The 61109-nt window shown below is 35.0% G+C and overlaps 5 protein-coding genes and 1 long non-coding RNA gene across 14 annotated transcripts; 2 read left to right on the top strand and 4 right to left on the bottom strand.

Moving 5' to 3' along the window:
• Nucleotides 1-17864: 17864 nt before the first annotated feature.
• On the bottom strand, nucleotides 17865-19746 carry LOC148764307 (uncharacterized). Its single transcript, XR_016024469.1, has 3 exons — nucleotides 19643-19746; nucleotides 18947-19022; nucleotides 17865-18085 (listed from the first exon to the last, which is right to left on the bottom strand). It is a non-coding gene; the product is annotated as an uncharacterized LOC148764307 (long non-coding RNA).
• Nucleotides 19747-26981: 7235 nt separating this feature from the next.
• On the top strand, nucleotides 26982-27299 carry LOC18609633 (anther-specific protein BCP1). Its single transcript, XM_018115098.2, has one exon. It carries the CDS (start codon nucleotides 26982-26984, stop codon nucleotides 27297-27299), a length of 318 nt encoding a protein of 105 aa, XP_017970587.1.
• Nucleotides 27300-31238: 3939 nt separating this feature from the next.
• On the bottom strand, nucleotides 31239-36484 carry LOC18609632 (uncharacterized). Of its 4 annotated transcripts, XR_016024648.1 has the most exons (3): nucleotides 36326-36484; nucleotides 33401-35523; nucleotides 31239-31765 (listed from the first exon to the last, which is right to left on the bottom strand). XR_016024648.1 is itself a non-coding variant. In XM_018116057.2 (2 exons), the coding sequence occupies exon 2, from the start codon at nucleotides 35512-35514 to the stop codon at nucleotides 33556-33558; it is 1959 nt and encodes a 652-aa protein (XP_017971546.1). In that variant the 5' UTR covers nucleotides 35515-35519; nucleotides 36326-36474; the 3' UTR covers nucleotides 33177-33555. The 4 variants fall into 4 exon arrangements, 3 of the variants coding, with proteins under 3 accessions (XP_017971546.1, XP_017971547.1, XP_017971548.1); XM_018116057.2 differs by lacking the exon at nucleotides 31239-31765 and having other exon boundaries at nucleotides 33177-35519; nucleotides 36326-36474; XM_018116058.2 differs by lacking the exons at nucleotides 31239-31765; nucleotides 36326-36484 and adding an exon at nucleotides 36165-36317 and having other exon boundaries at nucleotides 33177-35523.
• A 1443-nt stretch (nucleotides 36485-37927) lies between these two features.
• On the bottom strand, nucleotides 37928-43747 carry DIS1 (Actin-like ATPase superfamily protein). Of its 5 annotated transcripts, XR_016024711.1 has the most exons (11): nucleotides 43239-43747; nucleotides 42647-43106; nucleotides 41653-41799; nucleotides 40935-41027; nucleotides 40660-40779; nucleotides 39737-39847; nucleotides 39058-39183; nucleotides 38902-38965; nucleotides 38757-38818; nucleotides 38531-38646; nucleotides 37928-38441 (listed from the first exon to the last, which is right to left on the bottom strand). XR_016024711.1 is itself a non-coding variant. In XM_007044837.3 (10 exons), the coding sequence occupies exons 1-9, from the start codon at nucleotides 43283-43285 to the stop codon at nucleotides 38566-38568; spliced, it is 1284 nt and encodes a 427-aa protein (XP_007044899.1). In that variant the 5' UTR covers nucleotides 43286-43745; the 3' UTR covers nucleotides 37928-38441; nucleotides 38531-38565. The 5 variants fall into 5 exon arrangements, 2 of the variants coding, with proteins under 2 accessions (XP_007044899.1, XP_007044900.1); XR_001926792.2 differs by having other exon boundaries at nucleotides 37928-38646; XR_001926791.2 differs by lacking the exon at nucleotides 38757-38818 and having other exon boundaries at nucleotides 37928-38339; nucleotides 38498-38646; nucleotides 38867-38965; nucleotides 43239-43745.
• A 3287-nt stretch (nucleotides 43748-47034) lies between these two features.
• ORP1D (OSBP(oxysterol binding protein)-related protein 1D) lies at nucleotides 47035-55120 on the top strand. Its single transcript, XM_007044832.3, has 8 exons — nucleotides 47035-48098; nucleotides 48946-49302; nucleotides 49827-49911; nucleotides 50222-50688; nucleotides 52949-53104; nucleotides 53286-53594; nucleotides 54059-54403; nucleotides 54790-55120. The coding sequence occupies exons 1-8, from the start codon at nucleotides 47583-47585 to the stop codon at nucleotides 54961-54963; spliced, it is 2409 nt and encodes an 802-aa protein (XP_007044894.2). The 5' UTR covers nucleotides 47035-47582; the 3' UTR covers nucleotides 54964-55120.
• A 519-nt stretch (nucleotides 55121-55639) lies between these two features.
• LOC18609627 (ARM repeat superfamily protein) lies at nucleotides 55640-60745 on the bottom strand. 2 transcript variants are annotated; one of them, XM_018115544.2, is made up of 15 exons: nucleotides 60314-60745; nucleotides 60015-60191; nucleotides 59795-59919; nucleotides 59571-59709; nucleotides 59099-59248; nucleotides 58959-59012; nucleotides 58562-58657; nucleotides 58418-58477; nucleotides 58218-58292; nucleotides 58081-58134; nucleotides 57856-57957; nucleotides 57114-57746; nucleotides 56846-56944; nucleotides 56641-56748; nucleotides 55640-56275 (listed from the first exon to the last, which is right to left on the bottom strand). In XM_018115544.2, the coding sequence occupies exons 1-15, from the start codon at nucleotides 60716-60718 to the stop codon at nucleotides 56126-56128; spliced, it is 2427 nt and encodes an 808-aa protein (XP_017971033.1). In that variant the 5' UTR covers nucleotides 60719-60745; the 3' UTR covers nucleotides 55640-56125. The 2 variants fall into 2 exon arrangements, 1 of the variants encoding a protein (XP_017971033.1); XR_016024487.1 differs by lacking the exon at nucleotides 55640-56275 and having other exon boundaries at nucleotides 56642-56748; nucleotides 56846-56968.
• Between the last annotated feature and the right edge of the window lie 364 nt (nucleotides 60746-61109).

The following is a 61109-nucleotide window of genomic DNA, read 5'->3' as shown; positions in this document are numbered from 1 at the left end:
TCAGATAAGGAACCAATACCCGCATTTATTTGTCGAATCTGGTAAGTGAAATTTTGAGGTCAAAACTTTATTTTAAGGGGGGTAAAATTGTAAAATCCAACCCTATAAATACATGTCATAACATACATGCACTGAGTAGCATGTTATTATACTAGGAAAGTCCCTAAGAATAGACGAAACTCGATATTGTACCTAACGGTATATTTGAATTGATTTAGCCTCAAACTAGTTCAAATAGGAATCGTAGGATGAAATTTAATATTTTATAGTCAAGGAATGACTAAAAATTATTGTTCGAAGTTCGAGGGTTCATTTAAGGAAAATTTGAAAATTTTGATATTCAGGGGTAAAATCGTAATTTTTCCACCCGTGGACAAAATTTGAGATTTTGAGAGAATTTAGATCACATTTGACAAATTGTAGAATGGTATGAGTATAAGGGATGAAAAATATGTCTATGGGCAATTATTCAATTTTTTGGGGTAAAAATATAATTTTTGACTTTTATGGGGGTAAAAGTGCAAATTTCAAAAATTACTCCACCAAGACTTTGGATAAGTCTGAGAATTTTATCTAAGCTATGGATATGTGGGACAAGTGTATGGTGAAAATTTGGAAACAAATGGATGAAATTTTAAAAAACGGACCAATGAGAAAGTGACACATAATATTTTTTTAATGGTTTAATATTATTTTAATGAAAAGTCAGCCCATTTAAACCCCATTTTAAGTGATGGCCGGCCATAAGGAAGAACAAGAGAGGAAATAGAGAGGAAAGGAAGAAAACAAAGAAAACAAAGGGAAACTAGAAAATCGCATTTTTTGCCCGTTTACGAGTCTAACGGTAAGATTTTTCGACTTTAGCTTGATTTCTACCTTTCCTATGCCTTTGTTTCCATTTAGCATGCTTGAGGAGAGAGATCTAAAAGTGACATCAAGGGCTGGCCGAATTTCAAGGGGGGAGAAAGTGAAATTTTTAGGTTTTGATTTTTAATTAAATTGATAGTTTTAGTTAGTTAAATGTGTTTAGAAATTAAATTGGGCAAGAAAGTATTAAATTTTCACAATACCCACCCTTGGCCGAATCTGCAATGAGGTACAATGATGATAATCTGATTTTTATTCTAAGAGAAATGAAGAGAAAATGATGAAAAGTGGTTAAATGTGATAGAAAAACAAAGTGAAAAATTAACCGAGTTAATGTCCCATTTTTGGCCGAATTTTTCCAAGGCAGAGAGTAAGCTGATTTAGGTGATTTTAGAGGAATATTGGCTGATAATTAATGGTTAGAAATGTTGGAGAGAGAATTGGACAATTTAGAGCTAAAATGGAGCGCGTTAGCAATTTATTGGGTAAAGTGTCAAAAATAGGCTAATACCGCGTTTAAGCCGTTTTAGGCTATTGCATTTTATACCATGCATTAGTATAGGATTTAAGTCAATTATATAGTGATTTAGCATTAATGTGGTGAATTGGGTAAATTTTGCAATGTGTCTAGGAGGAGAGCCTTCCGGTAAATACAAGGAAGTCGTACCCGACCAACAGTGATCGGGGCACCTAAGAAGCATTTCATCTGTACAAACGGTGAGTAAACTTATTATTATTATAAATTTTCTAGAGTTTATTTTTAAATGCTCTTTATGTATTTTATGAAATGAAAACGAGATTAAAACGGGATTTTTGATGTTTTAGAAATAAATGTGACAAATAAAAATATATTGGGTTGATTATGAAATTGAGTAATTGGAGGCTGTTAACTGTCTTGAAAATGATATATTTTCCTATGAATGGCTTATGAGATATGAGTATATGTGGCTATATTTTGTAAGTGTATTGAGAAATTTATGTAAGCTATTTTTACTATGCAGGCTGGATAAATAAATAAAAGCCACGTTATACTGTCGAAATTTTATTAAAATTGGTGGGTTAGTCACTGCAGTAACAGGTTTCCGTGGACTGCCTATTAGAGGGGCACGGTAAACCCGGTTATATAGTTACTCCGATTGTAGAGGCGAGGAGGGTAACTCCTGGGATAGTATTAGAGCTCACTTCACGTTGAACCCTCACGTGAATGTGTAACTCGGCCAACGCCAAGGAACGACTTGTTTTAAAAATAAAAATGTGTTTCACATGTAAATGTTATAACAACCTTGGCGGACTCGGTTAGATGCCTCGACCAAGGTATCCCCGAGGATTACTTTTGGCTTGAGCCTTGTTTTTAATAAAAGACATAAGCCTTAACAACTGTTTTGGTAAATTACAAATATTTTATGGTTTAAGAAATAAATTGAAAACATTATGAAATGGTTCGTAATTTGTTGTTTAAACTTACCTCCATTTTACTCGCCTTTAGATATTAATGATAATGTCTGTTTATTCATTGGGATTGCAAAATCTCACCCACCTCCTTTCCAAACATTTCAGGTCTGTGGTAGCTTGTAGATACCCTATTTTGTGGAGGATTCCAGTTGACCTCTCAACCTCACAGATAGTAGGTTACTATCACCAGTACTTGGTGTATTCATGGGCCACTTGTCATTGTAATTATTATTGTACATTATAACTTTATAAATTATTGTATGCATGAATTTATTTTATTCTCACGCTATAAAAATTATTTATGTATAGTTCTATAAAAATTATTTTATAAGAAAATGAAATATATTATCAAATATTTTTATTTAGTTTAATTAGCCAACTTTTCACTCTAAATGAATGATTTAGATTACAAAAATTTGTTTTTAATCGGCAGTGGATATTTTTCTACCATACGTTGTATCTTTATCAGGTTTCAAAATTTTTTTGTAAAAATGACCAAAATACCCCTATGTGGAGAAAATTTTATTTTGATTGTTTTCATCTAAAATAGTTTATATTTTCTTAAAACTCGATATCTAACCACGATTGCTCACAGGAAAGGCAAGAAACTGATTCGTTAGCCTTGCGGGGTTCCGATTGGCATTTCGGATAATGAGTGTCAATCGGGATGTCGCGGCGGTTGTCATGGGCCCAAGGGAGGTTCTGGGTCGTAACAGCATCAATCACAAGTGAAACAAATTGTAATCGCAAGTTGAATTTGTCACGACCCGGTACTCCTTTCGAGCCCGTGACAACCGTCGCGGTACCTTGATAAACACTCATTTCTCGGAATACCAACCGAGATCCCGCAAGGCTTAATATCAGTATCTCATTTCCCCCGTGAGTAACTGTTGCCGAAAATCATGTTCTAGAAGATTTTAAGTTGTTTCCAACTCAAAACAAATAAAATAATAATTTTCATTTCATAGGGGTATTTTAGTCATTTTTCCTCAAAAATTTCGAAACCAGTTAAAATGTAATATACAAGTACAAAACATATAATTCATAATCAAAAGTGAGTTTTAAAGTCTAAATTCTTCATTTAAAACAAAATTTCGATTATTTGGATTTAATAGGAAAATAAAATAAATATTAAGTAAAATATTATTTTTTTTATTAAACAATATTTTTAGAGTTATACGTAGATAATTTTTGTAGCGTAAAAGCAAAATAAATTCATACATACTGTAATACAGTAAGCTAAAGTATTTAATTTAATTTACAATGATCAGTGGGCCCCCGAATAATCAAAAGTAAAGAGGATTGTGAACCTATAATTTGAAGGAATGCAAATCCAAGGGTAGTCCTCGATGAACTCAGCTATCTACAGCCTAATCTGAACCTGAAATGGGTGAAAAGAAGAGTGGTGAGATTTTATAATCCCAGTGAGTAAACAAACATCATCCGAAATATCTAAAGTCGAGTAAAATGAGATAATTAAAATATTTCATCTCAATATGTATTTCATAACATAAATATTCATTTCATTTAAATATTCAACATGGCTTATGAGTATCTTAAAAGCTTGGCTCCTGCCAAAATCATTCTCGGGGATACCTTAGCCGAGGTATCTAACCGAGTCCGCCAAGGCTGTTAAAAAGTTTGTATACACGTAAACATATTTTTGGTTTGAAAAACACAGCCATTCTTTAGGGTTAGCAGAGTTCATCATCACGAGGTGGTTCGGCGTGACGTGAACTCTGTCCATACCTCAAGAGATATCCTACGCGCCTCTCCGACTGAGGTACATATATATATATATATATATATATCCGAATTTCGTGCCCCTCTAATAGGCTGGTCCACAGAATCTGCCTATTGCAGCAAGCTAAACCCACCATACAATAAAATTTTGACAGCATGACATGACTAATATTATACTACCCAACCTGTAAATGTAAAACAGAACAATTCATACAGTTCACAACCCACAATCCCAGCGAGTCATGCCAACACATAATCATAAGTAATCAATTAAAACCATAAATCACAACACATCAAGTGGTCTCCAGTTACTCTATTTTCAAAGCCATCATTCAATTTCAAGAAATTTTATGAAATCATTTCATTAAATCACATTTTATTTATAAAAGCGAAAAATTAATCATTTAATTCATTTTCCATAAAATTCACAAAATCGAATGAAAAGATCACTTTAGATAATTAAAATGATGATAAGGTTACTCACTATTTCGAGAGTCAAAGTTCTAGAGTACTCTGACTATCGATCCTCGGGGTACAATTTTCTTGCCTTTATCGGAGGATTCACCACCTAGACATAGTACAAAATCGAGAAACTTACTACATTGGTACTAAATTAAAATTAAACTAATTTAGACTACTAATGCATGATATGGACTGCAAAAATGTCCGAATAGCCGTTTAAATACGGTATTCGACCTAATTCGCACTATTCTCGGTGTAATTGGCTAAAACCTCTAATTTAACTCCAAATCGATTTCTTTCACTTTCTACACTCCAATTATACTTAAAATACCTCAATGACTGTGAATATGATTCAATTTATCAGTCCGAAACATAAATCACACATGTCTATACATTAAGCAAAAATTCAGATTTTCACACCAAAATTTCCCATTTAATTTCTAGCCTCACCAAACATCAAATATCACCAAAATATCATGAAATATTATCAATTTCAGCCTCAATATTCTCCCTAGAAAATTTGGCCGCTTATGGCTAATGGGAGAAAATGAATTTTTTTCTTGTTGTTTTGTTTCTAAATATGCTAAACTAACTAAAAACACTAACATAACTTATAATCAAATCAATCCAACTTCATTTTCTCTCCATACCCATTTGGTTAGCCATGAATTCACCATGAAAACATGAAATTTAATCATGGAAAATAAGGAGAAATGCATGGGAAAGGTAGATCACAAGTCAAAATCAAGAAATTTTACCTTTGATTGCTTGATTCCTTGAAATCTCACACTTTTTCTTCAATTTTCCCACCTAGGTTTTGTGTTTTTCCTTTCCTCTCTTTGTTCTTACTATGGCCGGCCACATGAAGAGAAAATAGGTTGATTTTTGCTGATTTTAAAGCTAAAAAAATAAATGGATATTAACTTGACACGTGTTACATTTCATTGGCCCATTTTTATTTCTTAACTATTAAGCTTTTTCTCTCCACCATATAAATCCCTTCAATTATCCATGATAAAATTGGGTAAAATCCATGTGTTGGACAAGTGTCGGGTGTGTAAAATTACAATTTTTCCCCTAGAATGGTACAATTATCATTTTACCCCTATGCTCCAAAAAGTACAGGGATTACAATTTTTTTTCACTTCTCAGCCTCAAATCATACTCCAATAAGTCAAATGGAGCCAAAAAAATCTTTTCTAAAAATTCTCATTTTATCCCCAGGTGGCAAATGACCATTTTGCCCCTGGATAGTGAAAATTTCGGTTTGACTCCAAATTGATCCTCAAACTCTGAATTTCCATTTTGAGTCATCCCTAGATTGTGAAGCTCTTAATCTCACCTTAAAATTTCTATTTGATCTAGTTCAAAGCTTAGTTCAACTTAGTTATACTATTAAGTACACTACAAGCTTTTAACGATTTTCGAGGCTTTCTTAGCATGCAAACATGCTATTCATCACATGCATGTCATGACAAGTATTTTATAAGGTCAGGCTTTATAGAATTATTTTGCAATTTGATTGGTGACTAGAAATTTTCTTGAATGCAAAGTATCTTAGAGGTTTCATAAAATAATATCTTTTAAATTTCTTCACAAGTAAAGAAAAGAAATAATCAAGATTGATTTTTATATTGCTAATTTGAAATGCATTACAATGTGAAAGAAAATTTTAAATGTCTAAATCCTAAAAAAAAAAAAGAGAGAAAAGCTAGAGCTACATGAATAAAGAAGTAATCAAATCAAGGTTTCCACCTGAAGTTCTTTAGCTCTTCTCGAGAAGATTCCAACATATTCTATAACAATTTTAAAAAATTAACTTCGCTTTCACTCAAAATTGAAAAAGACTTGATAGAAGTTATTTCTTCATTAATCTAAGAAATATTAGCTTCCCTCTTTGCACTTCTTCCCTTTGTTTTTTAAAAGAAGATTCAATCTTATCCTTTTTGCGACACAAAGCATTCAATTCCTTTTCAAAATTTGTCAACTCAATTTGCAAATCATCAACATGGCTAACAAATTTGGTCTTAAGTGACTCCCATATCTTTAAGACAAATTGCAAGTTCTTGAAGCTTCTCAGTTTGATCTTTTGCAGACGTACTACAAAAGGATGACTCAATAAGGATGAATCAACAATCTCGACCCCTCCTATTACATCAAGAACCTGTTGAACCTCCATAAAAAAGGAAGAAACTTAATTGAAAGGAGTTCTAACAATCTTTCGTTGAATAATCTCCCATAGCGTCATGACAAGCTTCGAATGACAATCATGGATCACCTTGTCAATACTGAATTTAAAAACTCTTAGAGGTGCAAGATGACTAACCTCGGCACACAACTTGGTCTCACTCTTAAAAGAATCACCAATTTCTTTAATAATTACATGAGGAGAAGTATTTTCTTGATTTAAAGACTTGTCCGGAATATCTCGAGCAAAACAGTTTCCTATCTCAATTGCAAGTTTGTTAAATTCATGTGGATTAAAAACTAAAGCCTCACTATTAGTAGGAACTACCTCATCAATAACCTCTTTGGCTAGGTCTTAGCTTTGAAACTATAAATAAATAAATAAATAAAAGTTAGTCCCATAAAACATAAAAAAAATTAGAAATTCATGATATAGTTACAAGACCATCAAAATTTTCTAAAAGTAAATAACAGTTAGGAACGTCTTCAAGAAATGAAAAACCAAAAGGGTTCAATAGCTTTTGCTTCTTAGGTGTAACTCATTTCTAATGTCTCTCACAATCAGTTTCACTACCAAAGTTTTCAATAGTTGTTGCACCTTTGTGCTCAAAATTTTTTTCAAGAGTTACTTGTTCAAAAATTGTACGTTGAAGTAATCGAAGGCTTTGCGCTTTTGAAAGTTCCTTACGTTCCTTTCTCCTACAGAGATTGGTTGCAACAAACATCTTATTCTTGTCTTGTTCAATTTTGGAAGGCCTTTCCTTTTGTTGCCTCAATCATTTGGATGGTGTTTGATGGGTACTGGAAATCAAAGTTTCAATACCATGTTCAAGGTAAAGATCATGAACTTGGGACCACCATTCCATATAGCTTGCAATGGCATGATCATTAAACATTAGATGACATGCTAGAGAAATTAATTTTGACTGTGTATTGGAAAGGATACAAGTTTGCTAGAGAATATCAATCTTAAGATTCCTAGGACATCTTAGCAAAAGCCAAATTGTCTTCCAAATCTATAAGGACTATAAAGCTCTACAATGATAGTGTTGTGGCATCGAATAGGTAAATAGCTAGACCAAACGCTAACTAAGTAGTAATGTCGTGAAGGATCAAGTGGCCTAGTATTGATGATAACCTCATCTCGATTTTTGGAATATAAATTAGCATCCCACACTAATTTTTTGTCAATTAACTTACAAGTTTCTTGTTCACTAAAATATTTGGCCCCACCTTCTCCAAAAAACTTCACCATCATGGGTCTAATTATTTCTTATGGAGTTGGAAAGTGAGTATCAAAATAATGACTCAACCGACCTTAAAATAGTGAATAGGAAAACATGAATTTGAAAAACTAGGTTGAGTAGAAAAAGCAATCTTGTTAAGCCCTTGATAAAAATTGACAAGCACTAGAATCGCAAGGTTAACAGCTTTAGAGCCAGTAATTATGAGGCTAGCGATCTTAAATGTCTCTAGTCGAATGGTTAATTCTATGCTTGGAAAAACAAATTCACAGAGCCAACAAGAAAAGAAAGTAGCAAAGTATCATTCTCACAATTTTCTTTAACACCAACTTCGTCGCATGCCTTAGCTCCAATCGAGGCCCAAATTTCATGTTTCTTGATAATTTCGATAGGGTTATGCGTGATCTTTGAGCAAGTTGACTTCTTTACTTTACAAGTTAGTGGCCTTTGATAACAAATTTACCTCAAAACCAAAAGTTGATCTAACTGTCAACAAAGACTTTGCCTTGACCATCTTTTCTTTCATGCAAATAATGAAAGGCAACATATAAGTATTCACAACTTTTGGGAAGAAATATCCCGTTAGCACCAGCACCAATCAATTCTTTCGTAGATGGAATGGCTTTATTATAAAACCAACCACGAACAAAAAGACCACCCAATTTGTGTAAATCCCATAATGATAAGGAAGCCTCTCTGAAAGTAGTATGAAGGGTGTTCATGGTTAGACACCACCCCTCACAAAATGCTCGAATGACATCCTGATTACAATCATATATATATAAGGACGCATAAAGAGCATCAACCATCTTTATATCACATAAAAGTTTCTTACATCAAAATAACACATCTTCAATCTACTCCTAATATTAGGGGATATAATTAAATTCTCCATTAATCTTGAAAGAACTTCCCTAATAAGCCTCAACAAAAATTATGTGACTTCCAAAGGTGACAAAGTCCTCTTAACTAAAACTCTTATCATAAAAATAGGATTGAAGATGTCGCACTTTTGAAGAATATTGTGAAATTTTGATCGATTTAGAAATCCATTCCTTCAAAGTTGTAAGAGCATTAAGTAATTAAGATGGCAAAATTTGACCAGATATAGGTCTCACTATGAGAAGAAATAACTCCTTCATATCTTCATCCTTCTTGGAAAGAATGACAAGTTGATTTTTGTAAGCCTTGAAGTATACCATGATGATTCACAATTGTGCTATTCTAAAAGCACCTTTAAGGATCAACAACCCTTCAAGAATCAACAATGGTACTATTATAGAGAGCATCTTTAAGGATCAATAATTGTATGCTATTAAAAAAAACACCCTCCAAGGATCAACATATTGTATGCTATTATAAAGAGCACCCTTTAAGGATCAACAATTATGCTATTATAAGATCAACAATTGTGCACTCACTAAGGCTATTGCTATCAATTTCTTGCACTCCTATTTAGGCTTGTCTTGATTATAGACTAATAGATTTTAAATTTAACTATTAAAAGAAAATCATATCATTAGTCTAAGTGAAGAAAGCAATTAATCAAGAAAACAATTAAAATATATATATATACAAATAAGGCACCAAAAAGCCTAATTGATGGTGGTTTGATGGGATATCAGGACTATTTTACCTTAAACTTAAAAGAATTTGTTTGTAATTATCAAATACTAACAGCATCTTTTTATACCTTTGGCGACTTGGAGCCTATATTTGTTCCTCTTTATTCTAATCAAGGATATGGATATAGGAGACTTATGTTAAATATTTAAGAAAAAAAAAAGGGACAATATGAAATTAACAGATAAAGAACAAAAGGCAATTATAAAGTTGGTGAGTTTTTGGCGTGGCAGGAAGTTGACTTAACGTGGCATCTTAAACCTTGATGATATGCATGGATCTTTTGACTTAACAATAAGCTTGTAACACGAAAAAATAATGGGAGTTTGCGTAATTTGTAGCATGGCAAGTTTGTAGAATTAAAGAGACAAAGATTGCAATTGGTTTACCATTGTAAAAAAAGTTCCTATGATAGGAAGAGGAAGCATTGCAAACAAGTAAATGATGCACTAGAGGTGACAGAAAAGAAGATCGGAGCAGTTCTTAAAGTACTAAGTGTCGTGGTAGGTGAAAAACAACAAGAAAAGAATTATGGAGTAAACAAGAATTAGAAAGAAAATCTCTAAAAGAGAATGTGTTAGCCCTGGGAGGAAGAAAACCCATTTAAATGAATTGCGCCTCTTCTTAAAAATAATTAAATGATTTCTCCTATCATAATAAAAAATAGTGACTTTTCTCTGTGGAACTCAAGAGTTGGCTACTCTTTTGTTAGTTTTGAAGACTCATCAAAATAATGTTGTTTATATGAATGTTACATGCTTACTCATCATATTACTATATGCGGCCAGAAGGAAATATCAACTTTAGATCAAGGAGGTTAACTTTTAACCTGATGTCAAAAAGATTATTTTAACCCTTTAAATAGGTAAGCGTAAGAGCTACAACCAATTTGTCAGTAATAAGCTAGAGCCAAAAAATAAGCAATAAAGTTTGCAGCTAATAGCATAACATTATTAAAACCAAATTATGAGTGATAAAGCTAACAGCTAAAATATGAGTAATGAATCATAATCAAAGAATGAGCAATAAAGCTTGCGACCAATAAAAAAAAATATCATTTCAGCTTAAATATGAGCAATAAAGCTTGCGACTACAATATGAGTGACGAGCTTTGGTCAACGAATGAGCGATAAAGCTTGCGACCAATAGTATAATATAATTGCGGCCAAAGTATAAGCAAAAAAGGCTAGCGGCTAAATATGAATTTTTTTTCCTTTCTAAATATCAAATTTCAATTCATAAAGTAATGAAGAGTCAAAGTCATAGAAGTATCATACATGAGCAGGAAGCATATTGTTCTGGACCTTGTTGTTACCAATTGGTAACTCTCATATTTGTATCTTTTTGTGAAATATTTTACACAAGTCTCTACATTCAAGAAGTGAATGGCCAATTATTCTATCATACTGACAATATCTTGGGTTGGATTTCTCTTCTATTGTTGGTGGGGTTTAGGGTTTTACCTAATGCACCAAGGTAAAAATGGGAATTGTTGCTACACTCAAGAACCGTATTATTGGTTCTTCATGTAGTTTCCACCAAGCTAACAAAGGTTGGAAGAGTAAATTCTCCAAATGTAACCTACACTCATCAAACATCCCTTGGATACAGACCTTCACTAGTTCCTTCTTATCATGAGATTGTTATATGTCCAACACCTTTTCTCTAAAGCGTTGGATGTACCCTATGAAGTCTTCTCTAGAATTTTGATATTGTCTTCCCAACTTAAGGAGAGTAACCTTCTCTTGAGTAAAAAAGAACTTCTTTCTAAACATCCTACACATTTGACTCTAAGATTCAACAGAACCAAGGATGAGATTAACATACCATGAACAAGCCTTTTCAGTAAAAGATTTGGAGAACTCTTTCAACTTCAGGACATCATCCAATCCAACAACTCCAAGAGTCTCCACAAACTTCATGACATGTTCCTATGCATCTCCAGTCTTACCATTGAATTATTTAAACTTAGGGCTAATATAGTCCTTAGGGTATGGTTTTTCAACTACACTGCTCAAATAAGGCAACTTGAGATCAAACTCAGAAAAATTCAAGCTATTGTTTTTTTTATCTAACAACCTTTGGAGCTCTTCCATTGTCACAAATCCTTGAGTAAGAGTAGGTGGAATTACTGCAATTGAGGTAGTTGCTAAGGTAATTACAGTAGTGGTGTTGGTTGGATTAGGGTTTGCAGCAGTTACTACATCAACTGCACTTTCTCCATTTCCTTCATTCCCCTTAGTGTTTGTAACTAGAAGAGTGATTCCATTAGGTGCACTCTCATTAAGGTGCACAGGTTGGGCTTGCGAAGTGGTGGTAGTAGAAGACACGAGTTAAGATATAGTTTCCATCATTTGCCTATTATCGTCCTCCAATGTTTGCATCCTCTTATGAGAAGCTTGGATCATTTTCATCAGATCTTGAATGTAGGAGGGAGCAGGTGCATCTTGGTTGCCAATGGAACTCTCCATCTCTTCCATTAACACAAAGTTTTTCCTAGTAAGCTTCTACCTAATGCAATCACTCCTCCTCAATAGAGTCGTCAAAATGTAAAAAGGTTCTTGTGATAAGGAGAAGAAGCATTGCAAACAAATAAAGGATGCACCAGAGGCGATGAAAAAGAAGATTGAAGTAGTTGTTGAAACATTGAGTGTCATGGTTGGTGGAAGACAATAAACAAAGAATTATGAAGTAAAAGAGAATCAGAGAGAAAGCTCTGAAGGAGAATGTGTTAGCTCCAAGAGGAAGGGAACCCCTCTAAATGAATCATGAGACTTTATATATAGTGCTAAAAATGGCGATTACTCAAGAATAGGCTTTAATGTGCCTAATGAATGACATCATTATGAAAAGCTTTAATATGAGTAATCGTTATTGTAATTGGGTGTAATAAGACTTCTTCTCGAATAAAAGGTAATAGAGAAAAGGTATACGTGAAAAGGTACAAAAAAAGAAACTGTACATGAAAAAGTACAAGAGAAGAAGGTGTATGTGAACAGGTATACAAGAATAGGGTAAGAAGGTGAAACACTTGTACTTCAGGAAAAGGTTAAGAGGAAGACCTATTAACTACATCCATATTTGAGCCACCAAGCCAAACTCTCTAAAACATCCTACGATCAAAGTAACCCATGAACCCTGTCACTTATTCTGGGTTGCTTTCACTACTATTTGTGTGAAGTGGTTATTCTAATAATATTAATTGTTCCACATGGAGTAGTACTACACTTATTCTAATTGTTCTGCGTGGAGTAGTATTTCACTTATTCTAATTATTTTACATGAAGTAGTACTTCATTTGTTTTAATTATTCTGCGTGAAGTAGTGCTTCACTTGTAATGGTTATTCTCATTATTCTCTGAACAATATTTTGCTGTAAAATAATTTTTTACAGAATAGGTGTTAACCAAAATCAAGTATTTATAACCATATTTACAAAATGAGAAAAAGAAAGGATTTCAAAGAAGTAAATATGCTTTTACCACCAAGAAGTAGGGAACTTCTAATTGACGTTGATTATGGAAATCTTGGATTTACAAGTATAAATTGTTGCACGAACAAAAGTAATGGCAACCGAAAATATGACCAATTGTAAGGATTCTAATATTTTGATGTGCATAATGTTTGCAAGGGAGCTCTATTTTTATAGAGTAAAAAATAATCCTAGTTGATTAAGGAATGCAATACCAATTGCAAAATAACTCTTCCAAGATTCTAATTCTATTGCAAGATATTCTTTCTAGATTGTAATTCTTTTGCTTGTAAGTGGGGTATGCATAATTCGAATTAAACTTGAATTGCAAATCTACCAAGGCATATTAGGATTCTAAGATATCTTAGAAAAAAATTTTGTAAGAAAATATTGGTGACAAAATAATTTAAATTTCAAGACTTGCCCACTTGCCACATTCAAAATCATATATGAACAAGTCTTGAGGGAGCATTTGTGGAAGAGAAAAATTATCATCCAATTACAAAACGCCACATGTTTAGAATTGGTAAATGGAAGAAAATTTTCAAAGATGAATTACGAGCCCTCACATGGACTTGATGACATCATTAAAGATAATCATATAATTAATTATAAAATAATTAATTTATTGGTTGGATTATTTCAAAGACACCATATAATTAATTATAAAATAATTAATTTATTGGTGGTATTATTTCAAAGACACCATATAATTAATAATAAAATAATTAATTTATTGGTTGAATTATTTCAAAGACACCAATTAAAATTCACCTATGTGTCATATATATTTATCCCTTAAGATAATTTAAAGATAATATTTAAATTAAACCAATTAAAATTTCATTATTGATCATCCAATTTATCTCTAAAATAATCAAGATAATTTAGAAATAATATTCATATTTTGACCAATTAATAATTACCAATTGGTCATCTAATTTATCTCTAAAAATTATTATAATTTGAAGATAAAAATCAAATTTGATTATTTAATTTATCTATAAATAAAATTAAGATAGTTTAAAGATAAAACTTAGATTCGACCAATCAAATTGACAGACTTAAAGTTTGGCCAATCAAAAAACTATCTATGAGTCATCACGATTTATTTCTAATTAAATTAAAATAATTTAGAGATAGTTCAAATTGACTAAATCATTATGAAAGTCTTTCATCTAGCACTATAAATACAGTGCTCCTTTAAGCCATTTGGGGACCATCCAATCAATAAAAGAAGATTTCTTAAGACGAAGGTTTCAAATTCTAATTCGTGATCAAGATCAAGTTGCCTACACCCTTAAAACGAAGTTCTAGCTCATGATCAAGATCAAGTCACCTAGACCCTTGAAGTGAAGTTTCCAAGTCTAGTTCATGATCAAGTTCAAGTCGCTTAGACCTTTGACAACAAAATCATCCAGTCCAAATCATATTCAAGATCAAGTTCGAGTTCATGACTCTAAAAGATGAAGATTAAAGAAATTAATCAGAGGAATTTCAAGAATTGTAGCTTGCATCAAATCTTTGTATTTGTCTTATAATTTTAAGTCTAAATATTCGATGAAAAATTTGTGTGTACACTTTACATTAGGGATAACGTGTTTAACCATGTTATTGATGAGGATTCTACTTCAGGGTTATGGGAAAAGTTTGAGAAGATTTTGTATAAGGGAAAAAATTATCGTCCAATTACGTGCCGCTATGTGGACTTGATGATGTCATAACCATATAATTAATTATAAAATAATTAATATATTAGTTCAATTATTTCAAAGACCCATAGTCCAATCAATTCACTTATGTGTCATATATTTGTCCCTTGAGATAATTTGAAGATAATATTTAAATTGGGCCAATCAAAATTTAATTTTTAGTCATCCAATTTGTCTCCAAATAAATCTAGGTAATTTAGAGATAATTTCATATTTTTGACTAATCAAAATTTAATTAGTGGTTATTTAATTTATCTTTAATATTTATGATAATTTAGAGATAAAAAATCAAATTTGATTAGTTAATTTATCTCTAAATTTATTTAGAGATAAACCTTAAGTTCGACCAATCAAAATTCAATGACTCAAAGTTTGGCCAATCAAAAGATTTTCAATGAGTCATCATAATTTATCTATAATTAAATTAAAATAATTTAGAGTTAATTTAAAGAAACTACATTCTCATCTAAGTCTCCCACCTGGCATTATAAATAAGAGGGCTTTTCTAAGCCATTTGAATTCTTTCAAAGGTATTCAAAGATTCGAAGGTATTCCAAGATTCAGAGCATTTCAGAGATCGAGAAGAATAGAAGATTTCTAAAGTGAAGATATCAAGCGATAGTGAAATTCGTGATCAAACGGTAGCGAAGTTTGTGATCAAGATATCAAATGTTCGTGATCAAGATTAAATCGTGAAAACACTTGAAGCGAAGATATCAAGTGTTCGTGATCAAGATTGAGTCGTGAAAACCCTTGAAATAAAGATATCAAATATAGTTTGCAATCAAAATCAAGTCATGAAGACCCTTGAAGCGAAGATATCAAGTTCGTGATCAAGACTAAGTCCAAGTTCGTGACTCTTGAAGACAAAGTGAGGAAATTAATCAGAAGAATTTCAAGAAATTATAGCTCACATCAAATATTTGTATTTGTCTCATAATTTTTTAAGTCAAGAAATTTTAATGAGAAATTTGTGTGCACAAATTTCTGGCACACCTGGTGAGACAGTCTGTGCCTCTCATCTTCTTTCTTTAAACGAATTTTCAAATCACAAATGGATCCAAAGAAAAATCTCGTCAACAAATCCGTTGTCAAGCCTGCTCGAGTTAATCCTACAGTTATTCCAACCTCATCATCAAGCACAAATGTTCCAACACATCCATATGGTACTTTAAGAAAGACAGGAGCTCTTATTAAATTGTATGAGCAGACTTTCTTAATCCTTAACCAAAATCCTTTATATGATGCTTATTCCCCAAGTTCTGAAGAAGTCTCTACTATGCAACTTGTTTCCTCTAAGGGATCAAGTATAAATCAACTCAAGGAACATGATAGCTTGATAATTCTATTTTATATAATTATTTTAGTCCAATTTTGTTATTAAATATTAGCTAATCCTTAATTTTCAATTATAATTTACTTATTTTTAGTTTTTTTTATAATTAGTTTATTGTAAAGTGAGTTATTATAATTTTATGTTATTTCGTTTAATTTGGTTATTATTTATTAGTTTTTATATTTTTCATAAGAACTAAAGGAATTGGGCTTAATTTTGGAAAGTAAGGTTTTGAAAGATCCGAAAGTCTACTTACATATGCTTCAGTATTTTAGCCATAACTTGTGCTACAGAACTCCAAATGATGTGATTCTTAGACCATTGGGAAGCTAAGAGTTGGATCTACAACTTTTATGAAGATCACTTTACTCAGTTCTACCTTGAAGATAGAGACAATTGTGTCAGAAAATAGTTAGATGTACTATGACGGGAATGGAAATTTTTAAAAGCTGACAATTGATTTTTTGGGCCTCTCATTACACTTTTAAGCCCAATTAAATCCTAGGTCAATTTAGGGAATTATAGGTTAATTTTATTAGTATAAATAGGATATTTTTAAGAACATTAGGTTAGAGAATTTTGGAGATTCAAAAAGCTAGAAGTTGAGGCTGAAACTTGGAGAGCAATGCGGCAAATATTTGTTTTGTTTTCTTCCTTGGCTTTTATTTTTCTTGTTTCTCTTAATGGTTGAAATTATTATAATGTTATTTGTCTTTGCAATCATAAGTAGCTAATTTTCTTTTTCTAGGATTGCAATTGAACTCACGTGTAATATAAATTTTTAATCTCTTTCTTACTTATCTTCAATGGGATTTGAATTATTTATTCCAATTTGTTCTTAATGCTTTTAATTGCTTAGCCACCAATTAAATTAATTTAAGAACCTAAACAAACTTGCGAAAGGAAATTTAGTGTAGATTAAAATTGAGATAATATATAATCATATTAATTGATTTGCGTATAGGATAGGGATATACCTATAGGCCATATATAGCCAAATTAGAGCATAAACTTAATAAATCTATTTTAATTTAATTCACATAGGGATATACTGTTTTTGTTAAAATATATTTTTATAAGATAAGTCGGGAGACCCTTATAAATAATTTAGAACTATAGGTTAGCAATTCAACCTATTAAATTAAGTTAAGGAAGAGAGGTAAGATTTAGATAAAGTGTGAGGGATACTGTAATCCTAAGCTTGTTTGATTTGATATTTACTTAAATTATTATTACTTTGATTTTTCTTTTTGGTTTAAATTTTGGTTAATTAGTTTTAGTTAATTAATTAATTTTGATTGTTTGGATAAGATAAAATTATTATAATTTTAGTACTTGATAAAATTTTAGATTAATTATCTGTGGGATCGATACTCTGCTTACTTATATACTATATATTCGATACGTATACTTGCGTAGTATAATTTTAACTGACATAGCTTGTCACGACCCGGCACTCCCTTTCGAGCCCGTGACAACCGCCGCGAAGTCTCGGTAAACATTCATTATCTGATATGTCAACCGAAACCTTGCAAGGCTCTTGCATCAGTTTTCCACTTCTTCTGTGAACAATAGTTACTAAATATCTAGTTTTAAGAGAATATAAACTATTTTAGATTGAAAACAATCAAAATAAAATTTTCGCCATCACAGGGGTATTTTGGTCATTTTTACCTAAAAATTTTGAAACCTGAAAAAAATACAACGTATGGTAGAAAGATATCCATTTTCAATTAAAAATAAATTTTTGTAATCTAAATCATCCATTTTTTTATAAAACAATTTTTATAGAACTATGCATAAATAATTTTTGTAACGTAAGAACAAAATAAATTCATACACATAGTGATACAGTAAACCAGATATTCAAAATTATCCTACAGTGGCATATGGACCCCGAGATAACCAAAAGTGTGCAAGAATGTAGACCTACGATTTCCAAGGAAGTAAGTCCAAAAGAAATCCTTGATGAAATCGACTCCTGAACCTGAAATGGTTAAAAAAGAAAGGGTGAGTTTTCATAAACTCAGTGAGTAAACAAAGTCCGTCATTAACATCTAAAGCCGAGTAAATGGAGACAGTTAATTTTTCATCATACCATAATCCACAACATTTTGTACTTGTTTCAAATCATATAAAACAACACATTTCATTATAATACACATCACGACTTATGATTTTCTTAAAAACTTGGCTCATGCCAAAAATCATACTCAGTGATACCTTGGCCGAGGCATTCAACCGAGGCCACCAAGGTTATTAAGTTAACAACTACTCATAAAAACATAGTTTAGCCATCCCTTGACGTTGGCAGAGTTCATCCTCAAGTGGTGGTTCAGCGTGAAGTGAACTCTATCATACCTTAGGAGATATCCTTCGCGTCTCTCCTACTAAGGTAAATATAACGGGGTTTACCGTACCCCTCTAATAGGCTGGTTTACAGAAACCCGCCTACTGCAGTGGCTAATTAAATAACCCACCAATTAATAAAATTTTGACAGCATAACGTGGCTAACATAATACTACCCAGCCTATCAAAGGAAAACAAACAGTTTATATATTTCACAACCCAAAATCCCAACCACATATGTCATCACGTATCAGTTCATAAATCATCAATTCCAAACATAGGTACGTAAACTTAAATATATAAGCAACATCAAAGGTCGGTCTCCACATACTCTCGTTTTCAAAAATATTATTGAATTGTAAAATAAGTCATAAACCTTATTCCTTAAATCAATTATTAGTCATAAAACATAAAATTCATTTAGGTTCAATATTCTTAAAATCATAAAAACGATTATAAAAATACTCTAGATAGATAAGATGAACAGTGGTTACTCACTTTGACTGGAATTTACAACACTCCTAGTCTTGATCCTCGGGTACAATACCTTTGCCCTTATCTGAGGGCTCACCACCTATACATAATGTGTAACAAGAAATTTAATATACTTATGCTAAATCGTCACAAAACTATTCTATGTTCTATATGAATGCATGCAATGAAATGGGAGGTGTTCGGCCTATCGCGCACTATACATTATTTAATCGGACTAAACGTCCAATTCGATTCCAATTAATTTATTGCACTTCCAGTACTCCTCAAAATTCCACACATTTCACTAAAAATCTATTTTAAGTGCAATTACCAAAATATCCCTCATTATTGTGCAAATTACTAACTAATGGGAGTAAAATTTTTTGGTACCCATTTTCGATTTTCGGTATTCCTAAGCACCAAATACAATCTAAAGGACATGAAAAACAACCAAATTCATCATCAAACCTCACCCATAAAATTCAGCCAAGATAGGTTCTATAATGGGCATGTGAATTTCTTGCTTAATTTTCATACTAAATGTTACTAAACACCTAAAAACACTAAGTTACCTTGAAATTCAACTAAATTCATCACCAACTTTCTCTCTCTAAATTTGGCCAGCATATTGCCCCTCATGAAAACTTGAATTTAATTCATGGAAAATGGAAAAGAATGCATGGGCAAGATGAATTTCAAGCTTAATATTAAAAATCTTACCTTTAGTCACCAATTTCTTGAAAATTCAACAATTTTTCCTTAGTTTTTCCTCCCTAGGGTTTTTCTTTCTTTTCTTTTCTTCTCTTCCTTGCTTGGCCGAATGTTGGGAGTGATAATGGCTGATTTATACTGATTTTTTTTAGTTAAATAATAAAATATCCTAAGTTTGACACTTGTCATTTTCTTATTGGTCCATTTTTAAAACTTTAAAATTTTAAACCTTTTATCTCCACCACATGATTAGTCAAAGGTCAAAAATGAGGATAAAGGAAGACCATGTGCTGGATAAATGTCTTGGTGGTGGAAAATTACTGTTTTGCCCCTAAGAGGGTAAAATTACCATTTTACCCTTATGCTCTGAAAAATACCGGGATTCAAATTTTTTTCACTTTTTAACCTCAAATCATACTCTAATAAGCCAAATGGGGCCAAAAAATCTTTTCTAAAAATTCTCATTTTGTCCCCAGGTGGCAAATGACCATTTTACCCCTAGATGGTGAAAATTTCGGTTTGACTCCAAATTGATCCTCAAACTCCGAATTACCATTTTGAGTCATCCTTGGACTGTGACGCTCTTAATTTCACCTTAAAATTCCTATTTGATCTAGTTCGAGGCTTAAATCAACTTTATTATACCTCTAGGTACAATACCTACTTTTGTAAATTTTTCGAGACTCTCCTAGCATGCAATCATGCTATCATGCTATCATCACATGTATGTCATGACAAGTATTTTATAAGGTTAGGCTTTACATAGCTATTCAAGCAGTAGCTCTGTTTCATCATCCCCTCACCAAAGTTCTTCGTCAAAAGCAAATTCTGCAGTGATGACTGTCATGACAACTGGAACAGCATCTCTAGAAGAACAAGTTACGCTTCTTACGAAGACTTTGGAATCTTTAACGACAAGCATAAGAGAAAAATATGAACAAATTGCCTCCATGATGGCAAAAATTAGCAAGAAATTTTCAAATCAAGAAATTTTGACCAAAAATTTGTGTGTATTCAGCAAAAAATCTTTCCAACAAGTTGTAGGTTAGGCAAAAGCTATATCACTTAAAGATGGAGGAGAATAGAGATCTCATAAAGCATATGAACGAATTTGATGGGATCATTGATCAATTGAAGGATGTTAACGTTAGGGTGGAGGAAAGAAGGCACTATTGTTCCTTGCATCGTTTTAGATTATGGAATCTCTTATTTACAAGAATGATACGATAACATTAGATTAAGTACAAGCAATGTTAATGTTTAGTGAAGGAGATAGAGATTTAGTTGACTCAGCATTGGTGGTCGAGGTTCGAAAGAGTAAGTTAATGGGCATGAGATCTAAGGGTGACAAGTATTCAGTGTTTTCAATATGGACATATTTGAAGGGATTGTCCTACAAAAAGGATGAAAGTGATAAGAATAAAAGTGAGTGTGTTTTCGTTACTAACGTTGATGATTGTGTGATCTTGGCAATCTCAGAAGATATGCATGTAAATTCTTATTGGTATTTAGATTATACTTGTGTCACTCACATAGACTATCAAAAGGATTATTTTGATTTGCTTCAAGAATGGTTGGAAATTTGACTTTGGGTGATAAGTCAACAGTAAAGGTCATAGGTCTTAGAAAGGTGAAAATTAATGTCATGACCCTGAACTCCCATCGAGCCTGTGACAACCGCCGAGACGTCCCGATCGACATTCATTACCCGGAATGTCAACTAGAACCTCACAAGGCTTTAATATCAGCTTCTTATTTCTCCTGTGAGTAACTGTTGCCAAATACCACATTCTAAAAGATTTTAAACTATTTCCAACTTAAACAAATAAAATAATAATTTTTGTCTCATAAGGGTATTTTGATCTTTTTTTCCAAAAATCTCAAAATCAGTTAAAAATGTAGTACGTAAGTGGAAAACACATATTTCATAATCAAAAATAATTTTGGATGTCTAAAACATTCGTTTAAAATGGAATTATGACCGTTAGAATAAAATAAAAATATTGAATAAATATTCAATTTTCTCATAAAACAATATTTTAAGAACACTGCACAAATAATTTTTACAACGTAAAAGCAAAATAAATTCCTACATACAGTAATACAAATAACCAAAGTAAAGAATTTAATTTATAGTGATACGTGGGCCCACGAATGACCAAAAGTATCAAAAGAAATGAACCTACAGTTTTGGATGTGGCAAGTCCAACTGTAATCCTCGCCGATATCAGTTATCTACAATCTATTCTGAGCCTAAAATGGGTGGAAAGGAAGGTGGTGAGATTATAAAATCCCAGTGAGTAAACAAACATCACTCAAAATATCTAAAGTCGAGTAAAAAGAGACTATTAAAACATTTCATCAAACTGTAATTTATCATCTTTCAACTTATTTCAACCAAATGAATCAATTTATTTAAATCAAGTAATCGGTATGGCTTATGAATTTCTTAAAAAGCTTGGCTCATGCCAAAAATTATTATCATACTCAGTTATCTGAGATACCTTGGTCGAGGGCTATCCCAAACCGAGTCCGCCAAGGCTATTAAAATTATGTACGCATAAATCATGTTTTTATTTTAAAAATATAGTCGTTCCTTGGCGTTGGTCGAGTTTTTCCTCACGTGGTGGTTTAGCGTTAAGTGAACTCTAAAAGTTATACCTCGGAAGTTACCCTACTCGCCTCTCTAACTGAGGTAAAATATAAAGGGGTTTACTGTACCCCTCTAATAGGCTGGTCCACAGAAACTCGCCCACTGCAGCAAGCTAAACCCACCATACAATAAAATTCAATAACATGATATGGTAATTATTGTAATTCACAACCTTTCAAGGCTAAATACACATTTCATATATTTCAACACAAATACCAATTCAGCCATTCATGCAAATATTGTCATAAGCCATTTATTCAAATCATAAATTTTACAACATAACAAGTGGTCTCCAATTACTCTTTTCAAAATCATCATTCAGTTTCAAGACAATTTATAAAATCTTTTCATTTAAACACATTTTGTTTATAAAACCTAAAATTAACCATTTAACTCATTTTCATAAAATTTCACCAAAACCGAATTAAAACATACTTTAGATAATTAAAATGATGATAAGGTTACTCACAATGTTTAGAGTGTGAATTTTTGAAGTACTCATACTACTGGTTCTCGGGTGCAATTTTCTTGCCTTTATCAGAGGACTCACCACCTTGACACAGTACAAAATCGAGAAACTTACTACATTGGTACTAAATCAAAATTAAACTAATTTAGACTACTAATGCATGATATGGAATGCAAAATGTCCGATTAATCGCTTAAATGTGATATTCGACCTAAGTCACACTATACTCGGTCTAATCGGCTAAAATCTCCAATTTAACTCCAAATCAATTCTTCTCACTTTCTACACTCCAATTATACCTAAATTACCTCAGTGACTGTGAATGAGATTCAATTTATCAATCTCGGGTCAATAATCACACATGTCTATTCGTTGAGCAAAAATTCAGATTTTCACACCAAAATTTCTCATTTAATTTTCAGCCTCACCAAACATCAAATATCACCAAAATATCATGAAACATCATTAATTTCAGCCACAATATCCTCCCTAGAAAATTCGGCCATTGATGGGTGATGGGGAAAATGAATTCTTTTCTTGTTGTTTTGTTTCTAGACATAATAAACTAATTAAAAACACTAACATAACTTAGAATCAAATCAATCCAACATCATTCTCTCTCCATACCCATTTTGATCAGCCATGAATTCACTATGAAATCATGAAATCTAACCATGAAAAATAAGGAGACATGCTTAAGGAAAATAGATTTCAAGTTTAAATTTAGAAATTTTACCTTTTTCACTTGTTTTCCTTGATTTTTCACACTTTTTCTCTTGAAATTCTTCACCTAGAGTTTGTTCTCTTCCTTTTTGCCTTTGTTCTTGGTGTGGCCGAATATGGGGAAGAAGAATGGGATAAATATGGGCTGATTTTTATAGAAAATAATAAAATATCCTTGTTTGACACGTGTCACATGCTTATTGGTCCATTTTTCTTTTTATACTTTAATAATTATGCTTTCATTCTCCACCACATGATTAGTCAAAGGTCAAAATGAGGATAAGGGAAGACCATGTGCAGGACAAGTGTCCTGGTGGTGGAAAATTACTGTTTTGCCCTTAGGGTGGCAAAATTACCATTTTACCCATAAGCTCCGAAAAATATCAGGATTATAAATTTTTCACTTCTCAACCTCAAATCATACTCCAATAAGTCATATATGATCAAAATCTTTCAAAAAAAATTTCCATTTTGTCCTCGAGTGGCAAAATTACCATTTTACCCCTAAATAGTGAAATTTTCGGTTTGACTCCAAATTAATCCCCGAACCCCAAATCACCAGTTTAAGTCATTCTAAGACTTTAAAATTTTCAATTTCACCCTAAAATCCCTATTTAATCTAGTTCGAGGCTTAAATCAACTTTGTTGTACCTCTAGGTACAATACCGACTTTTGTAAATTCTTTGAGACTATTCTAGCATGCAAACATGTTATCCATCATATGTATGCCATGACAAGTATTTTATAGAGTCAGGCTTGACATCTTCTCCCCCACTTGGATCAACCATATGATCCTTCTTCGTGACTGATTTCGACATCCGGTTAAATATTAATATTTTACTATTATTTTATTAATAAGATATTATTTTATTTTAAAAAATTTTATCTTGTCTCCTTAGTTCCCAAAATACCTTATTATGCCTCAATTCACATCCGATAAGCTTTATTTGTCACCATATCAAAGTATGAGGTATTTCAATTAAAATGTTTGATAAGGTTATGTGTTCTTTGGGTCGTGTGGCCTCTGTCCGAAATATGTGTAAGCATCTAATATCATTAAGCTTATGAAACTCCAAAAGGTATGGATTTTCAACCTATGAAGGAACAGTAAAAGTCACACAATGCGACATGGTTCTAATGAAGGGAATTGACATAATGGTTTGTATTGTTTAAAATATAAGGCCTCAAAGGGATGGGAACAATGTACAAAAGATAATAACTACCCAAGTGAGATGAGATTTCATTTGTCGATCATGAAAGGATGACAAATCTTATTGATGAATTGGAAGGTTTTTCGAGGTCCTTTTTTGAAGTCAATTAACGCCATTGATTTGACAACTACACAAATGCATTGGTCGTTTTTGCAATTAAGTGTTGCACCATGCTTAATTCAGTATGTGTAGTCAGGGTAATTTTGAAGGCCAATGGTTCGAAAAGTCTTGTGCTTGGGGAGTTATTCAATGTGTTGGAAAGTAGGTGAAGTTGGAGAATTGCAATTAGTTGCGGCTTATGGAAAAGGTTTAAGGAGTTTGAATTCAAGTCAAAGGTGAAAGTTTGTTGAGTTTTAGGTTAACTATAAATCTTATTTTATTAAGATTATTGTTTGTGTATAATGTTGACTAGTTGTACGGTTTTAAACTTCTTGTTCCACATTAAATTCTAAACTTATTCTACTTTGAACTTTTATATAAAAGTGGATCTTTAGTCATTCGAAGAGGTAGTAGTGCTTTGAAAGACATAAAGAGGGAATACCTTATATCTTTGTTTTTTGCTCTAGGTGGCACTAGAGTTGTATGGATGAGTGTTTAGAGGCTATTGAGAGAGGGTGTAGAGGAACTCTTAGGTTAATTTGAAAAACCATAAAAGTCAATTTTATTGTACTTTAATTTCTCAATAGTAGAATAACTGTTTCACTTTGTAAACTTAAGCAATAGGCCAAACTATCAAAATTTTTATGATTTTTTTGTTACTTGATTTCTCTAAATTTTATCTTTATTATTGCTTAGGTGATTTTCATAACACAATGCATGTAAGTTAACCACCAACTACATAATACTTAACCTAGCAAGTGCACTGCATGTAAGCACATGAGCTAGTGCGCACAAAGGTGCCATTCTTATTGGAAAGGAAAGCTTCTCGCAATTATAAACTACATATAATCAAGGAAACAAGATTACATTGACAGTACCTAGATATGTTGATAGTAAATTAACACAACACATCAACTTGGGCTAAATGTGAACAACTATGATCATTAATTGGTTTGCTAAGTATTATCAATCTGCACTACAAGAGTTCAAAAACTCCAAGAGTCCGGTAAATCCATGAACAACAAAGGGCTTTGACATGGCCACTCCACAACGTTAGACATGGGGATGCATTTGTTATGTACATACTCATAGAATGTCGAAGAATATATTAATACTAAGTTATCATATTCTATTTTGTAAGAGAAAACCCTCTTTGAATTCAAAGGAACACTTGCATAGTTGCATTGGCATCCAAATGGGCTTTGACCAAGAGTACTTGCTATTGAACATGTCAACTGTCGCTGATGTAACTGTCCTATATGTGATAGACCCTATAAAGGAGGTAACCAAAATAATATCTTCAAACATCGGTTAGCCATTGCCATTATAAGCAAAGTTAATATCTCTGTATTTCCAACTTGCAAGGCAAAGCACAAAAAAACAAAGATATCTAACTTATAAACAGTTATTATACTTTGTTTATAAATCATTTTTTTAATCAATTTTTTACATGTTATCGATCTTCTCATTAAATTTTATCAATCTATCAATTTTGATTTTCAAACTTAATTTTCATTTAACCATACTAAAGAGAAAACCTTATGAATTGATTTAAAAAATTTTGTTTAAGATTGCTCATAATAATATTTCAAATGAATAAAAATTTTAAATTCAAATCAAAATTATTTTTATATCATAAATCATAATACAGTAGTTAACTTTATATTTTTCAAGTGTAACCATATATGATATTAGATTTGAGTATTTGATTTAATAATAAATATATGTTTTTTATATTTAAAGATCTAATTGAGAGATCATCTTTGGGTAAATTTATATTTGATAAAAAGAATATATATTTAAAAAGAAAAAAGAAAAAAAAAAAACGTATTCTAAATTTTGCCCCACAAAATCGAATATAATAGCATTAGCCAAATTTGTTCTCCCTAAATATGGAAGACAAGGAAAAGAAACAACATCCGCAGCATACAGCATAAAGAAAGCAAATGCATGCATGGTTTTCCTAAGTCCGCACAAGGCGTTGAACCCGCGTATTACGTTGATGCCATTCCATTCTCGTCCAAATTCAGTATTATATAAATCTCTCCCACTCCCTCCGCAGTTGTGGGGTGTTTCTCTATTATTAAATCCTAGAGAACAATTGCATTCTTGGCATCTTGATTTCTTCTTGTTCTCCCTCGTACCACCTCAAACAAATCTAACTCCAACCAAATAATAAACAAAAAAAAAAAAATGGCACGCCAAATCCTTGTTCTTGCATTGGTCTTTATTGCCCTTGTTGGGTTGGTTTCGGCTGGTGAAGCCTCCTCTGGCAGCAAAGGAGGCGCCGAGGCCGCCACACCTATCAATGATGATACCATTGGCAACACTGATGAAGCAAGCGCACCAACTACTGGTGATGAGGCTGCTGCTGTTGTTGAAGGCCCTGTTGGTAGTGAGGATGAAGCAAAAAATGCTGCTGCTGCTCAGCCTCCTAGCAGTGGTGCAACCACCCTTGGGGTCTCTGCTGTCGCTGGAGCTGCTGCAGTTGCTAGCTACTTGGTCTTCTAAATTAGTTTCGCTTAATGCTACAACTTTTCTAGTTTTGGTCTGAGAAAAGTTGTCTTATTATTATTCGTTCGTTTAATTCACATTGTTTGTATCGTAATTTGAGGTTTGCACAAGACTGGTTGAATTTGTTATGAATAAAGGAATGCATTTTAAGCAGAATTTTTGCATATACGTTGCTTGTGTCCATTTGTTCGTTCAAATCTTTTATCTTCCATCATAATATCCATGGCATATCATGTGAAATATATATACACTTCTTTTTGAATTTCCCAAGCTAATACTATAATTAAATGAAGGACCTTATTTAAGGTGTACTGAATGTATGGTCATAAAAATTGGTGAAAAGAACAAAGCATTTGGATGTTGTTAGAATTGCACCAGATAATGACGAGAAACGAAAACAAAGATGCAAGCCACATATGATACAACTTATTAAGGTGAATTGAGGTCCGAGAAAAAATCTTAAATTTGAGTTATGGATTTTCATTTGTATAACCAAAAAGCAAGCAACCAAAGAAAATAAAATCTAATTGCAATAGCAGGTGATGCTCATTGGCCGTTGGCAAAACTATTCTGCAGTTGAGAGAGCATACGCATTCTATGTCAATCATACCAGAATTGACTCCTTCAAGGTTGAGGCAGTCATCAATGGGTTGCTTTGTTGGATACTGCATCATTGAATTTAAGTAATCCTTATCAACATGTACACAAACAGAGAGTTGGAAGGCCAAGATTTTATTTATTGGGGGGAGGGTGACACTTCTTATATCTATCCTTGCGAGTCTTCCAATTTTTTTATGTTCATCTTCCAAATACCTAAAGGCATGTTAAGGGAGCTTGAGAAAACTGAAAGAAGATTCTTGAGGTATGGAAGTGAAGAAAAACACAAGATTCATTACATTGAACAAAACAAAAGGTGCAACTACAAAGAAAATAGAGGGTTCGGAATTCTTAACCTTTAGTTAAAAAATAGAACCCTCCTTAATAAATGACTTTGGAGGTATGAGAGTGAGAGAGATGGCTTGTGGAGGGAGGTCATAGTGGAGAAAATAGATGGAAATCCCACCAATCTTCTATTAGAGACAAACACAAATAGGAGGTATTTGAATGTATGGAAAAATATTCTTAAACCATTATCTATGACTGACGAGTTTTTTTTTTTACAGATTAACTCTAATATGCATCTGGTTGTGGGTGATGGCAACCATATCCATTTCTGGCTTGATAAATGGATTTTGAAGGAACTGTTTTCGAGAATTTTTGCTCTTGCAAGGAATAAAGAAAGATATAGTGGTAAATAGGGGAGATGGAAAGGACAGATTAAGGTTTGGGATGTGGAGTTTAGACGACAACTATTTGGATGGGAAGAGCATCAATGGCAGCAATTAAAGGATTTAATTGAGGAATATCACTTGAGCAAAAAATTTCAAGATACTCTTGTTTGGAAAGGTTTGGCAACAGGGTAGTATACAATCAAATCCTTTTATAAGCAAGGGTTGATTCATGGGAGCTGCAATGAAAATGTGTGGAAGAAAGTGTGGTCAAATCTTGCACCTCATAGGATTGAGATATTTTGTTGGCAAATTTTCTGTTAAGATGAAATTAGTTTGAAGAGGATTAATTACTGAGGAAGCAACTGGTTGTGTGTTGTGTCACAAGGGATTAGAGACTGTGAACCATCTCTTTCTACATTGCGAGTAAGAGTGGGAAGTTTGGATGACACGGAGTGAGGAGTGGAGACATATCTTGGGCAATTCAAAATATAATAGAGTTTTCTAACATGTGGAATACGGTTAACATAAGAGAAGAAGAACAAGAAGTTTGGAGAATGGATTTCAATCACATGGTTAATATGGCTCTTTCTAAATGATGTGGTGTTTAAGGGCAACATTTGGAACACTAATCAGGCTGTTGCAAGTGGCAAGTTGCAAGTTGCAAAATGACTAAACAATTATGGTGTTATTATAGACACATATAGGAACCCCTCACTCGGTGCAGCACTGTTTAAAGACAAGAAAAGCAGAGAAGCGGACAGGTGGATCAAGCAAGAAAAATGAGAGATGAAATGTAATGTCAATGAAGCGGCCAAAAGAAGTTCCGGGGAAGCTGGAACAAGGGAGGTCATGAGGGATGAAAACAGCCAAGTTGGAATCTTAATTTCAAAACCAATTGGGGTGGGTGATGTGAACTTGACAGAAATAAGAGCGATTAGAGAGGCTTTCCTGTTGTTCATTGCTCTAAAATGGTGTCAAACTCACTCTCTCATCATAGAGTTAGAGAGTGATTCAAGCAACGCTGTAAAATGGGTTACTCAACCAAACGAAAGGTCACGGAAATTGTGCCAAAGGATACTCCATATTGAGAGACTAAAAATGGATGTTAATGGTTGGAAGGTCAACTACACTTTTAGGGAAAACAACCAGACAGCAGATAGGCTCGTAAAGGCCGGGATGCACCGGGACGAGGACCTCATCAGAGTTCTGGAATAATCCGAGGAAGCAACTAACAGCGCACAGACCTGTTTTTCAAAGAGGTTTCAACGAGCAGAGGGTCCTTTCTGAGTGCTGGAGTGAATCTGGTATATTTTCGTTTTTCTTCTATTGCTCGGTGTTACCAATGATGAATCAGCTGAATGTTGGACTTGTCTGGTTGAGAGATTTGGACGTCTGTCTTGTGGAGGATGTTACGCTGGGTGATTTTTGCAAATTTGTCAACTGCTGCTCGATGAGGCTTTCCTTTTTCAGATAGGAGAGTCTTCCTGCTTTGTGCTTTTGTGTTCTCTATGTTAGGCAAGCGGACGCCTTGTGAATTGTCAGGACTGTGAATTTTTGTTAATTGGGACAGGGAGGTGAGGTGAATGCCTCATGTAGTTGGGAGGCCTCCTAGAGTTCCTGCTCTTTTGAGTACTCATTTAGGTGATGACTTTTGGAGGTGATTCTGAGCTGTTACTCCCAAGTTCAGAGAGCAACAGACATGAATCTTCTTGTACTCTTTCCAGAGGTGAAAGCTTACTTCCCTCTGTTTCAATATATCATGAAATTTCAAAAAAACAAAAATCATGTACACAAACAAGAGCAAGAGACGTGGATGAAATTCAAAGTACATCCAAAAATTTGCAATGCAACATATCAAATTAGATAGATGAAATCCCAGCCAAGTCCAAGCATTCTAGATTTAGTCATAGTCAGAGCTAGTTTTGGAAGAAATTCGACAATCACATAGAAACAAAAAGACAGGAGGCGCAGAAACTTAAACCATATCAATAAGGTGAGGGCGGAGCAACACTGTAGTCTTTTAAGTACAGAAAGGACCAATCGCAACAACCTTATGTTTCTCCTGCCAGATTCTATCACAAAATCGTATACAATCAAAATCCAATTTCCCACAACCATAATACCAGATGCATTAACTTACAAGAATTGAAATCATTACATAGAACACTGATTAAAAAAATACACAAATAAATGAAAAGAAACATGAAGAGACCATATTTTGAAGTTGCCAAGAGACAACATACTGGAACTTTTACAGCCTTCCTCACCAGCCCATTGCCACTCATCATCAGAAGTAATGGAGGCGCCTAACTGTCTAAAAACACCTTCAAGAATGATTCGTTGCTCCTCAAATACAAATAGTATTAAGAAGAAAAAAAACCAGTAGATCTAATACACATCATACGCTACATCGGTTTTCATAAGAAGCAAAAAGACAGGAAAGCTTGATCTATGCAAGAGGTGATCATTACAATAATACATTAAAAATGGCCTTTTCAAGCTCAACTCCAAAATACATATAACTAAAACATCATCAGCCCTCCATACAGAACCCAAATCAACCCAAAATTCTCAGCCCAGCACATAGAGAATGCAGCAGCGAGACATAACTTTGTCACTCTTAAGCTTTATGCATAACAACAAAAAACTCCAGAATCATTCACAATTGATGGAAATAAAATGCTTAAACAGAAACTGAGTACATATGTTACATTGACCAGTTACAGTTGGAACATCAACCCCATGTTACAATTTGCATCTAGCTCATCTATCCTATTCTTAAGACAAAGTTAACGGTATCAATTACAAGTATATAAAGTATAACAAGAATCAGCCTCAATTTCTGTACAAGACTCCCATAAAGCTTATTAGAAAGCCAAATATGGCCATATAAACAATGAAGGAGGCCATTACAAAATTGTGGACCTAATAAACAGATTCAACTTTACAAGACAAAATGCTTTACAAGAAGACTATAATGTAAGTAGTGGTTGTATCCTGAAACATATCACCAACATCCACTTCATGAATTCAGTTGGATTTACTTTCTTTGCAGAGGTTACAGTTTCTTAGCAGTGCTCAAAAAAAAGATTTTTTTGCACACTTGAAAGGCCAAAGCAAATATCAGAGGAAGCCAATGAAGCCAGCCATTCTAACACATCTTCCTCAACAAAGAGTTGCCCACTCCACTCCCTGGATGTGATGATAAAAAGAAACCCCCATGTCAATAGACATTAAAGAGGAAAAGAAGATAAAGCCAAAGACACCACCCCAAAGTCTACCCACATAATCACTAACAGTATGTTAGAAAGAACACCACATCGCATCGTATTTTAATAGCAAACAAAGCCCAATGCTACTAGGAGCCCTATAAGCATGACACCCGTCTCTAGGAGACAATCAGTTCGGCTAGATGATGAGTACATTGGCATATTCAAGTTCACACTGAATATGAGCAAGTAAACCTCCTTAAAAATTGGGCACTACGACTGGAAATTATCGTATTCTGAGTAAAACACTGTTTTGAAACTGGCTCTATTTCTGAGGATTGTTCAAGGTTTCAATGTGTCATACGGTTCAAAACTTCAGCACAGTATGTCACTAGAGAAAGATTAGGAAACTAACAAATGAAAAGAAAGGAAAAAGGATCAGAGGAGAAAGAAACAAAAAAAAGTAGACTCTAGGCAACCCTGCATTCTTTCAGTACTTTAACACTATGCCTTTTCAGCTGAACAGTCACAAATACCCACGAGACTGGATTGCAACATTTATTACAGACAAACTAACTCTCCAATAGAGTCTAGGAAGGAGAACCTAGAAGCCTGGAAGCCAAGCCATAAAGAAAGGATAATAACACCTGCTTCACTTTACTGGCACAATACGGTTATATATAAACGAAAGGCACATTTAAATCGTAGAATGAACATTATTTGGCTCTAGGATTGCATACAAGCATACATGAAATTCCAAAACTCTTAACAAAACAAAAAATACTTAATGAGGGAAACGTCAACTGAATGACTCGGTATGGGAAAAAAGTACTACATACTAGTAAATCTACAACTATCTCACATATAGAACAACATACAAAAAGTTAAGTTGCAAACATTTGACAGAGGTAAAGGACAAACATATAATGGTTTCGATAATGTACAACGCATATACTACACACATTATTCAAAAAAAAAAATTGATCCTTAGTTGAAAAGCAAGTGGAATGCATATAGAAAAAGAATGCGTTAAAAAACAAGTGAGGAAGAAAGAAACCAGAGAACATCATGATCCAAAATTGAAGCAGCAAGATAAAAGTTAAAAAACAAAAAAAAAAAAAAAAAGAAGAAGAAGAAGAGAGAGAGATGAACTTCATTTTCCCACCATCATCTAGCAATGTCTAATGGTTTAACCCATGCAAACTCCCTGACCTATGAACCCTCCCCACTTTCAACCCCAAGAAAGAAATGTACAAAAAGATCACATGCTAGAAAGATTTCTTATCAACCAAGATCACAATCATATGACAACAAGATTTCTAACGCAAAATATCCCAACAATCATTTAAACAAGAAGATTTTCAAAAGTACCATGATCAAGAGCCAAGAAAGCATTGCCTCAAATATAGGGTTTGGCAGATAATTATAAACCCAATACGGAGAGTCAGCTGTGGGATTTTAGGATTCCAACCCCACAAAAAGTATCCACATTGAATATGATACTATGTTTTCCAACACAGGAATAGTAAGTGTTGCATCTAATATTTGTTCTTTGGCATGCAGTAAGAAAGGAAAGGGGAGTCTATTCTTCCCTTCCACCCACAGAAGTAGCACTTACTTCATCCCTTAAGAAGCCACACTCTGCATATGGACCAGCGATCATCACAGCGGATGCTAAAATATATTTAGCAACCAAGGGGAGAGAAACTGAGAGTGAAAACTTAATTAAAGGTCTCATAAGAAATGGTAAAGAAGGATGCACAGCATATTTTGTCATTCTGATGGCAGGCGTCTCTTCTTCCCATAGTCCACATCCCTTGATCGAGACCTGTGCTCTTCTTCTGGCATTGCATGGGACCTTCTCCGAGATCTTGAAGAAGATTGTCCCCTATCCCAGTCATCATCATAATCCAAGTCACGTTCTCGATGTCGATGCTCTCTGTAGCTGTCTTTTTCTTCCCTATAGCGGTGTTCCCTATGCTCCCTCTCAGACCTGTCCCAGTCCCGTTCCTTCTCATCACGATGCCTCCTATCAGAGTTGCCTGACCACTCACGCTCAGAAACCCGCTCTTTTTCCCGAGAGGCACCACTCGACCTTCCTTTTTCATGATTTGCATCTCCATACCCATACTCTGAAGCACCATCTTCACCGCCATAACTAGACTCTCTAGTCCTGCGACCATGCTCATCTCCTCCCCACCCACCCATGCTTGCGTCAGTCCACATTCCCGCATGAGGTCCATCCATTCCAGATGCACCCATCATTCCCATCCCATTAGGTGCCATTCCACGGCCAAAGAAAGCAGGATTGACATGCGGAGCTACACCAGCAAGTCCCATTGTATTAACAGCTGGAAATGAAGGAAGCATGCCAGGAAAACCAGGTCCTGGAAAACCTCCATAACCACCTCCTCGAACCATATATGTTGGGTCAAACCCAGCTCCCATCATGCCCTGTGGATGCATCATGCCACCAGCAGGACCACCAAATGCAGGACCCGGTCCTTGTCCATAGGCCCCTGCACCATTAGCACCATTTCCAACTCCAGCCGAGATCCCAACCATGTTCTTTACACCTACACCTCCCCTTCCTCTCATTAGTCCTCCACCCCCAGCTCGGTTGACTCCTCCTTGACCACCCCGTCCCCAGCCACCCCTTCCGTAGTTCCTCCCTGCATCTCCACTTTGGTAATTCAGATTACCCCCTCTCCCCAAACCTTCATTTGGCCTCCTGCCTTGAGGCTGTGCTTGAGACTGGCCCTGGTTTTTGTTCATATAGGAAGCTCCCATCTGCTTCAATGTCTGTGGTGAAGCAAAAGCCACAACACAAGCTCTCCCATTGAACATATAACCATTCATTCCCTCTTTGCATACAGCTGCAGAAGATGGATCATAGAACTCAACTTGACAATACCCTTTGGATTTACCACTAGCTTTCTCATCAAAGAACTTAATCTCCTTCAACCTTCCATATTGAGATAAAACACTCTCAAGCTCTGCATCAGTTGTCCACCAATGGAGTTCTCCAACAAACAGCATGGTTGGACCATTCTCTATAGCTGGCTGAACCTGATTTTCGTTCATCACAGGATGATTAACATTCGTACCCATTTGATTAGGTGGCACATGTGGAGGACCTTGAGGACCACCAGTACCTGAATTTAGAGATTGAGCAGGGTCATTGGCAATCTTTTGAGGCACACCAGAAGGATCAATCCCAACCTTGTTGGATGCTGAAGTCAATCCTTGAAAACCCAAATTTTTCACTTGCTTATCATGGGTCCCCTCTGTAACACTGCCCTTCTGTGAAATAGAAGACCCAGATGGATAACTCCCAGATACCATTTCTGGTCTGTTAACAGCTGGCTGCTCCTCCTTCTCAGGATAACGGGCACTGACATTGGGGTGCTTCCCTTGAACTGAAACTCCTGGAATGTTTAGCCCTTGTGAACCCCCAGCTTCAACTCTCGGTTCAGGAGCCTCATTTCTCTGAGCTTTAAGTCCAGTACTGCCCAGGCCACCTGGTTGTAGTGGTGCCTCAGATCGTTGCAACTGAAGAAAGCCTTCTCCAACATTAACATCGTTGTAGAGATCATCATATTCATCATCTTCCCCCATCATCTCTTCATCAGCAAGAGCAGGTATGGCTCCACTTCCCTGATACTGCATCTTTTGTCCCCCTCCATACTCCTCATCTCCGAAATCTATTTGTTCTTCAGCCATTGCATCCATACAACCTGACTAATACATACCAAAAGAGAAAAGGTTATTCCTATCTCCACTCATATGAAAATAAAGGCACCACAAAGAAGAAAGTAAATAAAGGCGCCACAAAGAAAAAAGTAACTGTAAATCTAGATCAATTATGTCCAGAATGCAAGCATTCCAGTACAGATGTAATGAAGCATTCAAACTCCAGTAAGGATCATTTTTGGTGCATATGTACACTAACCAAAGCTCTTAAGCATATTGAAAACAAGAAAATCAAAAATAATTGAACTCGTAGCAAGAGATAAACAGCACCGAGATGAAAAAAGAGAGAGATCTAGCAGCTAGACATCAAAACAGAGGATTAAAATTCCCACAATAAACATGATAGAAAAGGCATCAATATGTAAAATTTACCAACATATTTTATCAAAATAATAGATACATGCCCTACCTACTTCATCAACTCATAGAAACCAAAACAGAAGCACGAGGTACATCTCAAACACCCAACTTGATGAATCCAGAGAAAAAAAACAAACACCCAGGTCGTAGAATGTCATAAAACAGATAAATTTCAATTACCCAGTTCTTCAAGTCAAAGGAACCAACAATGATAGAAAACCAAAAAGGAAAAATCAGTAAAGGAAAACGGAAAATTTAAGAAGACCCACCAGCAATTAACTTTGGAACATTGCAGAAAAAATAGAAACATGGAAATCCAGAGCTTAGAAATACTAGTAGAAAAACGCAAGATTATAATACCCAAGGAAATCAGGACATAAGAGCTATATAATCATTTATAATTATATTATGGTTAAATGTTTGATCTTACTCCTCCTCCTCTTCTCCTTTTGTCTTTGTTCTTCAGCTTACCTAGGTCAGGTAAAGCTGGGTTCACCTTTGCCCCTCGACTTTCGGTTTTCTTTTTTTGATTAAATTTTCATTTTGATCCGTATTCCTATTACTGTTAACTATTAAGGACACGTTTGACTTGCGAACGATATAGAATATGAATGATAACTGGGAATATTCATATGATTTTTATTATAATTTCTTTTTTTTCTATTTTCATTTTTCCTCTTATAATTTCTTTATTAACAAAATATAAAAAATAATATTTTATATGAAGGGGTTTGTAATTTCACATAATAAACATGACTATTTTTACTTATAACTATTTGAGCTTGGAATAGTTAGCACCAAGAAGGTGAATATCAATTATTCTATGCTTTTAAAGAATGATCATTCCTAATAATAGATCTTTTTTATTTAAAAGAAACAAACCAAGTAATAAGATAGGACCTAGGAATAATGGCGTATCTCTCAATCAAACATGTCTTTAGGTTTATATTTGATGTACTGACATTCACTGACATTGCATATATTGTCAAGTCATTAAATACAATAATTTTTTTTTTTTGTAAATATACATGCAATATTAAAATAATTTTAAGTTAAACTAGTATTTTAAGGTAATTAATTTGACAAATTTCTTACCTCTTTCTTTTATTAGTCAAGCCTGGCTCTAAGTTGAATAATTTATGGTTAGTGGGGTTAATTTCGACAATAAAAGAATGATTGTTATCTTAATACTTAAACTTGTAGACTGTAGTTTGTAGTGATGGTTTTACGTTACAAAATGTTCTTTATTTGAATTGATCTGTTTGTTTTTGTTCGAATTTTCGTGTTTTTTTTTCTAATAAAAAAAATGTGACAGGATCATTGTTTATTTAATTTATTTTTAATAGAAAAGGAATTACTTACACATTTAATATTTAATTCTAATAAAATTGTTGATTTTGTACTTGAAAAAAAAATAAATTTTCAGTTAAGTATTCTAATTTTTATTGCCAAATTGCATGTCTCGTTAATTTCATTAATCCAATGAAATGGTTAGAAAAAAATCAGGCAACACATATTTTTATTGATTATTCTTTATCACGTCATCTATTTGACTGATGAAGTTAACCATATAAGTGTCAATAACGGAAGTAAAATTTAAAAACTTAATTGTTAACTTTTAGACTTTAAATGTAAAATCGAATATATATAATTATAATTGGAAAATCAAATATGTAATTAATTAAAAAAGAAGAGTTTATTATGATTATTATTATTATTTTGACGAGAAAGTAAGTGTACTAATTAATCATAAATTTTCTTGAAGCCTCGGAGCAATATATGGTATCCTTAGGCTATAAAAACAAGTGATGAGAATTGATGGCTTTTGAGTGCAGGAACTTATGAATACGTGGTAACAACATTTTTTTTTGTCTTGTTACCCTTGATTTGAAGATTTAGCACCTTTAATTTCAATTGAATGCAGCCACCACCTCTCTCTCAAAACAAGGTTCATGTTTAGCATGCCCAAATGTCAGTAACTTGAAAAATCAATTAAGGAAAGAATATATCCCATACAAAAAGAACATCATAATTGTTGCATAATGTGCTGAAACCATATGTGAAATTTTGCCATCTTGATCAATATTACACAAAAGATTAATACCAATTACAGAATATCACAAAAACAAATTTCTAACTCAATTAGAACTCCAATCTTGCTTTCTAACAGAGAATGTACTGGTGGAACAAAGACTCAGAATCACCACCGGGTTTACCGTTGCCACCAAAACACAACCAACCACCCTACTCTGGCCCACCCCAAAATGAGAAAAAAAAAATTTATGTAAAACCCTAAGTAAGCTGAACACTAAAAATGCAATTCAGCTCAGCAGATTTTTTTCCAACTATTTGATATTCCATCTGTTCCATTAAGTGTTGGCAGAGCCTGCTGGCAACAAATTTGACTGCATTCTCCGGGCTGCTGTGAGGACGACCCTTGCCTCCTAATTAAAGAATGAATGTAAGAACTTTCCTTTTTTAACCATTGAAATTGAGACTGGCTACCATGTTTTACACCACCTCTTACAACCAATACACATGAGCACCTAGCACAGATGGAACAAGAGATAAGAACTGATGTTCATGATGGAAGTGGAAATACCAAGTCACCCACTTGAGCATCATCGATGATTACTTTTTCAATAATCGGCTGAAAAGTGGATATTTGCCTCAGTACATCCCCTTAAATACAGGATTTGTGCGGCAAATGCTCGCTCCGTATTCCTCATATTCTGCTTTTGTATGACATGCCTGCACAGGAAGGAGGTCACGAGACTTTCAGCCCAAATCCAAATTTTAGTGCATAAGATTAAGATTGATGCACAAAGCAATACTAATGGCGAGCATGTCAGACAACTAACATATCAACCAATGCAAGAACAGTGGCCGACTATAAATGCCATATTCAAGGCCATTCAGCAGCCTGTATAGAAACAAGGTGAAAGATGAGTTTAGAAGTGGAGATTCATACTGCAAAAAATTCAGGTGTTGAGGCAAGTACAGAACCTCCAAACCAAACTGCAAATCTTTGGATAGGATGACTGACAACATTAACTTCCACAGGTTGTGCCTGAAAGGTGAAGACACAAAAAGAGATTAGCACTTAGCTTTTGTAAAATGTTAAATGGGATAAACACACAAGTTTAGCACTAAAATTCTTACTTTTACTTCCCCACCAAGCCGAGCATCAGATGCAAGAACTCGGGCATCCACAATCTTTTTCAGATCCCGCTGCAACCTTCTGTGGAAGTCTTTGAACATGGTTGATCCACCAGATAAAACTATATTCTGAAAAGAGTTAAAATTGTGAATAAAGAGTGTACAAAGTTCTTAGATAAATATATGGCAAATCATGCGAAGATTTCCTTTTTCTCTACTCAATTCATTCATCAGTCTATGTATTCACTTTTTGGTCATTATCAAGAATGTAACGTAAAATACGCACAGCCAGGCATCAACATCTTGGAACTAGACTAAGATCTTTTTGCAGTAAAAGAATAGGAATCAAAAGCTATGACTTTAAAAATATAAATTGGCATCAGACAGGTCTGAGAAAACAGATTCTAATCAGGTCATTAATACAAAAGAAGGGACATTAATGCAAGAGTTTAAGGTACCACAACCAAATCTCAAAGAACTTTATCCTTGAAAAATTAAATTATAAACTGACAGTTGATCTCAGAAACCATTAGGAAGCAAAGTGCACGAGTAGCAGTTGAATCCTTAATCAGTACATCTCAACCTCCAAATATAACACTCTCTTATTGTTTCATTTAGATTTATCTTGGCTAAGAACCAAAATTTGCAATTTGCTTTTCTTTAAGCCAATGCATACTTTCACCTTATACAAAGCTCTTCTTGTGTCAATTGGTGCTGACTGAATGCACTTATCTATTACAGCTGGTAAAGGAGTGGTAAAATCACTGCTATAGATCTCAGGACTAAAGAAAACCTGCCAAACCAACCGTTACAAAACATCAGTTACAAAACATCAGCAACAAGCAATATTTGAGAAATAACTCATAAGCAGCAAAGTTAACCACTGTTTTATTTCTTGATAAACAAAGTGTATCATCAACTAACTAATTGCATCACCAAAGTAGATAAATGCCAAAGCATGCCAATTAAGACATGTAAACAGCACTCATAAATCAAGAAAACTTACATACCCCCAGCTCCATATGCTACAATTATGTTTCTGTTGACGGAAATTGACTTTAATTATTCAAGAAAGTATAATTTGTTGCAGCTGGTCCACACCAACATTTTGTTGGCAAGGGCATGGGTAGGGCACTCTCAATATTCTTTCATATTAAGGGAAGATTTTGCGATAAGTGGGTCGAAGAAGGGGCAGGAAGAATGTGCTATTTGAGAAATAAAGAGTTGACATGAATTGCAGCTGCAAGGCAACAAAGCCTCTAGAGCAAACATTGCTTGATTATTGACAATAAGGAAAAGGATGATCAAACATCTTAGTAATTAGATCCTGATGAACAGGAAAACCGTTGCTTGCATGTTATCAGATTGATAAGTACATTAATATAAAGGAAAGATCTTCATAAGGCAGCCAAGAGACCAACCATTTGAAATAGTTAGTTAATCAGTGTCCTTAAAGTGCTGCCCGTAGAACATGTTACTCTAGCATTAAGCATCCTAGACTAACCCCAACCCCCAAAAAAATAATTATTAAATATAAAGAAATGCCAAAAGTTTCAGTAAGCTTAAACTTAAACAATGAGTTTGCAAGGAAAAAAGAGGACAAACCTCTGGGCCTAAAAATCGTTCATAACCAATATCACAGGAGTATGGTGCCCCTGTCTTCGGTCTAATACCTCTCCATTGTTTGATGTACTTTGCAGGTTCTTTGTCATGCTTGTTGAACTCCTAAGATAATTACAAAAATGAGTTCTTATCAAATTACCATTGGAATGACAGAACATGTGAACTTCAATACAATATCTCATGCTAAGTAAGAATCATGAGATGAATAGTCATGCCAAAAATTTCCAAAATCATAATACAAGGAAAGCAAAAATAACCTTGACAATATCAGAACAAGTATAGCAGTACATCTCCTTCACTTTCCGAGCTGCTTCAAATGAGTCCTCTGGTGGAATTTTCTCTCCTCTTTCCTGCAAATAACAGTGTCAAAAGGCAAGAATTGATGATTCCTAAATAATGATTTTACAATCTCCATATCCACAAATCTAGATAACAACTATTTAAAGAGGAAACATTTAATTCCAATGTTTATGGGCATTTACAAGCAAAGCCAAGACAATAATAGAATACAAAAGCTCCAGATGTTCAAAAGAAAAGCAGAAAGATGCTTTAATTTAGCTTGCCTCCAGAAAATAGCTCTTTCTATCAAATTAATGCCAGCATTTTTTCAAATGGCAACAAATTCAAAACAATAAACTGCACCAACATAAAATAGCATTGAGTTTCCTCTACCAAGATACTGCCAGCCCAAATAACAATAGGAAGGATGCATGATACTGTCACAAACTGAGGCTGGGTGTTTGAAAGCACAGTGTATAAAAAGAAAGTCCATAAGTATAGAAATCCAACCATAGATAAGGGTGAGGCTACAGAGTATGGAGAAGTTTCACATGAAGACATAATAAGAACTGTAAGTAATAGAAAATTAAATAAACAGCAATACAATGCTACCAAAGTGCTACACAAACAGTTTCTAAAAAAAAGAAGCACAAACTAATCTATTGTTAATGGGTAGAGAGTCAAGAAAAAAAATACCCGCATTAGCTGCTGTATGAAGAGAGTTACATCTTTTCCAGCAATTGGTATTGATTTAATGCTGCTTCCAATAACATAACCGTCTGCAACAGGTACAACATGTGTAGCCCCATCTCCAACATCCACTACCACCCCTGTCATCTCACACTATGGAAAACTGTAGGTCAATCTAAATGGAAGTGATTGATATACACTGATGATTAACAAGACAAAACAATGCACAAAATGGAGGGTACAAAGAAAAACACAAGATAGACAGGTTCTCCAAACTCTACAACATTGAAGTATCCAAGAGACCCCATTAGTATACATGTAAATACTGCCACAGCTGATGCCCATGTCATTAGCAACAGCTATACACCTTCATCACAACCCTCTCAAATAATTAAAGACAAAAAGAATAAAAAATTTTAAAACATCAAAACAGTATATGGCAGGCACCATGTGCATTAACATTTAAATGAATACAAAAGCAGAAACAATTGAGAAAGTGGCAGAGACTTTTAAACTCAAAACGGCCTCCTCCAAGCTAACGTATTTTAAATGTAAATACTAACTAGATTGGCCTAAACCTGTCATCTTTCGCTACATAACCATTGATCATAAAATTACTCCAGGAGTGTCTATTCATAACAAATTCTTAGATTCTACGACACCATAGGTCACTATTCTATATCCCTAAAGCGAAGTTAAAACACTGGATTAAGAAAAAATCGTAGTTCAGCCATTTTTTCCAGGACAGTAATAACAAAATAATAAATCACAGAACGGCTTTATATCAATTGTTAATTGGCTGTTGAATGATAACCATGCTAGAACCATCATTCCCACTCACAATTCAACGTTAAAAGGTTTAGTTTACAAGTATAAATAAGAACAATCAGGGAGAATCAAGGACATAAAACTGATTCACGTAACATAATACTAGTAAATAACTAACCAATACATATAAAACCAGAAAACAATAGAATACTTCAGAAAATCAGTCACCAACCTTAGATGTAGTGTACCCAGCTGCTAAAGCAAGCACAGAATTCACAGCAATGTAAAGCCCCGGAACATTAAACGTCTCAAACATAATTTCACCAGTATACTCTCGACTCTCGGGAGCAGTAAGCGGACTCTCAGTCAACAAAAAGTAATGATCCTCAGGATCACACCGTAAATAATTGAAAATACATTGCTGCCAATAACGTTCCATAGCATCCCAATTATCAACTTGACCATGCCTAATAGGATAGGTAAGATTATAAGTATTACTAGCTCGCGATCTCGCGAGTGCTTCATCTCCAATGAAGAAATCAAGATCTGCCATTACCCCAGCTGAATACTGAGCTAACCAATTTGCTTTTGAAGAACTTCTTGATTGATTTAGAAACGACTCGTTTACTGCTACTACTGTTGGTTGAATAAAACACGGCTCTACATTACCCGCAAATCCCATCTTAGTATACCTGCAACGAAGAAAAAGGACCAATCTGATAAACAAGAAAGAAATTGGTCTGAAATGAAGTAAGTGGGGAATTTCATCAAACAGATTGTGAGCAACAACTATTTCAGTTACGATAATGGAAGACAAACCGTACCCGGTGCCGTTGTCGATGACGACAGCAGGGCGAGAAGTGGGATCCATCGGGAAGAAAAACAAAGGCTAGGGAGTTGTTTTTGTTGTTGTGATGGTGGCGGTGGGGGTGGATCTGCGAGCGAGATCCAAGAGAGATTTGTGGGGAAGGGATCATGGTCATGAAGCGCGCTTGAAGAAGCGCAAATAAGGAGAAGCGAACTCCCCCGACGGTATTGACTCGACCCCAACAAGAAACTTGGATCCCAACCGAAAGCAGCGACGTTTCAACGGTAGTAGCTTCTTGAAATAATAGCTGTCGTTGGCGATATCCAAACTCAGCAATCCAATAATGAAACCCATTTCAAAACTCCAACCGACGAAAAATTCTCATCAATTTCATCATCATTTTATCATCAAAATCGTATTCCCTCTCTCTCTCGATACTTTTCTTTGCAATCAAACTATAGAGAGAAAGGCAACACGACAACCTTCCTTTCCCTTTTTTTTTTTTTTACTCCGTTTTTTTTCTGCCTTTCTTCTTTTAAAGCTTGGAGGTACGGCTTCGTCAAATTTGACTAACAGCGGTAACAATTGTTTTTACATATATAATAATATGACGGTGACTCTGGACCGTTTGATTTCTGATTGGAGAAATTTGGGATTTTGGGACCCACGTATTGTTTGGGATGAAAAGTAGGGGAATAATTGGGTGTCACGGTTGTACTGGGAGAAAGACAAAATTTGAAAAAGGAAGGAGAAATTGGATGGTCCTGAGAGGAAGGAATAACGTGGTTTCGGAAACTGAGTTTTTCGAGATATGCGGTGGTGATGTCCCCTGATGTGTGGACTCTTGGGTTTCTATCATGGGACTTAGTGACTTATGGACCATGAGGTTTTTTCGATTTGAACAATGTCAGTCTTCGCTGCTTCAGTGCATCGCTTTGTTTAGCTTTGAACCAATACATGACTCACACGTGCTCTTTTAATGATCCAAAACATTACCTAAATTCAATTGTTAAATAAAGCTTAATACCATGGACGATGCAACTCTAAATTAGAGTACATTAAAATGGTATCCTCGCATTACTTCATTTGATCCTTTTAAAAAGTATTTATCGTAAAATATATTTCGATGTATAATGAGTTCATGTCTAGATTTTTTAAACAAATTTTAAATTTGGGAGATTACTAATTTTCTAATAATGTTAGAAGCATCGTATATTCCTATTTGTATAGAAAAAACAAAATGGTCTTACTATGTTTAACCTTAGTCATTAATCAATATTTTCTTGTCCAAATGAGAGAAGCTTCTTATGAAATAAATGAAAAAAGAGATCTTTCTTTTCAAGTATAAAAGCTTGCTTCCTGTTATTACTATAACAAGAAAAATACATCGTAACCAATGTGATCTTGTTACGGTAATCGTAATAATAATAAGAATAAAATACGATTCTACGTCAAGCCTTATTATGTAATGGATTTATTTCACATTTGTCTTTAATTTATTACTTGGTTTTATCTATTTAATGTAATGTTTGTTTATAATTTTAAGTTCGAATTATACTTGTAATTTCATACAAACAATGTACATTTTGTAGCAGTGTACAAAGGTTGGACTCCATGTGATGTAAGTATGTAACCGCCGCATTAAGGTGCTTTAATTTCAACATTATTTTTTACACTTTGAAGACGATTCATGATTGTACGAGTTTCCTTTGTCCCTTTTGTTTTAAAGTTATTAAAACCAAAAAAAAAAAAAAAAGGCAAACTACCTCCTCCTATGATCCTATCCTATCCTCTTGCCGTCTACATTCTTGCGATCTTTTCTGATAAAACATTACCATTTTTTTTTTAATTTTTTTGTAGAACACGAAGAATCCAAAGTTAATAATGCAACTCTCCTTGCCCCCTTTAAAATAATAAGGAAGAGGGCAGGCAGCATCTCAGTCTCAATCTGCACCTCGCTCAGCTGCACGTTAACTCGACTAAGGCACGTGCCACGTGTTTTGGCCACCTGGGCTCATGTGGCTGCAAAACCAGTCGGTGGTTGGTTGCCATTTTTCTTTCTTTGTTTTCTTATTTAAACATAGGACATTTCCCATCATGGTTCAGACTTTCAGATTCACCTTCCAACGGGACCCATCATATCTTGTTTTATCACAATTAACCTAAAAAAATTATATTCTGATTTTCTTTTCTGGTTTTTGTCCCATTTTGTTTTCGACCACCTTAAATTCAATGGTTGCACTCTGATGAATATTATGGTGAGAACGGTTGCCTGCAACAGATTAAATGATCCCATTTCAAGTAACGAGACCTACTCTGTTTTCTTTTATGTGTGTGTTTTTTTCTTCCCAAACATAAACATTATGAGCATGATGAAAATGATGGTTGGATGCTTGAATTATCCCAAGAATGTGTAGCAAAATTATTATATCACATTATTACTACCCTGTCTGTCACCTACTTAATCATTTTTTACTTTGTCGTTTATCTCCATGGAAATTTGAGGTTTTGTTGGTAAATAGCTTTATGCTTTACCCTTGGAGAAAAAGAAAAGCAAAATGTCTTTCCTTAACCAGTCATTTCTACTAATGTGACTGTGAATCAAAGGAAGGGTATAGTTTGTCGACCAGCCTGAATTTTGTTTGGTTATTGGTTGTAGGATTTATGTCGAGGCAAGAAAAGAGTCTCCGGATCCGGTATGATAAAGATAGTTCAACCCACAGCGGTCACGGGCCCATTCAATTGAGGGCGAAGTTCCACAAATTCATGGTGTGCTAGAAAAGTAATGGCATAATGTGCATTTCCTAATGTGTGCATATAAAATATAAATGCATGTCTTCCCTCTTCTTCTACATGGCTTTTGATAAATATTGATTGTGATATATTATTTAATCAAATGTTCCATGCTTTTGCGCAATGCCTAAATCCCAACAATACAATTTTTTTTTCATTTGTTTTACGTATAATTACATTTTTAATATGTTCCCAAACATAATTATTGACCCTAATCTTTTCCCTTTTCTTACAAGATAAGAGTAAAGCAAAAGAAAGCAGCTTTGATCATTGATAAATATTAATTGCAATACATTATTCATGGAAAATTCCTCTTTGTAAATTGAATTATATGCAAATTCCAAGCAAAGCTTATAGAGCAGGGAGTCGGATAAGTTGGGAAGTCAATTCAAACATCCACATATCTCTCTTTTATTTTTGTAGTCTACGGATGAAACTTTTTTGTTTCTGAGATGGGGCTTTCATGAAAGCGGTCCAGTGTGCTGATGAATGAGTAGTGAGAACCCCAGTGCTTGAAAAACAAGGGCACTAGTCTCGGTAAGTACGTAGGCCTTGACGTTGCTAAAGGCTGAAACTGACAAAGAAGAACTTCAATGAAGCTGCTGAATTTACCAGTTTTTATCACTGCCCAAGAGAGACTGAACATTTTTCAACGGCAGCGACCACAAACTTTCAAAGAAATCCAGATTCAGGGCAAAGCATTTAGATGGAAAAACGAAGGTCAAAAAGCGCCAAAAGGGGGTCTATTGCCCTTCAAGCAGGTTGGTCACATACAGAAATCTGTGTTTCAATGCTCACTGCTGCTCTGTTACGGGAATCAAAATCCCATCGTTCGCTAATCGCTTTCATGACGCGGGCGGAATCACCACAACACCCCTAATAAACATCGCAATCATGGTTAATAAATGCGAAAAACAGGGACAAAAACGTCATTATAAGGATGAACGGGCCATGCCCCAACGGACAAACGCTTCCCCACCCCTCCCCGCCTTCAATCACCAAAAAAATGCGCACGTTAGCTGTCTGCCCCCATAATGATCATCACATTCACCCCCCAAAAAAGCACAAAAATAAAAATTTCCTTCAATTTCTTTTTTCTTTAAAGAGGAAAGCTTAGTGAGAAGAAGAGAAGAAAAGAATTGCCAAAACGCATTTATATTGGTAGCGGGGATTTTAATGGCGTTTAGCTTAACCTACGCATCGAGGCCTCACTGGCTCCTATACTGAAATCACTGACCACTGCCTTAAATGGATCTCTGTGCGCACTGCACCTCTTCTTTATAACTTCTCGTAACTGCCCCCTTTTCTTTCCCTCTCTCTCTCTCTCTTTTCTTCTTTTCTTTTTTTTTCCCTTCTGTAATCTCCGTTTCTATGTCATTTCGAAAGCGTTTCATTTCGAGCTCCGATCGGGTCTCGCATTCCCTCGGATCCTGCCCGAATATTCTCCAATCGGAGCTCCAACTCCATCTCTGCTGCTGCTCTTCTTCGTCTCTGGCATTTATCTGAATCTGATCCGATGTCGTTTTGGTGAATGTAAAATTTGGTTATTGGTTTTAGCTCAAAAGGGATGAATCCTCTGTGCTGCATTGCTCCTGTATCCATCGATCGTGACCGGGCCAACCCGGTGGTTGCCAAATCGAGTCCTCAATGCCAGCTAAGCATAGAAACTTCCATCAGAACCGTTAACTACTCTTCCAAACCGAGCTTCTCCTCTCAAGTCTCCTCCATCAACGCCGACACCGACAAATCCTCGCCTTCGGTGACGAATCACCCCTCGGCGGCATTATTCGACGAGCCAATCATCGGCGAAGGCACTGCAGTCCATGGCGTCGCTGGGATCCTGTACAAGTGGGTGAATTACGGCAAAGGATGGAGGTCGCGGTGGTTCGTGTTAGAAGACGGAGTTCTCTCGTATTATAAGGTTCACGGACCTGATAAGATTTTAATGAGTCCCGCAAGGGAGAAGAGTGTTCGAGTGATCGGCGAGGACTCGGTACGGTATATGAGAAAAGCTAACTGGAGTAGCAATCGGGTTAACTCGGCGGTAACTCGGTGCAAGCCGTTTGGTGAAATTCATTTGAAGGTTGTTTTGCTTTCTTCCTTGCTTTTATTACTCAGTTCAGTTCCGCGTTTTCGTTATTTTTTGTTGCCGTGGCAAAAGGGCCGCTTCTTTTGGTATTTTAAAAGGAAAAGAAAATATCCCGACGATAAACTTTTTTTTTTCTTTTGAAAATTTTTAAACTTAAATGTGTGCTTATTGTATTGATGCTTGCATGCTTAGAAATTCAATACTGCTAAATTATTTAGTATTAGTTTCTTCCTTAGTACTTTCCCAATACGGAGCCACTTAGAAGTACCCATCAAAACTGGGAGAGGCCGTGAAAGCTTGGAGAATTTGGGGGGAAGGGAAGATCTCTGTTTAGGTTCATTTTTTAAAAAAATATTTGTGCTGCGTGTTTTGATTTGGAAGTATTTGTTTCTGTGAAAACCTGTTTATATGGATTCTAATATTAAGATTACCAAACCGTGGAGAAAGTCTATAGAGTACACTAGCCTTTCACACGGTTCTTTTGTCCATTGGTGTGGCAATAAACCATCCAAATGCAATTTCAGACGCTCCCTTGCAGTTGCACTACTCTGGATGAACACTTTGGAAAAAGCCCCAGGAAGAGAGTACGCTCTATATGACATGTTTTACAAAGATGCCCATCAGAACTATAACACACTTCAATTGATGGAAAGCAAAAAAACATTTCAAGAGAAGGAAAGACAATGCCCTAATTCTGTAATTTATATCGCTGCTTCAATAATTAGTACATCTCTTACTACCCTCCATTGCTTTGGTGATTTATTACAAAATTGGTATCTAACAACATATTTATTCTATTCTATTTGGGGAAAGATGACTGAGTTTGGAAACTGATTTACAGGTTTCTTCAATTCGTGCAAGCAAGTCAGATGATAAAAGGCTTACCATATTCACAGGAACAAAGACTCTTCACTTGCGTTGTGTGTCAAGAGAGGACAGAACTGCATGGATTGAGGCATTGGTGGCTGCTAAAGATCTTTTCCCTAGAGTGTTGTCAAGTAATGATTTTCAACCTTCTGAGGATGTTGTCATCTCAACTGAGAAGCTAAGGTCACGTTTATTACAGGAAGGCATGGGTGAGGCAGTCATTAAGGACTGCGAGTCTATAATGCTTTTAGAACTTTCTGAGATGCAAAATCAGCTCAAGTCTCTTCAACGTAAACATATTATATTACTGGAAACCTTGCGGCAATTAGAGGTACTTGTCATTTGCCACTGTGGAATAGTATGGTTTAATTATCAAATATCTGGCAAAATGAAGATAGCATGGTCCTGTATTCTTTAAACTCTCTTCCAGTGTCCCCTTGTAGATTGATACTTGTTGATAGGTTTTATCTAATATTGTGCCAATCTCATAGATTGTGGTGTTGGCATTTTACCTGAGAATAAGATATTTGATATGGTAACTTAAGCACCTGAATGTTTTCGAAACATATGTTAGCATGTTACCATGCATGAATAAATTACCAGATATTCTACTAGGCTTCCAATCTCTCTGTCCTTTTTGTTCTAGCTTGCTTGTTGAAGTCCTTCTAGGCTTGTATAGTACCAAACATCTCCCTTGTTTTTGAATAGGTGATTTTGTGATTTTTACTCAAATATTCTGATTTCTGAAGTGTCTTATAATATTATGTTAACCTTTTCTTCAATATGAAGAAAGTCTAAAGAATAAAATTTCTTGCTTTTTGAGGTCTAATATCTGCCTTCTAACTTGTTTTTCAGACAGAGAAAATAGAGCTCGAAACTACAGTAGTTGATGAAACAAAGGAACGTGAGTCATATTGTGGACAAGGGCGACGATTTAGTGGTTAGTTTTGCATTTAATTGTAATAAACAATTTTTCGTCTTAAATTATTAATCTTGCTTGAACTGATATTCTGTTGGTAACATTGGTTAAATCTTGAATAACTGCATTTGTGGGTAAATTAATACTATTTTATAATTCTCTAAGGGCTTGCCACATAATTGCTTGCTTGATTGCAGGAAATTCAGCTAAATTACTTACAAAAGAGACTTTTTACATTTTGGAAGAGTTTCCTGCTAGCTAAGGTTCTATGCGTTAACTACCGTTATAGATTTTGAAGTTTAGCAACTCTCTTGCCTTCCTCATGTTGCAGATTTCTACTCTGTCATGTCAGAGGGCAGTGCAACTGAATCCGATGCAGATAATGAAAGTCAAGATGGCGCAGATGTTGAAACAGATGAAGATGATGGAATATATTTTGATACAAATGACTTTTTGTCTTCAGAAGCTCTAAGAAGTGCTTCTTATCGGTGTAGGGAAACTGGGAAGGGCTGTATATATGATAAAGATGCTTTCTTTTCTGATCGTTTGTGCGGGCCTGAAAAGGAAATCAGGATCATTCGATATCCTTATGTCAAAAGGAGGGAAAACCTGCCAGAACCAAAGGAGAAAGAGAAGCCAGTTGGCTTGTGGTCTATTATCAAGGACAATATCGGAAAGGATTTATCTGGGGTCTGTCTTCCTGTGTATTTTAATGAGCCACTCTCTTCACTGCAAAAATGCTTTGAGGATTTGGAGTATTCATACTTGGTTGATCAAGCCTTGGAATGGGGAAAGCAGGTCAGGTCCTCAGCTCTGCTTTCTTTTGTGGCAAAGAAGTTTTAAAGCATGATCTGCTAGTTTCATTTTAATCCAGGTAGACTATGTGCTGGCCTTATGTAGATTAGCTTATCAGAAGTTGTCGATATTCCTTTAGGGTTTAAATTTTGGAGTCAGTGTCTATGTTTTTGAAGATGGTCTCCTTTACCATTAGCAGTTGTTTAGTGACCTTTTCTGGTTATCTGTATCACCGACTCTTTAACTATTTGTTTCTCCTCTAACCAAAAAAAGGAAAACAATAAAAAAGCCGAGAAAAGAAAGAATGAAGGAAAGAAATAATGGAAAGATCCTTTTTCCTGTTAGGTATCTCTTATGCACTATCATTTGAAACTTGCTGTATAAATAAACCCTGACCCTTAGTTTAGAAGCTTGATTGGTTGCTTCTTTGAAATATTTTAAGATTTGAATGCTTTAATAGCTTTTTTGAAAGGGCAACCTTCTACTGCTTATGAGAGGTTGTTTTTATTTGTATATGCAATTTATACAAAGACGTTCCCTACACTCACTCTGCTGTGCAATAAACATCAGTCCCACCTTCCATTTCTTATTTGGCTTGGAGCTTTTTGCAGATTACCTGCTTTGGGAACTCTTGCTATAGATGATAATATAGATGCTACCCTTTCTTTAAACCTTTTCTATGGGGTAAGAGTAGACTGAACAGACATTAGGAGAAATACAAGATATTATGAAGCCTTCTTAAGTTGGGTAGAGCAAACGGTTATTTCGGTTAGTTCGGTTTTGGATATCTAATAACCGAACTAACCAAACTCATGTTTAAAAATAACCGAAACCGAACTGAATTCCACAAGTAACCGAACTAACCAAAACTGAATTAATTTGGTTAGTTCGGTTCGATTTCCAAAAACCGAACTTGAGAAATTTCTTTTTTTTTTGTTTGTATATATTTATTTATGTTGTTTTTTTTTATAAATTAATACTGCAAAAATATTAAAAATGATGATAAACAATCAGAATAAATAAGATGGATACACATACAAACAACAAATAATAAAAAAAATGGATAAAAATAACAAATAGTTTATGATTTATTTCCCATGCGAAAACTCCATTATACCCTTACTCAAGTTCGGTTAGTTCGGTTAAGAAAATTCCTAACTGAAACCGAACCGAATTAACTCTAATAACCGAACTACCCTAACTGAATAAATCAAAAAACCGAACTAACTGAATAAAAAAAACCAAACTCACTTCGGTTTGGTTCGGTCTGCATTTGCACACCCCTATTCTCAAGCCCTTATAAGAGTTAAAAGCAGTATAGTGAATGAGATCTGGTCAATCATACTTTTCAAATGTGGTTGGCCATCAAAAATCCAGCAAGTCAAAGGATGACCCTGAATTTGCTTTTGGATGCTAGGTCGGAAAGAGCAGTGAATTAATTATTAACTTTGCATAGTCTCTTAGCATCATGAAAGAATATAAAGATATGATTTACAAGACCAAAGATGTAAATAAGACCGAAGCTAATCATTTTTCCATACTGAACTATCTATCCTCTTGTTTTCATGCATATTCTGATCATTACCTTTTTTAAGTAAGATCAGGCTGGAATAATCTGAACTTTTTCTGGGAGATGCCTGTGGATTTCTTCTACATTATGCTTTATTGTTTTCTTCTCACAAACAAAACTGTTAGCATTATAATATCAAGGGGTTTGGAAAAGAAATATCAAAAAGAGAAAAAAAACTTGCAGCTGCCTCCCCTTTTCTCGAATGGCTTTCGGCATGTCTGGCACTACTATTGCTTTCTGACATTTTCTACAACATTTTCTATATTTACCTGGCTTCACTAGCATTTGATTAACCTATATTATGGTCACTGAATGCTATATAATATCTACGGAATTTTTGGAAAAGACCATGTTTGTGATGCATTTCTTTCCAAGTTCTTTCGCTATTTTCATGCTTTAAAATTTTAGTTGCAGGTTTGTAATTCAATTCCACGTTATCATATATCTTGTTTTATTGGACATTAAATTAACATGGAAGATTCTCCTAAAGGATGCAATGGCATTTGGGTTCTTGTCTGTTTCTAACTTTGTCTAGAAATAAAGTCTTGCTTATTTTCTTGGTGCTGTATGTCTAACGGTTGCCATGGTGTATAAGTTTTATTCTTAGAGGCTATGCATAAGGAATTTATAGCAGCTCTTTAATGAGTTTATTTACATTATAATTGATTGCCAGTCGTTGTTGACATGGTGCAGGAAAATGACTTGATGAGAATTCTAAATGTTGCGGCTTTTGCCGTATCTGGCTATGCATCCACAGAAGGTCGACAGTGCAAGCCCTTCAATCCTCTTCTTGGGGAGACCTATGAGGCTGACTATCCCGATAAAGGACTTCGTTTTTTCTCTGAAAAGGTGCACTATTTTTCTCACCTAAGCACTATCTATATGTTGGACTAGCTGGTTATTGGCTGAATGAATGATAACAACTGATGGAAAGATAAAGAGCCTTTTTGTTATCTCATTGTTGTTGAAATAGGTGAGGTGGTAGTCATAGGACATATTAGATCTAACAATTTGGGCTGCTTGCATTCAGGTGAGTCACCACCCAGTGATTGTCGCCTGCCACTGTGAGGGTAGAGGATGGAAATTCTGGGCAGACTCCAATCTCAAAGGCAAATTTTGGGGAAGATCCATTCAACTTGATCCTGTTGGTGTCCTAACCCTGCAGTTCGAGGATGGAGAGACTTTTCAGTGGAGCAAAGTTACGACTTCCATATACAATATTATTCTTGGTAAAATCTATTGTGATCACTATGGCACCATGCGCATCAGAGGCAGTGGCAATTACTCTTGCAAGCTCAAGTTCAAGGAGCAGTCTATCATAGATCGAAATCCCCATCAGGTCATAATTTCTACTCCATAATGAATGGGTAAAACATGCTTCATTAAATATTTTCCATATTTTACCATAGTTTCCACTTCCGCTCGTAGATGGACGAGTTCACGTTTGATTTGCTTTGTGTAAGTAGAAATGTCCACGCTATTATCACAATACCAAAATTTTGGAAGCAGTTCTAAACAATAATTCAGATGTTGGTTCAGATTGTTATTACATATTTGCTTCTATCCCTAAAATATTAACAAATCAAGTTCAAAATGGTTTCAGTTGGCCAAAAAGGTGCAAAAGTTTCATAGGATGACACTGGAAGCAATTTTGGTGCTCATGCCAAAGTTGCTCACAGCTGTTTGAAAACCTTGTTGACATTAATCACAATGACAAACTCAAGTACTAAGGTGATTAACCACTGTTCTGATTGGCCATGATTAGAAAAGGAATAAATTGACGGTTTCTCTCAATAATTTCAGGTTCATGGATTTGTGCAAGATAATAGGACGGGAGAGAAGGTTGCCATGTTGGTGGGGAAATGGGATGAAGCTATGTATTATGTGCTAGGAGATCCAACTACGAAGCCAAAAGGGTATGATCCAATGACAGAAGCTGTGTTGCTTTGGGAAAGAGACAAATCCATTACTAAGACAAGATACAATCTTACCCCTTTTGCAATATCCTTAAATGAATTGACTCCTGGTTTATTGGAGAAATTACCTCCAACCGACTCAAGACTGAGGCCAGACCAGAGACACTTAGAGAATGGAGAATATGAAATGGCAAATGCAGAGAAGCTGAGGTTGGAGCAGTTACAGAGACAGGTATATATTCTTACAATGTTTATTTTTGAGTTCAGCAATTAATGGCCATAGGCTCTGGACTTACATAGGTACTTGGGACATATACAAGAAATGATTTTTTGGAGCTTGGCTTTGACAACCACTAGTTGCTTGTTCATTGAGCTTAAACTATATTTTATTATCTTTGTTTTTTTTGGTATTTGTTTTGCTTTATTAGATTACAATGTATGAGTTAAGAATAATCCTCAGACCTTGGTAGTGTGATTAAGGATCCCAAACTGACTCCATTTTACTCTCTGGTCTAATCTGTTACCATTGCACGCTGCTTTTTGAGAAAGAAAGAGCTTTAGCTTTGCATTTATTTCAGCAGATAAATCATTTGATTTAATTATTTTACTGTGCTTCAGGCGAGGAAATTACAAGAGAGAGGATGGCAGCCAAGATGGTTCCGGAAGGATGAAGATGGTTGTTATCATTATATCGGAGGATACTGGGAAGCAAGAGAGAAAAGGAAGTGGGATGGAATCCCTGATATATTTGGCCAGAGTAGTGATTCACCCTCGTATTTGGTCGAAGAGTAAGCTGCATTTTGGCTCTGCTTGCTTGGCTATATTTTGGGTATTGTTTATTTCTGTTTTTTCCCACCCGTCTCTTGTCTATGATGATGATGATGATGATGCCAGGACTCAAGAAATGTAGATGTAGCTTAAGTTATAAATGAGCTTATTTGGGGTGCAATTACGGAGTCAGGTTGTAATTTGTTATGTAGCTAGGCAGATGCGCTTCCACTGGGCAGTTATCCCCAAAAGAGATGAGCGTATTATTTCTTTTATTTTGATCAATAGCATAGCATAGGAATTACCCTATAAGATAACTTATAAATCTTGACCTTACCTTTGATATCTAATTGGTTTAAATTAAACAGATTCTGTTTATGGCCCCAATTGAGAGGTAAGAATACGCAATATGGACTGATTTCCAGAACCATCGGATGCATAGAAATTGATTGATGCATGTGAATGCAGCCGCCTAACATCGGACAAGATTAAGAACCAAGTATTTTTTAAAAAAAAAAGAAATAAAAGAAAAGAAAATGGGTAAAGCCCTCGTACATTCACCTTCAGCTGGCGCTTGGAGAGACATATTATTTTGCATTTAAGGCTTCATGTACGCATTGCATTGGTACATCATTGAACGTGGGATTGTTGCATTCAACATGCAGTGCTAAGTTTGATTTGGGAGAGAGAAGAGCATGCGTGATGTCAAAGCCTCCACGTGCATTGAGAATAAAGATGGAATTAGTAGGACCATTCCATTCCATTTGCTATCAAACCCAGACTGCAATAGGCATTATTGCCAATAAATGCCAAAAATTACGACAAATATGAACTACGACACGATAATTGCAACATGTCCAAGGAAAACAAAAGACAAATGCCACCGACATGTAACACGTCAAAGCCATAATAACACTATTCTCGCCTAGTGAAGAGAGAATAATTACAAATAAAATTAAAACGGAACACCAATGATCAACTTCAACGGAAACACTATGCATGCGTTCCTCCTCTCCATGCGTTCTTCCCGCGGAACTGTTTGCCAGAACGTTGCCTCTTCTCACCTTTCTCTAGTCGAGATCTTTGACCCCTGGCCTTCTTTGCGGCAACAGACAAAAAAGGAACACCAATGATCAACTTTGAACCCGCCCACCGTCTTCTATGGAAAATACTATGCATGCCTTCCTCATTTCCACACTTTCTTCCCACGGAACTGTTTGCCAGAACGTTGCCTCTTCTTACCTTTCTCTTGTCGAGACCTTTGAGCCTTGGCCTTCTTTGCAGCAAACGGCATAACCTTCTTGTGTTCTTTCTGACGGTTGCTTAGACCACCCGTCTGTTCACAACAAGACAGAAGGAACAAACATGATAATCAGATTAATTGAAAGATCCAGCCAGTGGCTTGATTTAGATCGCATTTTAAGTTCTCAACCACAAAGACTCGTTATCTTAAGGTAAACCAAAATTCTTATACTCAGCAAGTTGAAAAGGGAAAACTTTAAATGTAATACGATATAAACATCTAAATAGAAAGTGCTACATATTCGACATCTAAATGGATCAATAATTCAACAAAACGCTGTGCCCTTGAAGAAACTAAAATTCAAGCAGCGAAGCATGGAATGCTAAAAATGGTTACTATATTTGACTTGCTTACAGCCTGGAAAACAGGCCTATAAATTGTAAAAGCACCCAAAATACCTTTTTCTGTTTTACAGCGGTTCGAGCCTGGTACTGCCCTCTGTCCTCCCTTCCGGCTTTGACTAATGCCAGTCTTTCCTCCTTGCTAAGCCTGAGTCGAACATGGGCCTATGAAGCACATATAAAAACTTTCGTCAATATATGTTTCTAGGACCAGCCCTTAACTAGAGAAGTGTACTTATCAATAAAGACAGAGAAGACATACTTCAAGCTTTGCAGGATCCACTCGTTTAAAACTCAGTTGATCAGAACTTGGAATCTTAAACCCTTGTCGAGCCAAAGCAGTCTTTGCTTCCTTCTTAGCCTAATAAAATAAATGAAGAACCCCCTAAAAATAAATTATTTTACTATGTCCAAACTAGTGTTAACAAAGTATATTAAAAGCAGTTATGAATTAACTTCTAGATCTGCACAAGGTCACACCTTTGGTGTCAACTTGAGCTTATAGATCTGTCAGAACAAATTTAATATACCTTAAGTTCCTTGATCCTTCGGAAATGCTCATCAGAAAGAATACCATCTGTTGAGTCTGATGAAGTATGGCTCATCTTTGCTTCTGCCAACCTCTTTAAAGCTCGAAGACTTGTATCAGCAGCAATAAGTTGTCCCTCAAAATCAGACAATTTTCTCTTACTTGCTTTTGACGTTTTATCTTCATTTCCACCATCTCCAGCACCGTCACTAGGCCTAGAAGAATCAGTAACTTCTTCATAGTCATCATCCTCTTCAGCTTCCACCTCCTCTGTCTCAACCTTGTCCTCATCATCATTGTCCTCCTCATCAGCATCACCAATATCACTCTCGTCCTCATCAATACTATCATTCTCATCATCTTCTTCATCCACTATGTCCTCATCCTCACTTCCATCTTCTGCAGTATACTGGCTTTCTTCACCGTCACTGTTTTCATTGCCATCATCAGAACTTATAGATGCAGCATCATCACTATTTTCATCATCCCTACTGCCATCAATTTCATCTTCATGTTCCAATAATTCAATGTCAGGAACATTGCTAAGGACATTGACTTCTCCATATGCCCTTGGTCTTGCCTTAGGGTCCACTGGGCGTCCACGATCTTTCTTAACCAGTAGTGAAGGGCAAACCTGACAATATAAAAATGGAGAAATATGCAGTCAAGGTTTATGAAGAACAAAGACAACAGACAATTAGAGAAGCAAGCAAGTAGAAAAGTATGGAAAGACAATGGTATACCTCTCTAAACAAAGTAATTAGTGAGCGAGCTGCTGCTGAAACTGCTTTCTCATGTGATTTTTTATACAATGCAAGATCTTGCAGCAAATCTTCAGTCATCAACTAGTAACAAGAAACAAGTGATTGTTTTAACAAATTCTAAGTAATACAGTACGTATAAGTGAATCCACTAATGAAATAAAATAAATTCAGTGGATTCCGAAACAAATTGACATAGATAGTTACCAATGGCATGCGCAAACATATTTCCCTTATCACGTTCATTCCAACAGCAATGGCCTAGAACAATAAGCAAAAATTTAATCAATCAGTAACCCAAAAAAAGAAAGATATATAAACAGCTTTTAAGTCATATGCATTACCTCTGGACGTGAACGGTCATGTACAAATTGATTTACTATTTGTTTGAATAATGGCTCAACTGCATCAGGAGGAACCTGCTTAGACAAGATTGAATAGATGGCAGGAAATCAGAGAAAGCTAAAGAAAGAAGGGAAGAAAAAAAGTGAAAATAAAAAAAGTTCAGGAAAAAAAGATTCAAACAATCAATGGAAAACCATACCATGTCATGACATGCCTGAACCGCTGCTGCAAGTAAATTAGTGATATCTTTTTGGTGAGGCTGCAGAGAAGAATATAGTTGCCTCCTATTAACCAGGCAGTTACATTTAATTTTAAATAAGAACACTTCAACAAGATAGCATACCTGAACATATCTCTGAAGGAACGGATAGAAATTTAGTAATATCAAATGGTGAAGTCCAACTGTTCTAGCAATCACTTTCAACATCATCATTTTAACCTGAAGTAAACAACAGAGGAGACTTGCAATGAATGAGGCAATTTAAATATAAGAATTAATTAATGTGAAAGCAAACCATATAGAACTTAACCTAAAACTCCTATTGCCATCAGTTAGACATAAAATGTTATCGAACAGAGTTATAATGCAATACACAGAAGCTCCAGTTTGCCAAAGAAATATAAAAACTAACAGGTAGGTTAACAGAAATGAAAACACTATGACTGCTACAGAAAGTATTATAAGTCACACGAGTTAGAGTAAAATCTGCCACATTAGAAATATCAGGAAAAGCATTCACCTCAAATCGTTCATTGCAGGTTTGAAGGCGAGAAAATAGCTTTTCAACAAATCCCTGTGTGCAAAAGAGAATTTTGAAATTTCTACAGAATTGAAATCACAGCAAAATTGACTAAATAAAATGTGTAAAGAGGGCAAAACCTGAGCATCTTTTAGATGGTTTAGGGGTGAATAATAACTAGAAGTGCTAGTTTCTGATGACAGGCGTTGCTGCCTTTTCATGGTACGAATAGCACGTTGTAATTTTGCTTTCTTTTTCTTCTTGCTAGCAGCTGTGCCCTTATGGTGTGCCTAAAATTTAATACAACATAATATTATAACACCAATCACACATCTTAGAATCAAAGGTAAAACTGAAAGCAACTACTTTTCTTAAAACAACTGACACAAACTGTCAGGCATTGAAGTTCAATTCATCAGCCGTAGAGATCATTTTTTTTCATTCACCTAAAATTTAAATATATTAACATATCTCCACAAAAGCTAAGAGTATTTTAAGCATAAAATCCGTGGGAGAATCAAGGAAACTTCACTTAGCTAGCACTAATTATAATAACTTTACAAGAATGGTACAAAGAAGAAAACAGAAAATAAATCACAGGATGCAAATAACCTTGTAGACAGCTTCTTTGCTGATGACAACTTGAGGTTTTTGTGTCATTTCATCTTCACTACTTGAAGCATCACTATCATCATCATCATTTTCAATCTTCTCATAATCAAGGAGAAACGAAAGTGCAGCAATCATTATTCTGTGAAATTCAAGCACATAAATGTACTCACTTGAACTAACCAGCTAAAACAACAGATATCAACCATACAAAAGTTCACACATACCTGGATGATGAGTGAAAACATGCCATACAAATAGCATTTGCTGTTCTGTCATCAAACCAAACCTTTCTTCGATGAAGTTCACATAAAGTAATAAGAGACCTTTTCGCTCTTGCTTCATCTTCTTGCTATAAAACACATTGAAAATATTTATAGAAAAAAAGAAAAAACTAACATTTTTTAAAACAGGAAAGCTCCAATTCAAATGGCATTGTTCAAAAACCTGCAATAATGCAAACAAGATATTCTGGAGGGGGCGATTCTTAGCCTCGTTCTTATGATTTTTATTCATTCTTCTGATACTATGAACAACATGAGAAAATGCTAATTTCCTCAAATTCCTATCTCCTAGTGTCTGTAACTCCATGAACAGTGATAGAGTGTCCTTTATATCAATAATCTGCCAAAAAAAAGTCCACATTTCAAGTCAAATTGAAAGCATCCAGATAGAGTGACCAAAAAAAGACTTCAACTTTTCATAATTGTAGGAACAAAAACTAACTAACTAATTTTCCACGTCACCTTCCGATTAACGAGAAGAATGAGGGCTTGGGTGACGTGGAATCTAAGCCCCGAGGGAAGAGTCCGCGCTGATGATTTGAGAAACGCGGCCAGATCGGAGGGGAACTCGGCGAGCTGCTTGGGATAAAACGGCGTGACATGGGACAAGAACATGGCACGATCACTGAGGTCCTTGGCGACGGTTGGGTCCGCACCGACGCCAGTAATGGAGGAGAAGTTGAGAGCCGCTTGCTGCTGGAAGAGCTCGAGAGCGGAATTGAATTGACTGTGGATGAGATGGAGCTCCGTTTCGTACCCCTCTGGGTCGGTTTTCATTTTAGATTGGAGAGACGGTAGATTCAGCTTCTCGGAGCTCCGACCCGACGCGGACAGAGGCTCCGGCAGGACACCGGCCAGCAACACCATTGTAAGAAGTTGATTTTTCTTTTTTTTTTTTCTAGGGTTTTGGCTTGAAAGGTAAATCCTAACTATTTATAGATAAGACAACAGTTGGACACGTGGCATCTTAATAAATTTTTTTATTAAAATTTTACAGTTTAATTATTACAATGTATGAATTAAATTTTTGTATTTTTATTTTTAAGTTAAATAATTTTTTATAAATAATGATTGATTAATTGTATTAGCAAAATAATACTTGTCATTTTACACTCATCTAATGCTAATGTAAAAAATAAAATATCACATGAGGATGTTTTTATGCCACATTAACATGTAATATCATATTATCTACATATTAGTATATTAGTTCTTTGTTAATTATAATTATGATATGTAAAAAAAAATCATGTCCAGA

Source organism: Theobroma cacao, chromosome 2, assembly GCF_053813885.1.
Source record: "Theobroma cacao isolate CCN51 chromosome 2, ASM5381388v1, whole genome shotgun sequence".
NCBI classification, from domain to species: domain Eukaryota; kingdom Viridiplantae; phylum Streptophyta; class Magnoliopsida; order Malvales; family Malvaceae; genus Theobroma; species Theobroma cacao.
This window is presented reverse-complemented; position numbering and strand designations above follow the sequence as displayed.

Excerpts from the sequence above, each read along its gene's own strand:
- LOC18609633 (XM_018115098.2), top strand. The coding sequence starts at position 26,982 with ATGGCACGCCAAATCCTTGTTCTTGCATTGGTCTTTATTGCCCTTGTT.
- LOC18609632 (XM_018116057.2), bottom strand. The coding sequence starts at position 35,514 with ATGGATGCAATGGCTGAAGAACAAATAGATTTCGGAGATGAGGAGTAT.
- DIS1 (XM_007044838.3), bottom strand. The coding sequence starts at position 43,285 with ATGGATCCCACTTCTCGCCCTGCTGTCGTCATCGACAACGGCACCGG. Across the intron at positions 43,107-43,238 it reads GTCATCGACAACGGCACCGG|GTATACTAAGATGGGATTTG; the intron begins GTACGGTTTGTC and ends TCTTCGTTGCAG. Across the intron at positions 38,647-38,866 it reads CAACACCTGAATTTTTTGCA|GCATGTCATACAAAAGCAGA; the intron begins GTATGAATCTCC and ends CTTCCTGTGCAG.
- ORP1D (XM_007044832.3), top strand. The coding sequence starts at position 47,583 with ATGAATCCTCTGTGCTGCATTGCTCCTGTATCCATCGATCGTGACCGG. Across the intron at positions 48,099-48,945 it reads TTGGTGAAATTCATTTGAAG|GTTTCTTCAATTCGTGCAAG; the intron begins GTTGTTTTGCTT and ends ACTGATTTACAG. Across the intron at positions 53,105-53,285 it reads TTCGTTTTTTCTCTGAAAAG|GTGAGTCACCACCCAGTGAT; the intron begins GTGCACTATTTT and ends GCTTGCATTCAG.
- LOC18609627 (XM_018115544.2), bottom strand. The coding sequence starts at position 60,718 with ATGGTGTTGCTGGCCGGTGTCCTGCCGGAGCCTCTGTCCGCGTCGGGT. Across the intron at positions 59,249-59,570 it reads GCAAAGAAGCTGTCTACAAG|GCACACCATAAGGGCACAGC; the intron begins GTTATTTGCATC and ends ATTAAATTTTAG. Across the intron at positions 59,013-59,098 it reads ACCATCTAAAAGATGCTCAG|GGATTTGTTGAAAAGCTATT; the intron begins GTTTTGCCCTCT and ends TTTTGCACACAG.